General features: G+C 36.6%; 1 long non-coding RNA gene across 2 annotated transcripts; it reads left to right on the forward strand.

Moving 5' to 3' along the window:
* Nucleotides 1–36161: 36161 nt before the first annotated feature.
* On the forward strand, nt 36162–40936 carry LOC121217818 (uncharacterized). Of its 2 annotated transcripts, none has more exons than XR_005914022.1 (2): nt 36162–36499; nt 36879–40936. It is a non-coding gene; the product is annotated as an uncharacterized lncRNA (long non-coding RNA). The 2 variants fall into 2 exon arrangements; XR_005914023.1 differs by having other exon boundaries at nt 36162–36444.
* The last annotated feature ends 31153 nt before the right edge of the window (nt 40937–72089 follow it).

Here is a 72089-nt window from a genome sequence, read left to right on the forward strand (position 1 = left end):
GAACTTAAACTTATGGTATGTATAGGCTAGTTATTATGTTTGGTTTTGAAGTTTGTATATATTAAAGCCATGCGAAAATGGCTAGAAATGATATCTAAGCTTAGGTGATTTCGGTTATGATATATATATGTGTGAAGTGTTTGGTATGATTTGCAATTGTGGTTTGATATAGTTGATGAGTAATATGTATGTTTTATGTGTGTGATGAGTTTGGAAAATGTTTGAGGTTTAAAGTAATTTTTCATAAAGCTCATGACCTTTCATTTGGTAAATTTGATATATGTGCTTGATAATTATGACAAATGACATATAAGTTGATTAGGTAATGTTTACATTATATGTTCAAGTAATTAATTTGGTTATTTGTGAGTTAAATGGTAGGTTGTTCAATGTAAGAGTATAATCGGCTAAACTTAGTTAAAATTAAAGGTATATGGCTTATGATTAGTTCATTTTGGTAAGCTTGGTATATGATGATGGATGTGGTTTGGTTGTGGTTTGTTAATAATGTTAATGATGGTGATATTCGGTCATGTATTAACTTAATTTGTAAATATGATTTACGGTATAATTTGTGTGATGGAATGGTCTTGCGATTTAACTTGATTAAATCATGTGGTTAAGTGTTTAGTTATATATATATCAATAATGAATTTAGTTGTATTTGCTATGTGAAAACTATGAAATGCTATAGGTATTGGATTATTAGATGTGGTTATTTTGAGTTGGGTTGTAATGGTATGATTGCATTGATGAATTGGTTTGGAAATGGTGTATAATATGTACATGAATATTCAGCTAGGGTTCTAGGTTCATAATGATAAATATGCAGTATAGGTATTTGGTATGTATATATATACTAGTGATGTCGTATGCATTGGTCATTATTTTCTTTTATGATTTGTAATGGTAAAAATAAATTTGAATCACTTTGTGTTATTTATATAAGTGGTTGTATGTTCGGCCATGGTATTTGGCTATCTAGGTTAAGTTTAGAATGGTAAGGATGTGTATATTTTTTTAATTGTTATATGGAAGTTAATTTGCATGACTGATTATATAATGAATTGATTGGTTGTGTAAATGCATTATAGGCATATTACTTAGCATTCGAATTGGATTATATTTGATAAGTTATATGCGTATATGACTAGAATATTTAAAAGTCAAACTTGACCATTTTGTGTAGTTGATATTATCACATATGTTAATATACAAAAAGCTATATGTTATGATTTATTTGGTTTAATATGCGCATGAATAGAGTTATGAAGAAGAATGTTTGATTTTCATTAGGTAATCAAATACCATTAAGGTGATGTGCTTATGATTGGAAGTATATATATGCTGTATGACTTTGAGATATGATTCGTATATGCATTTTTATTAACAATGTAATAATAATGTATGTTTGAAATTTGATCAGCCATTTGCTTTATATATATATTAATACGATCTGTGTAAATATGTGAATATTCGCAAGCTATGATTTGTTCGGCAATGCCTCGTAACCCTAAATCAGTGACGGATATAGGTTAGAGGTGTTACATTTAATTGGTATCAGAGCTACTGTTTAGTCAATTCTAGGACTAATATAGCGCGTATGAGTCTAGCTATATATGCCATATTTATAAACTGCGATAGTGTGATGATTTCTGACAATTACAATGTGTTTCCTATAGTAAATGGATCCTGATCGAGCCGTAGCAGATGACATGGAAGGTAATGCGCCCGCTCTTGCTCAAAGGGCAGCGCCGGCTAATTCTAGGTCGACTTTGAGTAGCCACGAGGGAGAGGCTAAGCAAGCCTTCTTCCAGATGATAAATCCGGCTATTCAACAACCCCCACCCCCACCCCTGCCTAATCCTCCTCAGATACCCGTGGTACCTCAGGTTATTGATTCGATGAGATTAAATAAGCCCTCGATTGATAAAATCAGAAAACACGGGGCTAAAGAATTCAAAGCCACTATTGATGATGATACTGAGCGAGCTAAATTCTGGCTCGATAATACTATTCATGTGTTTGATGAGCTATATCATGTACCCCTGATGAGTGTATAAAATGCATTGTATCCTTACTTCGAGATTCTGCGTATCACTGGTGGAATACATTAATATTAGTAGTTTCCAAAGAACGGGGACCTGGGTGTTTTTTCAAACTGAATTCTGTAAGAAATACATTAGTCAAAGATTCATTGATAAAAAATGCAAAAAATTGCTCGAGTTGAAACTGGGTCGTATGATCGTAACAGAGTATGAACGGGAATTGTAAGATTCAGCAGATATGCCTGGGAATATGTTTCAACTGAAGCTATAATGTGTAAAAGATTTGAAGACGGGTTGAATGAAGACATTAAGCTGTTAGTTGGGATACTTGAAATAAAAGAATTCGTTGTACTAGTCGAGTGAGCTTGCAAAGCTGAAGAGCTCAAGAAAGAGAAAAGAAAAGCTGACTTTGAAGATAGAGATTCACGAAAAAGATCACCGGGTAAAACATTTCAGTCGACATCAAAGAAATTTTGAGATGATTTTAGCTGTCAAAGGCTACTGTGGGCTATTCTAGACGTGATCGAGACGGACCACCCATGAGTTCAAAAGCTACCTTAGTAGCTAGTGTTGATAACATTCGACCGAACCAACCAAAATGCAAATATTGTGGTAAACGACATCCTAACAGTTGTAGATTGAATGATCGAGCTTGTTTTAAATGTGGATCGATTGATTACTTTATTCTTAAATGCCCTAAGTTGGTTGAGTAGACATGAAGCAGAATATGAGGCCGAGTAACACTGCAGCTCGAGGTAGACCACCCAGAAATACGGGTAATGTGAGTGGCAGTCAGAGGGGAACTAAATACATAGCTATTAGATCTGAGGCTCGCGCACCTGCCAGAGCTTATGCTATCTGCGGTCGAGAAGAAGCTTCGTCTCCAGATTACTAGTATTTTCACTCTCTATGATACTAGTGTTGTTAAATTGATTGATCCTGGATCAACTCATTCTTATGTATGTGTAACTTTAGTATCCAATAAGACTTTGCCTGTTGAGTCTACTGAGTTTGTGATTAGAGTGTTGAACCCCTTAGGCCAGTGTGTTTTGGTTGATAAAGTATGCAAGAATTGTCTGTTGATGATTCAAGATTCTTGTTTTTCGGCTGATTTGATGTTGTTGCCATTTGACGAGTTTCATATAATTCTGGGTATGGACTAGCTAATGTTGCATGATGCTATTGTGAACTACAAACTGAAGACTATTGATTTGCAATGCCAGAATGATGAGATTATTCAGATTGAGTCTATTGATTTGAATGGTTTACCGATAGTGATATCTTTGATGTTAGTTCAGAAATATGTGAGAAACGGTTGTGAAGCTTACTTTTCCTATGGCTCGACTCTAAAGTGACTGAAAAGAAGATTGAATCAGTACTAGTTATGTGTGAGTATCCAGATGTGTTTTTTGAAGAATTACCGGGTTTGCCACCTATTCGAGAAGTAGAGTTTGGCATTGAGCTAGTGCCGGGGACAACTCCGATTTTGATAGCTCCGGATAGAATGGCACTGAATGAATTAAATGAATTGAAAGCTCAGTTGCAAGAATTTACTGATAGAAGCTTTGCTCGACCGAGTTTTTCTCCTTGGGGTGTACCGATTTTGTTTATGAAAAAGAAAGATGGAACTATGAGAATGTGCATCGACTACCAACAGCTCAATAAGGTGACTATAAGGAATAAATATTCTTTGCCATGAATAGATGACTTGTTCGATTAGTTAAAAGGGGTTACAGTGTTTTCAAAGATAGACTTGAGATCGAGTTACTATCAGCTGCGAGTTAGAGACTCCGATGTTCCGAAAACTATTTCCAAATGAGGTACAGACACTATGAGTTTCTGGCTATGCCTTTCAAACTTACTAATGCACCTGCTACTTTCATGGATTTAATGAGTCGAATCTTCAGAAAGTATTTGAATCGATTTGTGGTCGTGTTTATATATGACATTTTGATATATTCCCGTAACGAATCCAAATATGCCGAACATTTGAGAATTGTGTTGTAGACTATAACAGCCCGATTTTGGGCTCAGTCAGAATGGTGGTTTTGGGACCACCAATCTGAAGTCAGAGAAATTATTTTATTATTATTTTAAAGTTATAGCATGTTTATATTAGTACATGAAAAATTTAGTAAAGTAATTTTAGCGTTTGTGGGCTTAATTGTGAAAAAAGAGTTAATCGCATAAAGTGCAAAAGTCTTACTTTGATAACTATGGGTGTCAAATAGCTAGAAAACCAAAATTGAGGGTCTTTAAAGGGAAAATAGACCCTAGAATGATGCTTGGCCGACCATGAAACAAGGAAATTAATCTAGTCAAGGGTTAGGTGAATTGATGACTTAATGTTGTCTAAAAATAAAATAAAAGAAAATTGTTGTCATCTCTTTTTACCTTTCCTTCTTCCACCAAAAATTTTAGCAAGAATAGGAGTTTGAAAGCTTGAAAATTTCAGCCACTTAATCTCCCTACAAGTAAGTGATTTTGATAGCTTTTCTTGATGATTTTTGTATTTTTGGACCCCTTGTAACATGAGCTTTCAAATGAGAAGGTTATTTTGCAAAATAGTGGAAAGTCTAGGGTTTTACCATGAAAGTGTTCATGTTGTTTTTTGAAATTTTATGGAAAAAAATGAATCATGGTTGTGAAATAAACAACTTTTGTGAAGTAGCTTTCATGGAAACCCTAACTAAGGACCATTTTGCATAAGTTGTAAAATAGGTGATAAATGTGTGAAATAATAAGAATTATAGGCTACTTCTAGTATGAAAAGTATTCAGCTAGGCTTGGTTAGTGAGAAAATGTGATAAAAATTGATTTTTAGACCTAGGGGTAAAATGGTCATTTTGCCCAATTATGAATTTTCAAGTCACTAGATTAATATGCTGATGAAATGAATGAATTTCTATCATTTTAGATCAAGAATTACAAAATTCGGGCCAAGACCAAGGAAAACAAAGCAAGCGAACTAAGACGAGCTAGTCGCCTGCATTTTTACACCGAGCTAAGTTGTTGTAAATAATACAACTACATTGTTATTATATATGTTTGAATTGATATAGCATAAATTGCTTGTTTGTGGAAATAATTATGTATGATGAATATTGAGATAGTAGAACTCCCGTTTGAATATTAAGAAATAAATTAGATATTCATTCCATGACATTCGGGTTATTTGTGTACCAGTGTAAGACATGTCTGGGACATGCATCGGCCATATTATGAGTGCCAGTGTAAGCCATGTCTGGGACATGGCATCGACATTGAAACAAGAGCTAGTGTAAGACATGTTTGGGACATGCATCAGCTACGAGATGTGTCAGTGTAAGACCATGTCTGGGACATGGCATCGGCACGAATAGAGGTGTTAGTGTAAGACCACATTTGGGACAAGGCATCAGTCCTGATTTTGATAGTCAGTGTAAGACCATGTCTAGGACATGGCATCGACTTAATGGTTAGCTAGTGTAAGACGATGCCTAGGACATGGCATCGATATTACACCCAATGTTGAGGCTTAATGAATATCCGAAAGCATTCCAAATGGTTCAACAGTGAGAGTTGCAGTTTAAGTTAAACGAGGAAAGTATAACCCTGTTTTGAATGGTACAGGTACCTATTTGAAATGTATGAGATGCGAGCTCAATATATGCTATGTGAAATGTATTGGATAGTGATGAGTAAGTTGTGCTTATGCCTACTTTAGTACTATGAGCATGATGATGAATGGTAAAGTTGTTGTTATATTTATTACATGTAACTTACTAAGCTTTATGCTTACTCCTTTTCCTTTCCATTTTCTTATAGTGCTGCCAATTTAGCTCGAGGATCATCAGACGTCAGAAGCATCGATCACACTATCATCCGAAGCACTTGGTATAGTTAGATCTTTTATTTTGGGTTATGACATGTATAGGACCTTGACTTTTGAGTTTTGTGACATTGTTAATTGGCCAAATGTGTTGGCTTGCTTTAGCATTTGATTCATTTTGTGTAAAGCCATGGAAAATGGCTAATATTGAAAGGTTATTTATGAAATGTATGTGGGCCTTAGCTATGGTTGTTTGGTTGAGAAATCATAATAAGTCAGACTTTGATATGTTGGTTGGTATTAGATTGTGCTTCAGGGTGGCGAAAGGATTGGTAGATAGCCTTATTTTTGTCCACGTGGGTAGACACACGAGCACTTGTCTTGGCTGTGTGTGACACACGGTTTGTCCCATGGGCGTGTTGCTAGGCTGTGTGTCCCCTGCACGTAAAAATTGCAAGTCAATATGCATGGTAGTAAACACACGGGCAGAGACACGGCCGTGTGTCTCAACTGTGTGAAGCGCACGGGCTAGGACACAGGCGTGTCATGGCCATGTGAGAGACATGGGCCATAAACACGAGCGTGTGTTAGGCCGTGTGAAATCCCCTGTGGGTTATAATTTAGAATTTAATTCACACGGGCATAGGACATGAGCGTGTCCCTAAATAGTTAGGTAGTGTGTGTCACACGAGCCATCAGGACGGCCATGTTATAATGATGCCTTGTTTCAAGAATCATTTTTATTAAGTCGGTTTAAGGACCCGATTTGGTTCTGAGTGGTTTACAATGAATGCTTGAGGCCTTGTAGGCCCATATTAAGAAGATTAATCAAAGTTCAAAAAATTTTAATTTTGATCAAGTCTTGATGACTTGAAAATGATCGCGTGCTTGTGTTAAAGTTTAGTAACTCCTAGTATGCCATCCCAGGGTAGGGCACAGGCGTGGGGGTTACATTTAGTGGTATCAAAAGCTATGGTTTAGTCGATTCTAGGACTAACCTAGCGTGAGTACAAGTCTAGCTATACATGCAATAATTATTTATTTATAGTGTGAGGACTCATGATGATATAAATTGTGTATTTATTTATATAGTAAATGGATCCTGACGTAGCTACGGTAGATGATATGGAGAGTAATGCGCCGGCTCCCGCTGAAGGACCGCTCCAGTAGATAGTGTGCCCGTGATAGTGAGTCAGGGCGGAGGAGCTAGAGAAGCCTAGCTCCATATGATGGATGCTTGGTACTCAGAGTTTGTTTGAGCAAATCTGAATACTCTACCTCCCCCACTTCCCCCAATTCCTCAACCCGTTCATATAGCTCCTCAATGAGCAGTGATGGCTAGAGAGAGAAACTTCCAGTAGACAAAATTCGTAAACATGGGCCCGAAGAATTTCAAGAAAATATCGATGATGACCTAGAAAGGGCTAAGTTTTGGTTGGAAAATACCATTAAGGTATTTGATGAATTATTGTGCACTCCGGAGGAGTGTATGAAGTGCGTAGTGTCACTCCTACGAGATTCAGCCTACCAATGGTGGAATACTCTCGTGTCAGTCGTACTGAGAGAGCGAGTAACTTGGGAATTCTTTCAAGAAGAGTTCTGAAAGAAGTATATTAGCCAAAGGTTTATAGACCAGAAGAGAAAAGAGTTTTTAGAGCTGAAGCAAGGTCGTAAGATAGTGACTGAATACAAGCGTGAGTTTGTGAGACTCAACAAATATGCACGAGGGTGTGTATCTACAGAATTCATTATGTGCAAGAGGTTTTAAGATGGCTTGAATGAAGACATCCGATTATTAGTTGGCATCTTGGAGATGAGAGAATTTGTGGTGCTCGTGGAGAGAGCATGTAAGGCCGAGGAATTGGCCAAAGAGAAGAGAAGAGCTGACATTGAGTCCCGAGACTCAAGGAAAAGACAAATAGGGAAATCACAGCAGACCTCATTTAAGAGATCAAAAGAGTTTCCTGCCTGATCGAACACGTCAGTGGGATTCTCGAATAACAGCAAGAATAAGCAACACGCAGCATCCAAAGCCCAAACCACTTCTATCGTAAGTGTTGGTAGTGCTCAGCTAAATAAGCCAGAGTGTTCGCAATGTGGTAGGCGTCATTTAGGTAAGTGCCGAGGGAATGAAAGAGGTTGCTTCAAATGTGGATCGCTAGACCTCTTCATCCGGAATTTTCTCGAATTAGATGATAAAGAGAAAAAGCCAGATATGAGGGCGGGTAGTGCTCCTCCAAGGGGTAGACTACAAAAGAACCCCGACAGTGGGGCTAGCAGCTGATGTGCTCCCAGAGATACAACTATGAGGTCTGAGGGCCGAACACCTGCAAGGGCTTATGCCATTCGTGCTCGTGAATAGGCATCTTCACCAGATGTAATTACGGGTATTTTTTCTCTTCATGATATTTCTGTTGTTGCTTTAATCGATCCGGAGTCTACCCATTCTTATGTCTGCATGAAATTGGTACTTAGTATGAATATGTTAGTTGAACCTACTGAATTTTTAGTAAAAGTGTCAAACCCGCTAGGCAGACATGTGATAGTTGATAAAGTGTGTAGAGGTTGTCCTTTGATGATTAGAGGTCATTGTTTTTCGGCTAACCTCATGCTACTACCGTTTGATAAATTTGATCTAATTATTGGCATGGATTGGTTGACTAATCATAATGTGATAGTGAATTGTGGTAGTAATTTCATTGAAATGAAATGTGAGAATGGAGATATTATTCAGGTTGAATCAGGTGAATTGAATAACTAATCAGTACTGATCTCGTCTTTGACTGTCGAGAAATATTTGAGAAAAGGATATAAGTCCTACCTAGCATTTGTGTTGAACACCAGAGAGTTTGAAGTGAAAATTGAGACAGTGCCTATGGTACGTGAGTTTACAGATGTGTTTCCAGAGGAATTACCCAGATTGCCTCGAATCAGAGAAGTTGAGTTTTGTATCGAGTTGGTCCCCGGTATGACACCTATCTCGATTGCTCTATTTAGAATGGCTCCAACGGAGTTGAAGGAGTTGAAAACTTAATTACAAGAGCTAACGGATAAAGGTTTTGCGAAACTGAGCTATTCACCGTAGGGTGCTTCAGTGCTATTTGTGAAGAAAAAGGATGGGTTGATGAGATTGTGCATAGACTATCGACAGCTCATCAAGGTGACTGTGAAGAACAAGTATTCCTTGCCAAGGACCGATGATTTGTTCGATCAGTTGAAGGGAGCCGTCGTGTTTTCTAAGATCAACCTAAGGTTTGGCTACTACCAGCTAAGGGATATTGATTTATTCGTGTGATGAGAGCGAGCACGCGGAGCATTTGAGAAAAGTTCTACAAATCTTGAGAGATAATCAGTTGTATGCCAAGTTCAGTAAGAGTGAATTTTGGCTTAAGGAGGTTGGATTTTTAGGACATATTGTGTCAGGTGACGGAATTAGAGTTGACCCGAGTAAGATCCTTGCTATTGTTGAGTGGAAATCACCGAGGAATGTGTCAGAGGTTCAAAGCTTTTCGGGTTTAGCTGGGTATTACAGAAGATTTTTGAATGGATTCTCTATGATAGCCACTCGAATGACAAGGTTTTTACAAAAGGATGTCAAGTTCAAATGGTCAAAGAAGTGCCAACAGAGTTTCGGGAAACTAAAGGCTTTGCTGATCGAAGACCCAGTTTTAGTGCAACCAGAATTAGAAAAAGAGTTTTTGGTTTATAGTGATGCATCTTTGAATGGGTTAGGGTGCGTGCTCATGCAAAAAGGCAAGGTAATAATCTATGCCTTGAGACAGCTAAAGCCATACGAGAAGAATTACCCGACCCAATATTTGGAGCTAGCAGCTATCGTGTTCGTATTAAAAATTTGGAGACACCATTTGTATGGCGAGAGATGTCAAGTGTTCACCGACCATAAAAGTCTTAAGTATTTAATGACTCAGAAGGAGTTGAATCTACGACAACGAAGGTGGCTAGAGTTGATAAAGGATTGCGAGTTAGTGATTGACTATCACTCGGGGAAGGCGAATGTAGCCACCGATGCTCTGAGTAGAAAATCATTGTTTACCTTAAAGGCCATGAATGCTCGAATGTCAGTGACTGATGATGGTTCGGTTCTGGTAGAGTTGAGAGCTAAACCGACATTTCTACAAGAGATCTGTGAATCTCAGAAAGGTAACATGGATTTACAAGTTAAGATGGCTCAGTGTGAGTCGGGTGTTGAATGGAATTTTTAGATATACCAAAGGCTGCTTGATGTTCCAAGATAGGGTCTATGTACCCAAAAATAATGAGCTCATTCAGAAGATTTTACGAGAGGCACATAGTGGTTGGTTGTCTATCCATCCAGGTAGCATGAAAATGTATAACGACTTGAAGAAAATGTACTGGTGGTCGGGGATGAAAAGAGACATTTCTGAGTTTGTTTCTAAGTGTCTAGTTTGTCAACAAGTGAAGGCCAAACACCGAGTACCCTCATGTTTACTCCAACCTGTGTGATTCCTGAGTGGAAGTGGGACCAAGAAACCATGGATTTTGTGTCAAGGTTGCCTTTGACACCAAGGAAGAAAGATTCAGTTTGGGTAGTTGTTGATAGACTTACTAAGTCGACATATTTTATACCAGTGCAAACTGATTATTCCCTTGAGAAATTGGCCGATCTATATGTTTCTGCGATCGTGAGACTTTATGGAGTGCCCTTATCGATTATTTTGGATAGAGATCCGAGGTTTACCTTGTGGTTTTGGAAAGTGGCATTGGGAACGAAACTGAATTTTAGCATGGCTTTTCATCCGCAAATCGACGATCAGTCAGAAAGAGTAATTCAGATATTAGAGGACATGTTATGGTGTTATGTTTTTGAGTTCCAAAGTAGTTGAGAAAAGTATTTACCGCTAGTCGAATTCGCCTACAAAAACAGTTATCAATTAAGTCTGAAAATGGCACCTTATGAGGCTTTATATGGGCGTAAGTGTCGAACACCTTTGTATTGGATTGAGCTGAGAGAGAATCAGATACACGGGGTCGATTTAGTTAAAGAGACTGAAGGGAAAGTTAAGGTGATTCACGACTTTTTGAAGGCTGCTTCGGATAGAAAGAAATCCTACGCAGATTTGAAACAGAAAGAGATCGAGTTTCAAGTTAGGGATAAGGTGTTTTTAAAGGTATCCCCGTGGAGGAAAGTCCTTAGATTCGATAGAAAAGGCAACCTGAGTCCTCCTTTCATAGGACCTTATGAGATTACCGAGAGAGTGGGGCCTGTTACCCATAGATTGGCCTTGCCCTCAGAATTAGAAAAGATTCATGACGTGTTTTGTGTCCATGTTACGTTAGTATAGATCGGATCCTTCACATGTGATTGCGCCAACAGAGGCTGAGATTAGCTCAGACATGACTCATGGCGAAGTGCCGATTAATATTTTGGCTTGGGAGGTCAAACAATTGAGAAATAAAAGTATAGCACTCATGAAAGTTTTATGGCATAGACATGGAGTCGAGGAAGCCACATAGGAACCCGATGAGACTAGAGAGACCAATACTCGAATTTGTTCACCGGTAAGATTTTCGGGGACAAAAATCCCTAAAGAGAAGAATTATTTTTGGGCTTAGTTAGAACGGTGGTTTCGGGACCACCAATCTAAAGTTGGAGAAATTATTTTATTATTATTTTAAAGTTTTAGCATGTTTATATTAGTGCATGAAAAATTTGGCGAAGAAATTTTAGCGTTTGAGGGCTTAATTGTGAAAAAGGACTAAATCGCATAAACTACAAAAGTCCTATTTTGATAGCTAAAGGTGTCAAATAATTAGAAAACCAAAATTGGGGGTCTTTAAAGGGCAAATAGACCCTAGAATGATGCTTGGCCTTCCATGAGACAAGGAAATTAATCTAGTCAAGGGTTAGGTGAATTGATGACTTAATGTTGTCTAGAAATAAAATAAAATAAAAATGTTGTCATCTCTTTTTACCTTTCCTTCTTCCATCAAAAATTTTAGCGAGAATAGGGGTTTGAAAGCTTGAAAATTTTAGCCACTTAATCTCCCTACAAGTAAGTGATTTTGATAGTTTTTCTTGATGATTTTTGTATTTTTGGACCCCTTGTAACATGAGCTTTCAAATGAGAGGGCTATTTTGCAAAATGATGGAAAGTCTAGGGTTTTACCATGAAAGTGTTCATGTTCTTTTCTGAAATTTTATGGAAGAAAATGAATCATGGTTGTGAAACAAACAACTTTTGTGAAGTAGCTTTCATGGAAACCCTAACTAAGGACCATTTTACATAAGTTGTAAAATAGGTGATAAATGTGTGAAATAATAAGAATTGTAGGCTTCTTATAGTATGAAAACTATTTAGCTAGGCTTGGTTATTGAGAAAATATGATAAAAATTGATTTTCGGACCTAGGGGTAAAATGGTCATTTTGTGAAAATTTAGGGGCAAAATGGTCATTTTGCCCAATTATGAATTTTCAAGTGACTAGATTAATATGCTGATGAAATGAATGAATTTCTATCATTTTAGATCAAGAATTATAAAATTCGGGCCTAGACTAGAGAAAATCAAAGCAAGTGGACTAAGCCGAGCTAGTCGCCTACATTTTGTACACCGAGCTAAGTTGTATGTAAATAATACAACTACATTCTTATTATATATGTTCGAATTGATATAGCATAAATTTCTTGTTTGTGGAAATAATTATGTGTAATGAATATTGAGATAGTAGAACTCCCGTTTGAATCTTAGGAAATAAATCAGATATTCATGCCATGACATTCGGGTTATTTGTGTGCTAGTGTAAGACATGTCTAGGACATGTATCGGCTACGAGATGTGTCAGTGTAAGACCATGTCTGGGACATGGCATTGGCACGAAGAGAGGTGTCAGTGTAAGACCATGTCTAGGACATGGCATCGGTCCCGATTTTGATAGTCAGTGTAAGACCATGTTTGGGACGTGGCATCAGCATTACACCCTATGTTGAGGCTTAATGAATATCTGAAAGCATTCCAAATGGTTCAACGGTGAGAGTTACAGTTTAAGTTAAACAAGGAAAGTATAACCCTGTTGTGATTGGTATAGGTACCTATTTGAAATGTATGAGATGCGAGCTCAATATATGCTATGTGAAATGTATTGGATAATGATGAGTAAGTTGTGCTTATGCCTACTTTAGTACTATGAGCATGATGATGAAGGGTAAAGTTGTTGTTATATTTATTACATGCAGCTTACTAAGCTTTATGCTTACTCCCTTTCCTTTCCATTTTCTTATAGTGCCGCCTATTTAGCTCGAGGATCATCAAACGTCGGAGGCATTGATCACACAATCATTCGAAGCACTTGGTATAGTTAGATCTTTTATTTTGGGTTATGGCATGTATAGGACCTTGACTTTTGAGTATTATGTCATTGTTAATTGGCCCAATATGTTGGCTTGCTTGAGCATTTGATTCATTTTGTATAAGGCCATGGAAAATGGCTAATATTGAAAGTTTATATATGAAATGTATGTGGGCCTTAGCTATGGTTGTTTGGTTGATAAATCATAATAAGTGAGACTTTGATATATTGGTTGGTATTAGATTATGCTTCAGGGTTGTGAAAGGCTTGGTAGATAGCTTTATTTTTGTCCACACAGGTAGACACACGGGCGTGTGTCTAGGCTGTGTGTGACACACGGTCTGTCCCATGGGCGTGTTGCTAGGCCATGTGTCCCCTGCACGTAAAAATTGTGCATGGTAGTAAACACACGGGCAAAGACACAACCATGTGTCTCAGCCGTATAAAGGGCACAGCCTAGCACACGGGCGTGTGCCTTGGCCGTGTGCCCCAAATTGGATGCTGACGTCAGAAACAAAATGTCAAGGTTTTTAGACACGAGCTAGGACACGGGCATCTCATGGCCATGTGAGGGACACAGGCTATAGACACGGGTGTGTGTTAGGCTGTGTGAAAACCCCTATAAGTTTAAATTTAGAATTTAATTCACACAGGCATGGGATACAGGCGTGTTCGTAAATACTTAGGCCGTGTGTGTCACACGGGCCATCAGCATGGCCATGTTATAATGACCACACAAGCGTGTGCCCTGTTTCAAGAATCATTTTTATTAAGTTGATTTAAGGACCCGAGTTGGTTCCGAGTGGTTTCCAAAAAATGTTTGAGGCCTCGTAGGTCCGTATTAAGAAGATTAATCAATTTCAAAAAAGTTTAAATTTGATCAAGTCTTGATGACTCGAAAATGATCGTGTGCTTGTGTTAAAGTTTAGTAATGCCTCGTATGCCGTCCCGGGGTAGGGCACGGGTGTGGGGTGTTACACAGACTTTGCGTGATAAATAGTTGTATGCGAAGTTTAATAAATGTGAATTCCGATTACGTGAAGTTGGTTTCTTGGGACATGTTGTATCAGCATCGGGTATTCGAGTTGATCCGAGTAAATTTTCTGCAATACTAGATTGGAAGCCTCCAAGAAATGGCTCTGAAGTCTGAAGCTTTTTGAGACTTGCTAGTTATTACAGATGGTTTGTAAAAGGTTTCTCTATGATTGCAACCCCGATGACGAGACTACTTCAAAAAGATATTAAGTTCGAGTGGTCAGAAAAGTGCCAAAAAAGTTTTGATCAGTTGAAAGTTTTGTTGACTAAAGCTTTGGTGCTAGTTCAACCAAAATCGAGTAAAGAATTCGTAATCTTTAGTGATGCATCTTTAAATGGTTTGGGCTGTGTTTTGATGCAGGAAGGTAAAATTATAGCTTATGCCTTGAGATAGCTAAATCCACATGAAAAGAACTATCTGACACATGATTTGGAATTAGCAGCTATTGTTTTTGCATTGGAGATTTGGCGCCACTATCTATTCGGTGAGAAATGTCACTATAACATCCTGAAATTTGGGTCTAGTCAGAATAGTGGTTTTGAGACCACAAATCTGACATTGAAATAATTGTTTTATGATTATTATGAGGCCTAGGATATGAAAATAAGCATATGTTAAAGTTTCATGAAGAAATTCCAAGTATAAGGTGTCCAATTGGAAATTAGGGACCAAATTGAATAAATTACAAAACTTGGGTTCTAGAAGCAATTTGTATTAAATTGCTTTGGATTATTAATTAAGAGGTCTTAAATAACAATTTTCCAAATTTCTAAGTTTTTGGACAAAAATGGGCATGCATGAAAAAATTTGAAAGTTTAGTATGGAGGGGGATTTTTGGTCATTTGGTAATAAAATTAATAAAAAGGGAAAATGAAAGCTAAAATCAGCCATCTTCTTCCCCATAGCTACTGAAATTTGTATGTTCTTCATAGCTAGGGTTTCAACATTTTCAAGCTCAATAGTAAGTGCTCCCTAGCCTCGTTTTTAATGTTCTTCGTATTTTTGAGATCCTCGTAACATGCTTTATCTATTTCTACCCATATTTTGAGCTAAGGTTCATGGTTAGAAATTTACTCATGCAAGAGATGCTTTTTTTTTGATGATTTATAGAGGAATGGGAGAACTTAAAGGATAGTAAACAACTTTTACTAAGTAGATTTTCATGGAAATGACTTAAAGGACCCATTTTGTAAATGTTGTAAAAATGGGTAGAAAAATGTGAAATGAAGGAAAATGTTGGCTGCTATAAGTATGAAAAATATTCGGCTAGACTTGGGTAACCAAGAAAATTACATGCATTTCATAATACGAGCCTAGGGACTAATTTGTAAAAAGTTGTAAAAGGTTAGGGGCAAAATGGTCATTTTGTCTAGGGTTGAGTTTTATACTGAAAATGAATAATGTGAGATATTAAAAATTTATTGTTCTTATATAGACCCCGACCAATCCCGAAGCCCGACCGAGGAAAACAAAAGGTTTCAGAGTAACCGAAATTTGAATCCGAAATGGTTATTAAGTAAGTTTGTGTAACTCGAATGTAGACTATTTAAATATATTAAAAATGTATATTCATGTATGAATTATAATATTGCTATTCGTTGTGAGATAATGTATGAAAAATATTGTGTTAATGAAAAGTTGATAAACTGTCTTGGTTGAATAACAAGGATATCTAATGGATTTTCTAGAAATAAATTGACAGTAAAAAAGGACTAGCCCGGACGGGTGATCCTAAAATGATCTAGTCTCCTAAAGAATATGTGTGCTGAAATGGATTTAGCCTGGACGAGTAATCAGATTAGGATAAGAATTTAGCATGGATTGGTAATTCAAATTTGAGCTCATAGGAGTATATGTCATTGTAGGGGATTTAGCCCGGACTGGTAATCCCGACATTACTCCATGAGTTTACATTATGAGGGATTTAGCTTGGATTGGTAATCCTGCCGTAAGAGCGAGGTTCACGGGAATGCATACTTAAAATGATCACTTGCATGAAATAACGGTAAATGGGATATCCATCGAGATTCAGAGAAATTCAACGGGGTTAAAATGAGAAATGAAAATGGAAATTTTTTGAATCGATGAGCTCATCTAAGGTTAATGCTACAATGTATTGACATGAGACTAACTTGATGATCGGGTGTATGTGAAAGGGAATTTATAATGTTGGAGTGAATATCTAATATGGTTGTATGCTAAACAACCGGTAAGTTTACTTTTTAGTTATCTGAACTTACTAAGCATGTTAATGCTTACCCCCTCTCTTTTCCCTTGTCTTGCAGAACTCGCAGACTTGTGAAGATTGGAAGACAGTTGGAGCTCCGATCACACTATCAACTTGTCTTGCTTGGTATATAGAAACTTTAATTTTATTATAATGGCATGTATAAGATTCTTGGTTATTTTGGTTATATATGTCATTTGGCTAGCCAAAGTAAAAGCTTAAATGATATGCTTATTCATTTTGTATATGGCCATGAGATATGGCTCATATTGATGTAGGTTGTAAAACTATTAATTGTGCATGTTTATGCTCAAATGTTTCATGTGATGGTTGATGCGATACACCATGAATGGACGTGTGTAATGTGGCCAAATCATTTGGAAATGGTTTATGTCATAATTGGCATGGTTATAAATGGGCCAAGTATAAAATGGGATTTTCGAAATGTTAACCCTAACACAAAGAGGTAATATTAGTATAGGTTAAAGAGAGACATTAAGTAACATGTATAACCTTGGTCAAGAAGGTTTAAAGTATACATTTATACCATAATAAATGTCCGAGAAGTATATTAGTATGTATGGATGTTTGAGGGTGACCAAAGGCTTGAAAAATAGCCTCAAATAAGGTCTACACGGGTAGACACACGGGCATATGTCTAGGCCGTATGCGACACATGGTCAGTCTCCATGGGCGTGTTGTATGGCCGTGTGTCCCTTGCACCTAGAATTTCAGGGCAATATGCATGGTAGTAAATACGGGCAGAGACATGGCCGTGTGTCTCAGCCATGTGGAGGACATGGCCTCTGGCCACGGACGTGTGCTCTTAAATGAATGATGACATCATAAACAGAATGTCTAGGATTTTGTACACGGGCGTGTCGTGGCTGTGTGAGGGACACAAGCGTGCACCCGGCTGTGTGGAAACCCCTGTAGGTTCGAAATGAAAAATAATTCCACAAGGGTATAGGACATGGGCGTGTCCCAAGCACACGGGCGTGTGCATTTCCATCACACAGGTGTGTGAGGCTTAAACATGAAAATTTTTCTAAAATTTTCTTAAGTTCTCGGTTTAGTCCCAGAACGCATGTTTTCGACCTCGTCGGCCCATAATAGCGGCAATATGATTTTGTTCAATTGGTTTTAAATTGGAATGAAATTTTATAGCCTGTTCTTCTTGGACTGCTCATGGTTATGTATGGTAATGACTCGTACCTTGTCCCAGTCTCAGGCACGGGTAAGAGGTGTTACATTTAATGGTATCAGAGCTACGATTTAGTCAATTCTCGAACTAACGTATTATGTATCAATTCTAACTATACATGCCATTATACAAGTTAAGATAGTGTGACATCTCCTAACCATTTCAATTGTATTTGTATATAGTAATGTCTTCCAATCAAGCCCAAGATGAGTCCAAGAGAGCCGAGAGCCATGCTCCAGTTTCCGTATAGCGAGCTACTTCTAGTAGTAGTAGAAGGCCTATGTTTGATGGCTGGAAAGAGGCGAGAGCTGCCTTTTTCGTGATGATGGATGAGTGGTTTCGGGAATACCTAAAAAACTGCCCTGAAATACCACGTCCACCCCTACCTGCTACCTAACTTGATGAGGTACCACGGATTGTTGAACCGATTAGATTGGGTAAGGCTTCGGTTGACAAACTTAAGAAATATAAGGCTGAAGAGTTTAGGGCCACGATTGATGACGATCCAGAACATGTTGAATTTTGGCTTGAGAATACCATGCGAGTTCTTAATGAACTATCGTGTACTCCTGAGGAAAGCTTGAAATACGCATTGTCACTATTGAAGGACACTGCATACCATTGGTGGAAGACTATATCCTCGGTGGCACCAAGAGAAAGCATTACATGGGAATTCTTTCAAGCGGAATTTAAAAAGAAGTATATTAGTCAAAGGTTCTTAGATCAGAAGCAAAAGGAGTTCTTGGAACTCAAACAAGGAAATAAAACATGTCAGAATACGGAAGAGAATTCATAAGACTAAGTCAGTATGCAAAGGAGTGGGCACAAACGGAGGCAAAAATATGCAAGCGCTTCGAAGAAGGTCTAAATAAGGAAATTAAATTGTTAATCGGGATCCTTGAGATAAGGGAATTGGCTACATTAGCCGAATGAGCCAAGAAGGCCAAAGAGCTAAATAATGAAATAAAGCAAGCAAAGAGATAAGCTTAAGTTTTGAGTAAGAGATCCAGTGGTAAGGCGCATTCATTCCCCACAAAGAAATTGAGAAGTCATCAGGAACACTCCACCACATTGGTGGGATATTTGGGTAGAGTAAGAAGCTTTAAGTGTCACAACCCGAAGTCTTCTTCCCCGATGACTGCTAGTGTGGGAAGTGTGAGAGATCAAAAGCTAAGGTGTAAAAGTTTCAATAAATTCCATTTTGGAGAATGCCGGACGAGGAGTGGAGCATGCTATGGGTGTGGTTCTTTTGACAACTTTCTTAGAGACTGTCTAGAACGAGCTGATAGAGAGGTTTCGCCAGCCCCGAAATCAAGTGCTTCCATCTCCCGAGGTATACCTCCACGACATCCTAGAAGTGCTAGCAGTAACCGAATTGCTACAAAGGATTCTACTCAAAATTTGAAGCTCAAGCCCCGGTGAGAACTTATGCTATACGCGCTAGAGAGGAAGCCTCAGCTCCTGATGTCATTACGGGTACATTTTCTCTCCATAATACTAATGTTATTGCCTTGATTTACCTGGGATAAACCCATTCATACATTTGCATGAAATTGGTATCTAGCATGAATATGTCTTTGGAACCAACGGAATTTGTGATCAAGGTGTCGAACCCTCTAGGCAAGTCTGTATTAGTAGATAAGGTTTGTAAGAATTGTCCCTTGATGATCCAAGATCATTATTTTTCGGCTAACCTTATCCTTTTTTCCATTTGATGAGTTTGACGTAATACTTGGCATGGATTGGTTGATTGTTCATGAGGTGGCTATAAATTGTGGTAGTAAGAATATTGAACAGATGGTGAAATTCTTCGAGTTGATTCCAATGAGTTGGATGCACCGCCGGTTGTGATTACCTTAATGTTGGCTCAAAGGTATATAAGAAAAGGGTACAAAGCTTACCTTGCTTTCGTATTGAATAGTAAAGAATCTGAGTTAAAGATTCAGTCGGTACCGATAGTCTATGAATATCTAGACGTGTTCCCAGAAGAGCTACTCGGATTACCTCCTATTAGAGAGGTGGAGTTTGGTATTGAGCTAGTACTAGGAATGATGCCTATCTCTATTGCTCCGTACAGAATGGCCCCAACAGAGTTGAAAGAGTTAAAAATCACAGTTGCAAGAATTGACTAACAATGGTTTCGCAAGATTGAGTTCTTCACCTTGCCCGTATTATTCGTGAAAAAGAAAAATGGTTCGATGAGGTTATGTATAGACTACCTACAACTAAACAAGGTAACTATTAAGAACAAGTATCCTTTACCAAGGATATTTGCTTTGTTTGATCAACTGAGAGGATCCACCGTGTTTTTGAAGATAGATCTGAGATCTGGCTACTACCAGTTGTGAGTTAAAGAGTCAGACGTTCCTAAGACTGCCTTCAGGACGAGGTATGGTCAGTACGAGTTCCTTGTCATCCGTTTTGGTCTAACAAACTCCCCAGGTTCATTTATGGACTTAATGAATAGTGTTTTCTGACCATACTTGACAAGTTTGTTGTGGTATTTATTGACGACATTTTGATCTATTCCCGTAATGAGTCCGAGCATGCTAAACATTTGAGGACTTTTTTACAGACTTACAAGACAAGCAACTATATGCTAAGTTTAGCAAAAGTGAATTTTGGCTTCGAGATGTCAGATTCCTCAGTCACATTGTGTCGGGTATGGCATCCGAGTTGATCCAAATAAGATTTCTGCTATTGTCCACTAAAGAATGTAACTGAGGTTAGAAGCTTCTTGGGCTTAGTCGATTACTATTGACGCTTTGTAAAAGAATTTTCTATGGTTGCAACTTCCTTGACGAGGTTGCTGCAAAAAGATGTTAAGTTTCAATGGTCGAAAAAGTGTCAGCAGAGTTTTGAGAAATTAAAGACATTACTAATAAAAGCTTCAGTTTTAGTGCAACTCGAGCCAAGAAAAGAATTCGTGGTCTATAGCGATGCGTCCTTGAATGGACTGAGGTGCGTACTGATGCAAGAGGGCAAGGTGATAGCCTATGCTTCGAGGCAACTAAAGCCACATGAAAAAAATTATCCAACACATGACTTAGAGCTAGCTGTCATTGTATTTGCCTTGAAAATTTAGGGACACCATTTATATGGTGAAACTTGACGTGTATTCACCGATCAAAAAAGTTTGAAGTACTTGATGAATCAAAAGGAATTGAACTGGAGACAATGGAGATGGTTAGAGTTGATTAAAGATTATAAGCTAATAATTGATTATCAACCAGGAAAAGCGAACGTAGTCACCGATGCCTTGAGTAGGAAGTCCTTGTTTGCACTGAGGGCCATGAACACACGATTGGCATTGTTTGATGATGGTTCAGTTTTGGCGGAGTTAAGAGCCAGACTGACATTTCTCTAAGAAATTTGTGCAACTCAGATCAATGGTAGTGACTTGCAAGTTAGGAGAGCACAATGTGAGACGATTGTGGAATCATATTTTTGGATTGGTCCTAATGGTTGCTTGATGTTTCGAGATAGGGTCTGTGTACCTAAAGATAAAGAACTTATTAGGAAAATTTTGCAAGAGGCACATGATAGCCATTTGTCTATTCATCTAGGAAGTACCAAAAAGTACAATAATTTAAAGACAATGTACTGATGGAATGGTATGAAAAGAGATATCTCTGAATTTGTATCGAAATGCTTGATATGGCAACAGGTCAAGGCTGAACACCAAGTACCTTCGGGTTTGTTACAGCCTATGATGGTCCTCAAACGGAAGTTGGACAGATTACCATGGATTTCATGACAGGATTACCGTTGACCCCAAAAAAGAAAAATGTTGTTTGGGTTGTGGTTGATAGACTAACGAAGTTAAGTCACTTTATTCTGGTATGGACAGATTTCTCTTAATAGATTGGCTGACTTGTACATATTTGAGATTGTGAGATTACAGAGGTACCGTTGTCGATCATTTCAGATAGGGACCTGAGATTCACTTCAAGATTTTGGAAGAAACTACAAGAAGCCTTGGGTAAAAAGTTGAACTTTAGTACAGCATTCCACCTGTAGACTGTTGGTTAATCTGAGCAGATGATTCAAATTCTGGAGGATATATTACGGTGTTGCGTTCTTGAGTTTCCGGGTAATTGGGAAAAATACTTACTGTTGGTGGAGTTTGCCTACAACAATAGTTTCCAGATGAGTTTGAAAATGGACCGTATGAGGAATTGTATGGCCGAAAGTGCCGAACTCCACTATTTTGGACAGAACCTAAGGAAAGTCAGATTCATGGAGTTGATTTAATCAAGGAAATTGAAGAAAAGGTTAAAGTAATAGTGATTACTTGAAAGCGGCATCGGATAGGCAAAAGTCATATGCTGATTTGAAAAGAAAAGAGATTGAGATAGGCAAAAGTCATATGCTGATTTGAAAAGAAAAGAGATTGAGTTTCAAGTCGGAGATAAAGTATTCTTGAAAGTGTCTCCATGGAAAAAGGTCTTGATATTTGGTCGAAAGGGCAAATTCAGTCCACGATTTATTGGACCATATGAGATTACTGAAAGAGTTGGACCATTAGCCTACCGGTTGGCGTTGCCATCCGAATTGGAAAAGATTCATGATGTATTCCATGTATCCATGTTGCATAAATATAAATCAAGCCCCTCTCATGTGATTTCACTGACAGAAGTTGAGATTAGACCGGATATGACCTATAGTGAAGAACCGGTTAAGATTTTGGCTCGAGAAGTCAAATAGTTGAGGAACAAGAATATTGCCTTGGTAAAAGTATTATGGCATAGACATGGAGTGAAAGAGGCTACATGGGAATCTGAAGAAACCATGAATAGCCAATATCCGAACCTGTTTACTGGTCAGACTTTCAAGGACGAAAGTCCCTAAGGGGGGAGAAAGTAACATCTTGAAATTTGGGCCTAGTCAGAATAGTGGTTTCGGGACCACAAATCCAACATTAAAATAATTTTTTTATGATTATTATGAGGCCTGGGATATGAAAATAAGCATATGTTAAAGTTTCATGAAGAAATTCCAAGTATAAGGTGCATAATTGAAAATTAGGGACCAAATTGAATAAATTGCAAAACTTGGATTCTAGAAGCAATTTATATAAAATTGCTTTGGATTATTAATTAGGAGGTCTTAAATAGCAATCTTCCCAATTTTTAAGTTTTTGGACAAAAATGGGCATGCATGGAAAAATTTGAAAGTTTAGATGGAGGGGCATTTTGGTCATTTGGTAATAAAATTAATAAAAAGGGAAAATGAAAGCTAAAATCAACCATCTTCTTCCCCATAGCTACTGAAATTTTTATGTTGTCCATAGCTAGGGTTTCAATATTTTCAAGCTCAATAGTAAGTGCTCCCTAGCCCCGTTTTTACTGTTCTTCATATTTTTAAGATCCTCGTAACATGCTTTATCTATTTCTGCCCATATTTTAAGCTAAGGTTCATGGTTAGAAATTTACCCATGCATGATATGCTTGTGTTTTGATGATTTATGGAGGAATAGGGGAACTTAAAGAATAGTAAACAACTTTTACTAAGTATATTTTCATGGAAATGGCTTAAAGGACCATTTTCTAAAAGTCATAAAAATGGGTAGAAAAATGTGAAATGAAGGAAAATGTTGGCTACTATAAGTATGAAAAATATTCGGCTAGGCTTGGTTAACCAAGAAAATTACATGCATTTCATTATACGAGCCTAGGGACTAATTTGTAAAAAGTTGTAAAAGGTTAGGGGCAAAATGGTCATTTTGTCTAGGGTTGAGTTTTATGCTGAAAATGAATAATGTGAGGTATTAATAATTTACTATTGCTTATATAGACCCCGAGAGACAAATCCCGGAGGTTGACCGAGGAAAACAAAAGGTTTCGGAGTAACTGAAATTCGAATCTAAATCGGTTACCAAGTAAGTTCGTGTAACTCGAATGTAGACTATTTAAATACATTTAAAATGTATATTCATGTATGAATTGTAATATTTCTATTCGTTCTGAGATAATATATGAAAAATATTATGTTAATGAAAAGTTGATAAACTCTCCTGGTTGAATAACAAGGATATTTGATGGATTTTTCCATAAATGAATTGACGGTAAAAAGGATCTAGCTCGGACAAGTGATCCTAAAATGATCTAGCCTCTCGAAGAATATGTGTGATGAAATGGGTTTAGCCCGGAAGGGTATTCCAATTAGGATATGAATTTACCTTGGACTGGTAATTCATATTCGAGCTCATAGGAGTATATGCCATTGTAAGGGATTTAGCCTGGACTGGTAATCCTGACATTACTCCATGAGTTTATATTAGAGGGATTTAGCTTGGACTGGTAACCCCACCGTAAGAGCGAGGTTTGTGGGAGTGCGTAGTTAAAATGATCACTTGCATGAAATGATGGTAAGTGGGATATCCATCGAGATTTAGAGAAATTCAACGAGGTTAAACTGAGAAATGAGAATGGAATTTTTGTAATGCCCCAAAATATAGGTACTTATTTTTTGTATGTTGTGTAGCTCAAATCATGCTTGTCTCAATGGTTAAGTGTCATGGGAAACGCCTAAGAGGTGCTGGGTTCATGCTTGGGCATTTGAGAAAAAACTTTGTTTTTAAGGATTGAGCCTTTGCCATGGTGGGTAGACTTTTAAATTATTGAAGGTAGGATTTGTCATAAAAAGGTTGATAGTCCAAGGGTTATTGGCGTGTTTCTAATGCTAAGGGACTTGAGTTCGAGTCCTACAAAGCGCATGAGGTGTCTTTTTGCTACTGTGCCGTGTAAGAGGTTGTATGTCAGTGGGATACTAATGCTCTTGGGCGGTTGAAAGTGTTGAGAGGAGTGGAGAGTGTGTAGCCGAATTCTAGGAGGATATGGTGGAGAGATTTGAAGAGTGGATCAAGGAGTAGGGGAATGGTAGTTGTTGCCGAAAGTGGGATTCTCTTTGTGCCAAATTGGTTATAAGCACTTAGTGCCGAAAGTGCCTAGTTTTTGCTCTCTTTTTTTGATAGCTTTTCCCCTTTTGGCTCCTTTCTCTCTTTTGTTTTGTGCTTGTTGGTAGCCGAATTTTCCCTTGGCCATTTGGGTATTCTTCTCCTTCTATACTCTTTTTGTGTTTCCCTATCCTTCCTAACGTGCTCATCCGTGTACCCTAAACTGAATACCATTTTGTCATGTTCCTTTGAGCAGTGGCCGAATATCCCTTTCTCTCCTCATCTCCATTCCTTCGACTTTTGTCAGGTATTCCCTTTTGCATTGCTAAACCGAATACTTCTACTCCTCCCCCTCATTTTTGTCATTCGGTTCTCTTCTCCTTTCACGTTTTTGTGATTATCCAGATACTCTTTTCCCTTTTCTCATTTATTTGTGTTTTGTTTTCGGTTTATAAGAGTTCTTTGACGACTGGTAAGTGCTCATGATTCCTTTTCTATTTCTCTCTATCGTTAGAAACTTTCCTTCTAAACATCTCTTTCTTTCTGTCGTTGCTGATAGGGGAACAATTTTTACACTTCACCTCTATCATTCTCTATACTATCGGCATTGTGTGGTTGTGGCCGATTGTTCTTTCCCTTTAACCTGGACTCTCCATTTTTGGTAAGTGGTTTTTCGTCTAGTGCAAACTATTCAATTCTTGATGGTTGATAAGTGTTGTTTGGAATACAGATAACCCCTAAGGCCTATTGATTGGTCTCTTACAAGTGGATTCAGCGAGTAAGCCATTGTCGGCTAACCTATTCAAGTTAAGGGTAAGTTTTTGGGAAAGTTATTTTGGTGGGGGTTTTTGATAGGTTGATTACTATGTAATTAACTATATCTTGTGAATGAATGTAGGTTGATGTTGTAGAGACTGCGCTCTTTTTGCAAACAAGTGTGTAATCATACTACGATAACTGTTAAACGGAAAAAGGCAGAAAACATGTCCATAGACGCTATATGAGTGTGCGCTCGCTCAGGTGGTGATCTGAATGCTTAGAACGTGGGCGTTTGACAGTAGAGGCCACCGTGAGCGATTTCATGGGCTTAGGCCGTCCTAGGCAACATTGGGCTGAAATGGATTGTGTGGGCCCCACGGGCTCGTATCCCCACACGGGAAAACCACACGGACATGTGGATATTATTGGGCCAGGCTGTGTAGTTCGCACAGCCAAGGCCATTTTTAGGCTTATTGTGCCACACGGACGTGTGGGCCCACATGGGCTGGATTATGGGCTTTGGGCCCATTTTTATTGATTGACTGTTAAGGTTACATGGGTCGCCTGAGACGACTGTGGACTTACTTTTAGGTTGGTAAGTATACTTAGATCCCATACTAATGAAATGACTGTTATAACCTTATGAGGTAAAATGACTGATATGCCCTGAGATTTGCATGACTGTATTCGAGCATGACATTTTTGCATACACCTATGATATTATGTGTAACATCCCAAACCCGGCCTAGATGTTATGGCCGAACCAGGCGTGTCACATTGAAGTGTTTTTCAAAAACCTTGTTTTCATTGAAAACCCTTATTTAAAATAAAAACCTTGAGTAAAATCTCAGCTTGTATTTGTTGCTTTCAAAGCGAGGTGTATTTTTAAAAAAAACTATTCCTTCTTGTATGATAATAATTACTTTGTAAAATCTCTTTTCAATTGCGGAAGCTTTATTTAAAATAGATGACCTATGAAAACTTGTCATTTAAAAATTAAGTTGCGGAAACGTAGTATTTAAAAAAAAGTTATGGTTTAGGAAAAACCATGTTCTACTTCTAACAAATATAAAGCATCAAAATAGTAATAATCCTAATTTGAAATAATAACCAGAGGAAAGGCCTTATTACACCCCAAATAAAAATAATAATTTAAAATCAAAATATTAAAAATTACATAAAAGACTGAGTCTAAAATTTTTGCTAGTTGGCCACCTCCGAGTCCCTCCATCCGTCGAACCGCCTACTGAGGATCACCTGAAAAATTTAAAAGGAGGGGGGTGAGTTTCGAAAACTCAGTGTGTACAAACCTCAATGAGTATAAAGTAATCATCAGTGATTTTGGGCCTGAGCCCAGTTGAATAACGGTGGTCTTTGGGCCTTAGCCCATATTAGCCTCAGTTGGGCCAGAGCTCACATCGCAATAATATCACAATAATATCATACATGCAATGCTGTGCAACCCACCCCAATAATCCAACCACTACACAACAACTCTGTCCCCCGGTACACATCATGTGGGGATATAAATATCAACCCACCCATCCGATACACATCAATGGTAGCCCGGTTGCGGTACTACCTTCATTGCATCAAGCTGCTAATCAAATATTGGGCTTAATAGCCATCGGTGGATCCACGATCGTCAAGCAACCATGCGATCGTCATATACTTCCTCCGTTCCATAATTCCCAACCCATATGTAACATAAACAGAATATCATATGAATGCAGTAGGTTTACATGTAACATCTATAAATCTTTCATTCAACACATAGGGGTATTTTAGCCATTTTCGCCCTTAAGGGCATTTCGATAATTTCTCTTTACTATGGGTTTATTACCTATCTCTGCCCGTTAACAAGTCCCCATTGGCTAAAGTAAACAGATACTATGCGCCAGGTAGGATTCCAGCGAAGAGGAGGTGGGTCATTAAGACTGTTTAAGTACCAAGCTCTCCCTAGATCCAATCCTCGACATACATATACCCATTGCCACACTTTAACCCTATGACTTGTCCACAGTCACGATTAATTAATTAATTAAGTTTTATGTCTGTTTAAGAAGTTATCAGATACTAGGCCCAAAACCCCTTACAAAGCCCAAACAAGTCTACATACATGCATATAACCCATTAGGCCCAATCTCATTCATATGGCCCATTAGGCCCAAATCACATTTATATGACCCATCTGGCCCTAATCAATTCCAAGCCATGTAACCAACATGACTAGTTTATCACTTATTATCAAATCAACAAATTCGCTTATTTTGGGCCCACAGCCCGTCGACCCATTTAGCCCATTCTGGCCCAAATGGCCTAAGTACGACCCAGATCCATGAGATCGCTTATGGGGCCTCTATCAACGTATTGATTTCCCCCTTACGAGTGTTCACGCACTCACAAGATTATTTAGCCAGACTTTCGGCTTTTCAAAATTTTGACTTTTCAGCATTTCGGGATTTGCCGATCTAACGTGTGTGCAGTGTATGTACACACCTTCGGCTTTATATCAAGCTATCATAAGGTAGAAGTACACACCATATCACTTGGAGTACTCAGTATTCATAATCGCCCAAACCTATATTCAACATTATACTCCATTAGTCACATCCTATTAATTCAAAATAAATCCACTACTTACCGAAGAACAACCTATACTTGCCTTGACTAGATTGATCGGCTGCGATCTGCCTATATAACTCGAAATCTGACATAGTGCCCCTTCCGTATCTAGGCAGAAAGTCCCTAACGGCTGACACCTTATGTCGCTTAAACTTGGGAGCCTCTACCCCAACCTCTCTGGTAGAACCCCTTTTTTCCATCAACTAATACTTAGCCAGCGATCACACTCTTAAATTAGAGGGAGAAAGAGAAATAAATGGAGAAAACATAGGTTAACGGAAGTAATGGTATTGGAAAGGATAAAGAAAAATCAGGTTTTAAGAGTATAAAAATGAAAGAACTTAGAAATATTTAAGAAAAGCCGAAGAAGATCTAATTCACTTACCGATCGTGAGATCGTTTGCCAATAAAAAATCAATCCCCAAGGTGTATGAATCGGCTCTTAAATGAAAAAGAAGCAACCGGCTAAGTTAAAGAGGGAAGAGGTTGATTTGATTAAAATAGGGAAGAAAAGATCAAGAGTTTGGCTTAAAGAAAAGAGGAGATGAAGGGTTTGAGATTACTCAGGTATTTGCAAAAAAAAAAAAAGAAAAAGAGTCAAGAGGTTGGAAGAAATTTCCCCCAAGAATATGCGACTAAAGCACACAAAAACAACAAATGCCCTTACTTGCCCATACGACACACGTATATATACTTAAAAAAATACAAACCTACACTCCCTAATCGACTTAAACTCGTCAAGTTAAATTCCCTTCAATTTCTCCAATTTTATCACCATCATATCCACACTTAATCCTTATTCTTATCACCGCTGTAACCTTGATTTTAGCCCACAATTGCATTCAAATTGCTTCCACTGAATGGAAATCCTTCCTTGTGTCGCACAGCAAAATTGAATACCCTTTTGCGCATGAAACCACTCGAACTCTAACCCTCCAACTTCCCAACACGCTACTGGCCACTACACCGCCACCTATCTTGTGCTACCATTCGATCACAATTAACTATAATGCTTATATGCCTAAGTCTCAGTTTCCTTAAAGAATAAAATTTAAAACTTTGCCAGGCCTGGGATTCGAACCTACACACTCTCAGATTCATAGCATGTTTCTCGCCATTTCCCCCCAGGAGCTCTTGTGCCATATTTCCACCAAACATATTTATAAGGCCTAAACGCTAGCTTCCCTACTAATCATATGCGCAATAAAAATTTTCACCAAGGCCAGGACTTGAACCCTGGACTTTCTGCTTGCTACCAACACCTTTTGCCACTAGGCCAAGCATTTCCTTGTGTCAGATTTTACCAGGCTTTATTAATAAGCTTTCCACCTAATGCTTAGGGTTTTTTAAAAAAAAATGCAAAATTTTGCTAAAGCCCTAGATCGAACCTAGGACTTTTTCCACACTACCAACCCTTCCTAAATCACTTAACAATTAAACTAAACATGCAATTATAAAATATTTAAACACCTTTAAGTTATTTAAGCCACTTTTTAACCGATCCCAAACTCAAGGTTCATTACTTCTAAGCCCAAAATTCAGGGTGTTACATTATGACATGACATGTTGTATGGGAGTGCGTTTGATATATTTGGAAGAAGTGTACTATACTTATAGCTCTACTGCATATACTATTTAGTTCTGCAACTGGTGCTATACTTTGAAGTGTAGGGATGGGTGGGTAGATTTTATCCTCACATAGAATGTAGGGCCGGACGGAATGGAGTGTAGAGGATGGATGGGTAGGATTTCTAATTGCATTTCTATTGCTGTTGCTGAAATGGGCTAAGGCCACACTGCTACTGATTGGGCTAAGGACCTAACTGTTACTAGACTGTTACTAAAACGGGCTTAGGCCCAGACTGTATTTACCTATTATATGACTGATTGCCTATTTAATAAGGGATTACACATTGAGTTTTCATAAACTCACCCTTCTGCCATCCTGTGCAGGAAATCCTAAGATAGGTCGGTGTTGCGAGGGACTCGATGGAGGCCACACAACTGCTTTTGCTACTATTTTAAAATTTTAATCTTTAAGTTATTTTATTTAGGGTATTTACTATGTAATAAAACCTCTTTAAATTTTTACTTTAACTTGGGGTTTACTTTGAATTATATCTGCTAGTGGTAGGATGTGAATTCTCCAAAAAGATAAATAATTTTTTCAAAACATTGCACTACTACGACATATTTCAAAAAGCTTTCGCAATAAACATTGTTTTTAAAGTGTAATAACAACCTAAAATGATTAAACTTTTTCTAAACCATCTTAAGTTTTTAACAACGATAAAGACTCTTAAAAGTTTTGTAAAAGATCACTACGAGGGTTTTGATAAAGTACAGACTTTTCAAACAAAACTATGATTTTCAAAACACATTTCCAAGTGACATTGCAGATTTGTCCATAACGTCTAGGTTGGGTTTGGGGTGTTACATTTAGTGTTATCAGAGCCAGGTTGCTCAACTTAACTGTGGAATTGGGTTTTCTCTGTTAAAACTTTAAACTTTGAAAAAGAACTATTTCAAATGATTTAAAAATATTTGGACATATTTTACTGAATGTGTGGTACACTAAGTTTCCGGCGCCGACCCTGCAAGTCCTCTGAAGCTATTACTTGTGTACATTGAAATACTTAGATTACCGTAGGCAATAGACAGTACTGAAACACTTTGTTAGGGTAACCTAAAACTATAGTAAGACTACCATGTGCAAAAATAGAAACTCTTAATTATTGATACTGATTTTCATAAACATCCGTAAATAAACACTGGAGCTGTAAAACTGATGCATAAAATTGTTAATACAAATAAAGTGTAATTCGATATATGAACTAGAGGTACTCGTGGAAGGGGTACAAGAGGCCGCGGTGGAGGCCGTGGGGCTGCTCGGGCTGGGTCTTCAGCATCGGGGCATATGCCTAATAATGAAGCTAGAGAGGAGCCGACTTCACCTGTAACTGAAACTAGGTTACACAATCGTGTAGCTGGGAAAGACGCACTATCCCAAGCTACGTTACGAATTTTGGATAGGGTCGCTGGGCCTAATACTGGTACTATAGGCCGTGGGTCGGTTACGGATTGACTTCAGTCTAATGAGGCTGAGATTTTTAGGGGTATTGTTGGAATTACCCCTAATGTGGCTGAATATTAGATTGAGGCCACAGAGCGGATCATGGATGACCTCGACTGCACCCCAGAGAAGAAATTAAAAGGTGCAGTGTCATTGCTACGGGATGAAGCCTATCAGTGGTGGCTTACAGTTAAAGAGGATACTCAGCCCGACCGATTGACTTGGAAATTTTTCAAGACTGCATTCCAAGGAAAGCATTTGGGTGCTAGTTATGTAGATGCCCGGAGGAGAGAGTTTTTGAGTTTGACTCAAGGGGATAAATCAGTAGCTGAATATGAGTCTGATTTTTTACGACTTAGCCACTATGCGCGTGGGATGGTGGCAACTAAATATGAGCATTGTGTTTGTTTTGAGGATGACCTCAGTGATGATCTACGAGTTCTGATAGCTCCTTAGAGGGAGCAAGATTTTGTTGTGTTAGTGGAAAAGGCGAAGATTGTCAAGGATGTGAAATGTGCTGAGCGCCAGAATCATGAGAAGGATAGGGGAAGGAACAAGAGGGTTTGAGAGCCCTCAAGTTCAGTTGTGAGGCCTAAGAAGAAGGTCAGAGTTGATGGGCTAGTCAGGGTTGGGCCCTTGTTGCTGCTTTTGGGCCGAAGCCTTGTGTTGATTATGGGAGACGCCATCAGGGTGAGTGCTGGAAATGGATAGGGGCAAGTTTGAGGTGTGGGTCCTTAGAGCATCGTATCAGAGATTGCCCACGGAGGCCCGATAGATGCAAGCTACTGGTATGGGTACTGTTCAGTCGTCGAGAATTGTTCAGTAGCCACCGAGGGATCGTGGTCAAGCCAGAGGTGGAAATGGTATGGGCCGTAGTCGTGGAGCACCGGGAAGAGGTGCTGGTCACACTGAGGCAAGGCAACCAGCACTAGTTTATACTGCTCGTCGCTAAGAGGTTACTGTGTCAAAAGTAATGTACCTTATACTGCATTGATTAATGTTGGGTCTATGCACTCGTATATAGCATGCACTATGTTTGAGACTTTAGGTATTATGGTTGAAAACACTACGAGTGAGGTTACTGTGTTGAGTCCATTAGGGCAGTCAGTGAGGGTGAATAAACTGTTTAGGGATGTACCTTTGGAGGTTTAAGCAGTGATCTTTTTGGCGGATTTAATGGAACTTCCTTTTGGAGAATTCGACTTAATATTGGGTATGGACTTGCTGGTTAAGCATCAGGTGAATTTGGACTATGCTGCAAAACGGGTGGTACTGAAAACTAAAAATAGTAATAACATCAATGAATGCAGGATAAGGTACATTATCTGTCATAGGCACTTAATGTCGAAAGTTCCTAGTTTTTGCTCTTTTTTTGGTAGCTTTTTCCCTTTTGGCTCCTTTCTCTCTTTTGTTTTGTGCTTGTTGGTAGCCGAATTTTCCCTTGGCCATTTGGATATTTTTCTCCTTCTGTACTCTTTTCAGATTTCCCTATCCTTCCTAACATACTCATCCGTGTACCCTAAACTGAATACCATTTTGTCATCTTCCTTTGAGCAATGGCCGAATATCCCTTTCTCTCCTCATCTCTATTCCTTCGACTTTTGTCAAGTGTTACGTTTTGCATTGCTAAACCAAATACTTCTACTCCTCCCCCTCATTTTTTTCATTCGATTCTCTTCTTCTATCATGTTTTTGTGATTAGCCGAATACTTTTTTCCCTTTTCTCAATTATTTGTGTTTTGTTTTTGATTTATAAGAGTTCTCTGACGATTGGTAAGTGCTCATGATTCTTTTTCTATTTCTCTTTATCATTAGAAACTTTCCTTCTAAACATCTCTTTCTTTCTGTCGTTACTAATAGGGAAACGATTGTTACACTTCCTCTCTATCATTCTCTGTACTATCAGCATTGTGTGGTTGTGGCTGATTGTTCTTTCCCTCTAACCTGGACTCTACATTTTCGGTAAGTGGTTTTTTGTCTAGTGAAAACTGTTCAATTATTGATGATTGATAAGTGTTGCTTGGAATGCAGATAACCCCTAAGGCCTATTGATTGGTCTCTTACAAGCGGGTTCAGCGAGTAAGCCATAGTCGACTGATCTTTCAAGTTAGGGGTAAGTTTTTAGGCAAGTTATTTTGGTGGGGGGTTTTGGATAGGTCGATTACTATGCAATTAACTAAATCTTATGAATGAATGTAGGTTGGTGTTGTGAAGACCGCGCTCTTTTCGCAAACAAGTGTGTAATCAAACTACAATAATTGTTAAACGGGAAAAGCCTAAAAATATGTCCATAGACGCTATACGAGCGTGCACTCTCTTGTGTGGTGATCCGAACGCTTAAAACGTGGGTGTTTGACTGTAGAGGCCATCATGAGCGATTTCATGGGCTTAGGCTGTTCTGGGCCACGTTGGGCTAAAATGGGTTGTGTGGACCCCATGGGCTCGTAGGCCCACATGAGTAAACCACACGGACGTGTGGAGATTATTTGGCCAGGATGTGTAATTTGCACGGCCAAAGCCATTTTTTGGCTTATTGGGCCACACAGACGTGTGCGCCCACATGGGCCGGATTATGGGCTTTGGGCCTATTTTCATTGATTGACTGTTAAGGTTGCACGGATCACCCGAGACAATTGTGAACCTACTGTTGGGTTGGTAAGTATGCTTAGATCCTACACTGATGAAATGACTATTATACCCTTATGATGTAAAATGACCGATATGCCCTAAGATTTGCATGACTGTATTCGAGCATGACATTTTTGCATACACGTATGATATTATGACATGACATGTTGCATGGGGTGGGATTGATATATTTGGAGGAAGTGTACTGTACTAGCAGCTCTGCTGCATATACTGTTTAGTGCCGCAACTAGTGCTATATTTTAGAGTGTAGGGATAGGTGGGTCAATTTTATCCCCACATGGAGTGTAGGGCTAGACGGAGTGGAGTGTAGAGGATGGATGGATAGGACTTCTGATTGCATTTCTGTTACTGTTACTGTAATTTTCTAAGGCCACACTGCTACTGATACTATATTGGGCTAAAACCCTAACTGTTACTGGACTGTTACTGAAACAGGCTTAGGCCCAGACTGTATTTGCCTATTGTATGACTGATTGTCTGTTTAATAAGGGATTACACATTGATTTTTCATAAACTTAGCCTTCTGGCGTCTTGTGCAGGTAATCCTAAGGTGGTTCGGTGCTGCGAGGGACTCGATAGAGGCTACACAACCGCTTTTGCTACTATTTTAACCTTTTATTATTTAAGTTATTTTTTGGGGTAGTTGCTATGTAATAAGGCCTCTTTAAATTTTTACTTTAACTTGGGGTTTGCTTACTTTGAATTATATCTACTAGTGGTAGGACGCGAATTTTCCAAAAAGATAAATATTTTTTTCAAAACATTACGCTACTACGACATATTTCAAAAAGCTTTCGCAACAAAAATTGTTTTTAAAGTGTAATAACACTACAGTAAAACAGGTTTTTAGCGGCGTTTTTAGCGGCGTTTGATTGAAAAACGCCACTATAGATCGAGCATTAGCCGCGCTTTTCAAAAAACGCTCAAAAAAATATATTGAGCTTTTAGTGGCTTTAGTGGCGCTTTTTTAAAAATGCCGCTAAAGATTAAGTATTAGCGGCGCTTTTTAAAAAACACCGCTAGTACTCAATCTTTAGCGGCGTTTTTAAAAAAATGCCGCAAAAAGTTTTGCAAAACGATGTCGTTTTATATTGAGCTTTTAGTGGCTTTAGCGGCGTTTTTAAAAAAAAACGCACTATAGATCGAGTATTAGCGGCGCTTTTTGAAAAACGCCACTATAAATTTTAAAGTTTTTTGGTATATGACTGATTGTTTTTTAATTTATATGTTAAATATTTTCTTATATAATTGTAAAAGGGATAGTATTAATTTTAAAATGCTGAATTAATTACCATTATAGTTTAGGGTTTAGAATTTAGGGCATATGGTTAAGGGTTTAAGGTTTATGAGTTACTATTTAAAGGTTTATGATTATGGTTTAAGGGTTAGGGTTTAAGGGTTAGGGGTTAGGGGTTCAGTGTAAGGGTTTATGTTTTAGGATTTAAGGTTTATGGTTTAGGGATTAGGGATTAGGGATTAGGGATTAGGAGTTTAGGGTTTAGATTAATTAATTAATTATAATTATGGTCACATAAAATAAATAAATAAAACTCTTGATAAAATCATGTAAAAATGAATTAAGTTTTTAATTAAAAATAACATTAATTAAATCCTTCCCATCATGAATTCAACTCAAAAAACCTTTTGAAATACAATGGTTAAAATATGATGTTAGTCCCTATACTCTAATCAAGTTTGAGATTTTATCCATGAACTTAAAATGGTAAAAATAATTAGAGGACTTAATTTAAATATATTAAAAAAGTTTTATTAAATATTCAAATTAATACAATGTTAATGATCTTTTTATCAAAATATTTAATACAAAAATTCATGGATATTTAAATAATTTTTACAATTATTTTAAAACTAATACAAAATGTTAGAATATTTAAATTAAAAGTATATGAAATGAAATTTAAATATATTAAAAAAGTTTTATTAGATCTTAATATTTTAAAATATAATTAGTTAAAAATAAAACTATCATTGTACGGTCAATTAATTTTAAATTAGAAAACTTTAGACTATATGAAATGAATATTTGTCTTAAAAATATGTATATACATTTGTCCAATTTATTTCCCAATTATAAATGAATAATATTTTCCATAATCTTTAAATTTTCGTAATATTTAATTATTTTAGTACATACACATAATTTCCACGAGTAACTTTATATCACATAATGTTATTAATAATAAAAAGATCTTTTTTATTTTTTTCCAAAATAATATTTTTATATGAAAATAATAAATATGATTTTATAAAATTATATAAACTAATTTTGTTATTATATATATAATGTGCAACAATAATTTATTAATAAAATTTATTTTAATTTGAATGGGTTTAATTAATTTTTACAATAATTTTAAGGAGTTAGCGGCGCTAGCATATAAACGCCGCAATCAAAAAAAATTAATTGAATTTAAACGTTACCGTTTCAAGGAGTGGAATTAGCCGCGTTTATTTATAAACGCCGCAACTGTCATTTTTTTTTACCAAAACTCTGTGGTTTTAGTTTTATCCAATTTATTCCAAGTGCTCCCGATAGCTGTTCTTTTTCCCCTTAACAAAATTTCCCCAATTCCCTCTCTTCTCCTTTAATCCCTAAATTTTCATCCCCAAGCTCCCAACCCATTTGCCACCGAAGATGCCGACCGGACCACCTGGTGCATCGCCCTCGACTAACCCCTCTGCTGCGTCTCCGTCGCCGTCGCTCTCTACTACCACAGCTAATCGATAAAGGGCTCAGATAGTTTGGTTTCTATTGTTGCTTCTAGGTCTGGAAAAGGGCTCCCAATTCTTTCATACTATCTAACGTTAACAACCTAAAAGGTTAAACTATATTTTGTTGACGACCCTTATCCGCTCATTGAAACTTGAAATTTTCATAGACCTCCTCGCACTCATGATACGAAAAATTGTGTTTTCTACTTTTCTGTTTGCATATTTACCGTACGTTAGGAAGTAAAATGTTTGCATCTTTGTTCAGTGAAAAATGAATATTGCTTGATTTAATTTGTTCTGTTTAGTTTTATTTACTATTGCCTTCCCTTTTTTTTTGAATTTTCCAGATCTCGTCTATAGGCTATTTTTCAGCAGGAATTTCCCCTTTTTTAATATTAAAATCTATTTATTTAACAGTTAATTATTTTAGAAGCTCTCTCAACAGTCCTTTTAATATGTATTTCACTGATTATATATCTCTGTATAGGCTATTGCAGCAATGATGCGTGCTCAGGAGGCCGATCCTATCAATCTGGAAATACTTCTTGCTCTTGGTGTGAGTCATACAAATGGCTAGTGAATGCTTATCCCTTTAATCAAGATGAGATTAAAATTTTTGAGTGTCAAACAAATACTGTTTGAAAAGTTCAGAATTGGAACAGGCTGCTGCTTTAAAGTATCTGTATGGATGGTTACGTCATCACCCAAAGTATGATGCGCCACCAGAGCTTGCTAATTCTTTATATTATGCATATGTAAGTACACTAGGGTATAATTCTTTGTTTTTTTCTTTTGGAACAATGCCTTGATATTGCAATCTTGGTTTGAGTGTAAGCCGCTTCCTCTAATGTTACTGTGGGATAGTTTGCTTATGTTGTGAATGCTGTGATTACAAGAGAGTCTTTTTGCATATGATTTCCATGACTGCAGTGATTATATTTTGGACTTAGAGTTTTACATACGGTGACAGGATATAATTTTCCTTAAGATTACTAGAAGCTTATTCCTAACATTACATTTTGGAAATGTTATTGTTATATTTTGGTGTTAATCAAAGTGTTTTCTACCATACATGTGATAACCTAACATGTTAATCTTCTGTGTGCCAAACTCATATGGGTTGCATCATCGTTTCCTCTATTTCTCTTCTTTCTTATCTTTCAATGGTAAAGTGATGCATTGGTGTGTTATACAGCTCTCTTATAGGGTTGAATTATTTACTTGCTCCATCTTTGTAACCTTAGGCTGCTAAAAAGATGCTCCAAATAACATGTTGCACCTAGTTGGACCTTAAGAGACAAACTAGCTCTTCTATTCAGCTCCATGTAATTAGTTATTTTATTTGTTGAAGCTATTGGTTGATTTAGATGATTTGATTATGCACTTCCTCAATTTACATATACCCTTGATCATCTCTTCCAAAATGCTTTTTTTAATGCATTCAGATCTTGCATATGCAGTTTGATTGTAGCCTCTGTTACTGAGATTGTCCATTTAAAATTATTTGATGATAAACTTCCCTTTGCCTGTGGTGGCCATATTTTCAGCACTATTGGATTTAGTCTTTTGGTCTATGTCTGGATCTTTAGGCACTAGATTTTAAGCCAAACTATATACGTGCTTGGGCAAACATGGGTATCAATTACGCCAACCAGGTTTGTTATCTCCTGCACTGTTCTCTCATTGTATTGACATTCATGAAAAGAGTTCTTACTTTATGTCTTCATTTCCTTTTGCATATTAAATTTATGCTTATTAATTAAACAACATAAATGATATTTTTTTGATCTCTTTAATTATTTGGGTCCATCCTACATAATAGTCAAATTTATTAATCAACTAGCCACTATTATTTGCGTGACTTAAGATTGAGTCTGGATTTCAGCAATTTTTTAATGTAGTCAATGTTATTCAGAATTTTTTTCCTGGTAGTAAATTAAAATAATAAATTTTAAGTTTTATTCTAGTATAAAATACAGTTGGTACTAATTATATGAGTGCTTACCGATTGATTTTGCCTTTACTGACCGAAGTATGGTATATCGGTAGATAAAAACATGAATTTTAAAATATAATTTTATATTTAAAGTTAAATATTTTATTCTTTATTTTGGATTTTTAGAAGATTAAAATATGTCATAAGTCTATGTACGCTTTTAAATTTTGAAATTTACTCCCTATACTTTTATTTTCAAGAATTTAGTTTATCTATTTTTTAGATTTTAAAACAACGTTTCTAGTTGGACTTAAATTTTGAATTCGGAAAAATATATGGACTAAATTCTAAATTTTTTAATAGTAGAAGGATTTAAGGCATATTTTTAAAATTTTCGAATTATGGATAGTATGGGATGATCTTATTGTTTAATTTATGGAATACGTTTTTTACTTGTTCATTTTGAAATTGTTTGGTGATAGATTGTATTTGCAAGGCTTATTAAAAAGTATTTTATATTACTGATTAATATTTTATATTTAATATTTATAAATATTATATATAATTTTTTAAAATAACAATAAATATGAAATAAACCAGATAATATTGACTTTATTAATAAAAATAAAAACAATCAAATCTATTTAAGTGCATATATTTTTTTAATCAATTAAAATTATTGTTGGTTTGGTTTTGAAGATCACTTATCCACAAAGCATAACTGATTCTATAATCCATCATATTTATGCTTCTTTTTTCTTTTTTTTTTAGTGTTTTTGTCATACTTTTCGGTGTTCAACCTTATGAAACACTTTTTATATTTTTCTTTTTTAAATCTTTGGATGTTGTCATTTTTTTGATAGTTTATTGCCTGTTATGTGTTTTATTTTTTTTCGATTGTTTATTTCCCTTTGATTTAACAACATTTTCTTGCAAATCTTTGAATAATTGAATCCTAGAATATATGTGTTTGAAATTTATTGATGTGGTCTGTGAGTTACTTTTTTGTTGTTTTATGCTGTTTATTATGATTTACAAAATAAGAGAACCTAAATTAAGAAAAAAATAGGTGTCTGAAAAAAATGGTAGTTTTAATTATTATTTCCTGCTTGAAGTTGAATGCTGTCCATATATGATTTTGAATACTGGAAATTTGCAGCATTTAATTTCCTGCTTGAAGTTGATTAAACCATACTGTAAATGCAAAATATTTATATGCTGTTCACATGCTAAATTAACCATTAGTGAGCTTAAAATTGATCTATTCAAATGTGTTAAATTCATTGTTCAATGTGATGTTATTTATGCTAATGTATTGAGTATATTAAGTTGTGCAATTTGATGTTATATGTGGCGTTAATGTTGACTTGTTATTGCATATTTTATTATTAATTTGACGTTATATGTGTCATTCATTAACTTTTGTTTCTTTTTTCTCAGGTTTGAGTTTTTGTTGGATGCATGGTCCAGGATTAGCTGAATTCATGCATAGTGACGACTTGTTTGAGCTAATTGCTGATCTTAAAGTGTGCATTCTATCATTATTTTGTTCTATTTGTATTTTGTTAGATTTCTAGTGTAGTATGATAAGTGTGGTATTTTGTTTGATTGTTATTGATAAACTTTCTATTTGGTGGGATATATATTTATATCATAGATATAATTCTTCTTCTTAATATTTTGATAATGAATTTTAATTTTTTTTATATTTTTCATGACTTTTATAATATTTTATTTTTTTTAAATTTTATGACCTTTAGCCGCGTTTTTGGGAGAAGTTTCGCTAAAGGTCATGATCTTTAGCGGCGTTTATGGGAAAAGCGCCGCTTGCAAAAACGCCGCAAATAGTTTTAGGGCGCTTAAAAGCGCCGCTAAGGCCTAAAAAAAGGCCGCTAAAACTCAATTTTGCTGTAGTGTAACAACCTGAAATGATTAAACTTTTGCTAAACCATCTTGAGTTTTTAACAGCGATAAAGATGCCTAAAAGTTTTGTAAAAGATCACTACGAGGGTTTTGATATAGTACAGACTTTTCAAACAGAGCGATGATTTTCAAAACACACTTTAAAGTGCCATCGTAGATTCAGCCATAACGTCTAGGTCAGGTTTGGGGTGTTACAATTTTTTTGAATCGATAAGCTCATCTAAGATTATTGCTGTAATGTATTGACATAAGACTAACACAACGATCGAGTGTATGTGATAGGGAAATTATATTATACTTGTTGGAGTGAATATTTAATATGGTTGTATGCTAAACAGCCGGTAATTTTACTTTTCAGTTATCCGAACTTACTAAGCATGTTAATGCTTACACCCTATCTTTTCCCTTGTCTTGTAGAGCTCGCGGACTCGTGAAGATTGGAAGATAGTTGGAGCTCCGATCACACTATCAACTTGTCTTCCTTGGTATATAGAAACTTTTATTTTTTTATAATGGCATGTATAGGATTCTTGGTTATTTTTGTTATATGTGTCATTGGGCTAGCCAAAGTAAAGGCTTAAATGATATGCTTATTTACTTTGTATATGCCCATGAGATATGGCTTATATTGATGTAGGTTGTAAACCTACTAACTTTGCATGTTTATGCTTGACTGTTTCATGTGATGGTTGATGCAGTATACCATGAATGGACGAGTGTAATGTGGCCAAATCATTTGGAAATGGTTTATGTCATAATTGGCATGGGTTATAAATAGGCCAAGTGTAAAATGGGATTTTTGAAATGTTATGTAACACCCCTAACCCGTATCCGTCGCGGGATTATGGTTACGAAGCATTACCTATCAAAACACAATTTAGAACAGACAGTCATTACAAATCACATACCTTGTAATATAATTTCCTTTATAAAAGTTATTTTTTGAAAATAAAATAATAACCAACCTCTTATTCATATAAGTCAAATTCATATATTTGAATCACATATTCAAACACACAATCATTCTTAATCGAACATTCTGTTATAAAACTATGTTTCAATATTAACCATTTCCATACCATTTGCTTAGTCAAAAATTTGAAACCAAGCTATCAAATATCAAAACCAAATTGTACATGTTTCATAATTACAAAATTAAAACCATATGATTAACACCTTAATAGAAATCGAATACATAAATTATGGTTAAACATATTTCATTACATATACAAGTACATATATCACATCATCCCTTTGTACATGTCCATTTCATAAGCTAAATATCATTCATATCATTTATTAGGTATTCAAGTATGTATCAATATCAAATACTACTAAATGAATGAGTATAGCTTTTGGACATTATAATTTCATGCGCATTTTTTCCATAACCTCAATAACTAATTATAAACTCAATTTCCAAGTCAAACCTATCAAATTCCATATGCTGTACAGCATATCAAAATTTATATATATACAATTAATTCATTTTCCATCTATACAACTAGCAAATCAACCTAAAAATAATACGCATTTCACTATAGCAAAATTTACCAATTTGAGCCCAAATAATACTTCAAACTTATCCATTTTTAGCATACAAATTTTTCATGTTTAAATCTCGTATATCTAACCATTCAAATAAACAACCATTCGGACATCAATTTCAACCTCAATAAGTCTTAACAATTCCATTACCCACATTTTAAGCTAACATGCTATCTTAAAACTTAATATCATAACAATTATGTCACTTCTGTCTAATTAAGTGGCCATCAAGCATACTCAAAGGTAATCATCAATTTCCATCATGAATCGTACCTAAAAACACAACCAATCAAGCATAATATAATTATAAACTTTGTCGTCGCAAACCGAATCGACATAACCAATACTCAATCAAATATATATATAGTTATCACTTTATCTTATTATTAAGCCAAAACATAACACTTTTCATACTTTCCAAAATGAAATACTTTCATGGATGATTATTCATCCTTATTAGCATTTCTTAATGCCGAACCATATACCAAATACCACACATATATATACCATAAAACACACTTCCATAATAACCTTAAGACTTGACCGAACACACACAACATTAACATCTTAAACAAGCCATTTTCACATGGCTATATATATACACAAATATCAAAACCAAATATATCAAAACTAGCCTATACATGCCACATAACCTAGATTCAAAGCATTAATTTACTGAAATGAAAACTGGATAGTGTGATGAGATCTCCTACGACTTCCAACCCAAGCAAGTCTCTGAAACTCTATAAACGTAATAAAAACACACAGAGTAAGCTTTAAAAGCTTAGTAAGCCATAAGTAGATAAATCATTTCAATAATATTTAAAAATTAATATCACTAAGCCAAATTTAACAAATCTCAATCATTCATACATTCATTGTACTTGTAAATTCATATACCATATTAAATAACTTCTCTTATCTTATTTATCAATGAATATATACACCATTTTTTTTAATTTCGAATAACAACCGTTAACTCAATCATATAAATCAAGTTTGCACATAATTATTACATGACTAACCAAAATATGTCATGCTTCACTAGCCAATTTACATATACAAACTATACATCATAACACCACCGTCTCGATATCTATTTCATATCAAATTTTCAAATCAAAATAGTATATCTCAAAACCATGTTTCTTGTTTCATACTTCTCATGTTCGAATCATTGAATCACAGGATCATATAACTAGCACATATAACACACATTCATTTATATACATTTCTTTCATTCATAATAATATATGTCACATATTGTCAGTAGAAACATATTCACCTACCATTTCTGAATTCATATACAATTCACACATACCAAAAATCATATATGTATACACATGTTTCACACTTTAATATCACATACTTATATCATTTTGCCGAATATAAATTTGCATTCAATATACATATAACCAACTTTATGACATGAACCATATCATTACTTTAAATACCAAAACTTACCTTAATTTCAATACATTAGCTAACACATACCTAAACCCTTTAATTCGATTTCGTATTCGGTCTTTACTTAACATTGCTCGTTGAATAATTCAGAATTAAATAGGATACTTGGATAGTCGCACATATCGTACAATGCCTGGTCTTACATGTAATTACATATCGATGCCACTGTCCCAGACAGAGTCTTACTCGTAAACACATATCAGAATCACATATCGATGGCAATGTATTAAATGTGGTCTTACTCGCACAAACATATCGTACAATGACAACGTCCCAGACGTGGTCTTACATATAATCACATATTGATGCTACTATCCCAGACAAGGTCTTACACGAAATCTCTAATTGATGCCAGTGTCCTAGACACGGTCTTACACGATATCTCAAATTGATGCCAATGTCCCAGACGTGGTCTTACACGAAATCATATCTCGGAATCCAATGTCAAGACGTATGTATCCTCTACTTTTCCTATGGTTCATACGGGGCTTTTCAGATGTCATCATGTTATCAGAACTTTCTCGTATTCATATATTCTACTTCTCAAACAATTCAATATCATAATAACATATATATATATAACTTATTCATAATACATACATTTGCATTACCATTCGGCATATACATATATTTATTCACAAATCAACTCAGCACATATAGTACATATACATTTCAATTTAACAATATTTATTTACTTATGACTTACCTCGTACAGACGCGAACGAACCGGAACGATTATTTAATAATTTTTTACTTTCCCGATCCAAATTTGATTTTCCCTTTCCTTGATCTAAATCAATACAAATTTAACTCTTTTATTCACCAAATCTTTCAAATCAATCCATATGCACATATTTAGGGCATTTTACAAATTAGCCTTCACATTTTCACATTTTGACACTTTAGTCCCTATTTCACAAAATAAAAAAATATGCATAATTCAATTCAATCAATGCTTGGCTGAATATTCCTACAATTCATATAAACCTATATATTTCATTTATTTCACATTTTAATCCCTCAGTTTCTCATTTTCACAATTTAGCCCAAAATAGACAAATTCATCAAAAATTCAAAAACAAAACATATTAATCTATCACATATCTTTCATATTTCATCAACTGTCATCAAAAAGCTTACAAAATCATCAATGGAATAGCTCACAATCTTCATCAAATTTAGAAATTGAGACATGGGCTTGGTAGAAGACAAAGCAACGATCTCAAAAACGTAAAAGTTATCAAAAACCGAACAAAATCCATACCTTAATTTAGCTTGGAGAGTGCCAAATATTTACCCAAAAAATGGCTTCATTATTTCTTACATTCGGCCATTCTAGAAGAATATACATGTGATTTCTGTTTTTGTTTTAATTTATTAACTTATAATACATCATTTACCTTTTTAACCTTTATAAATTAATAAGAAAACTTAATAATGGTTGTCTATCACCATCCATCCCACTATTAAATGGCCTAATTTCATTTTAAGGCCTCCACATTAAAAGAACATAGCATTATAACACTTTAACATATAGCAATTCATTTTTACAATTTATGCATTAAGTCCTTTTTATAAAATCGAGCACACAAATGATAAAATTTTCATACGAAAATTTCACACATATCAATTCATATATTTTAAGCATGAAATATAATATTAAAATATTTTTATGACTCAGATTTGTGGTCCCGAAACCACTGTTCCAAGTAGGGTCTAAACCGGGCTGTTACATGTTAACCCTAACACAAAGAGGTAATAGTAATATAGGTTAAAGAGGGACATGAAGTAACATTTATGACCTTGGCCAAGAAGGTTTAAAGTATACATTTATACCATAATAAATGTCTAAGAAATATACTAGTGTGTATGGATGTTTGAGGGTGACCAAAGGCTTGAAAAATAGCCTCCAAAAAGGTCCACACTGCTAGACACACAGGCATGTGTCTAGGCCGTGTGTGACACACGGTCAGTCCCCATGGGCGTGTTGTATGGCCGTGTGTCCCCTGCACCTAGAATTTTAAGGTAGTGTGCATGGTAGTAAACATACGGCCAGAGACACGGCCGTGTGTCTCAGCCGTGTGCCTTGGTCGTGTGCTTCTAAATAAATGATGATGTCATAAATAGAATGTCCAGGTATTTGCACACGAGCTGTGGCACGGGCATGTTGTGGCCGTGTGAGGGACACGGGCCAGGAACACGGGCGTGTGCCCAGCCGTGTGAAAACCCTTGAAGGTTCAAAATGAAAAATAATTCCACATGGGTATAAGACACGGGCGTGTCCCAAGCACATAGGTGTGTGCATTGCCTTCATATGGGTGTGTGAGGCTTAAACATGAAAATATTTCTAAAATTTTTTTAAGTTCTCAGTTTAGTCCTGGACCGTTTTTAATGCATGTTTTGGACCTCATAGGCCCATAATAGAGACAATGTGATTTTGTTCAATTGGTTTTAAATTGGAATGAAATTTTATAACCTATTCTTCCTAGAATCTTCATGGTTGTATACAGTAATGCCTCATACCTTATCTCGGTCTCGGGTACGGGTAAGGGGTGTTACAATCACGTTTATTCTGATCACAAAATCTTAAAATACTTGATGACTCAGAAAGATCTTAATTTACGATAGCGAAGTGGTTAGAGTTGTTAAAAGATTACGAGCTTGTAATTGACTACCATCCGAGAAAGGCCAATGTAGTTGCTGATGCTCTAAGTCAAAAATCTCTATTTGCTATGTGTGCAATGAATACGTATATGACTCTATCTGATGATGGTTTGATTGTAGCTGAGTTGAAAGCGAGACCATTATTTATGTAGCAGATTTGTGAAGCTCAAAAAATTGATAATGAATTGTTAGCAAAACGGGCTCAATGTGATTCGAATATTGATTCAGAATTTTGAGTTGATGCCGAGGGTTGTTTGAGATTCAAAGGTCGAATGTGTGTTTCAAGAAATTCAGACTTGATTCAGATGATTTTAAATGAAGCTCATAGCAGTCGGTTATTTGTTCATCCGGGTAGTACAAAAATTTATAATGATTTGAAATAGCTTTACTGGTGGCATGGTATGAAACGAGATATCTCTGACTTTGTTTCAAAATGTTTAATCTATCAACAAGTCAAAGCCGAGCATCAGGTACCATCTGGGTTACTTCAATCGATTATGATACCCGAGTAGAAATGTGATACGAGCTCGCCTTGGGATGATTTGAGTCATAATAGTTGCCTGATCGATAAATTAGGTAAGTTTGAACGGTTTGCAAAATTGGGGATGAAAACAAGGAAGATAGGTTCGAATGGTTGCTTTCGTAATGGATGTGGAAGCGAGTGGATGGTTTGATTTCAAGAAGGCTAAAAGAGAAACGGATAAATGGATATCAAAGGGATAAAAAAAAGGTTAACGAAAACTTAGTGATAGGTGGATGAAAATCGGCTACGGCCAAGATTGAACCAACATTATAGGAAAACTTGACCCGAATCTTAAAATAGGCTCTTATGTTGATAAGAGAAACTTGACCCGCTAACTATAGAGAGTTAGGAACCAAAGATATATTTTGAACGCCACACCGAAGGTGATAAGTTCGGAATAAAACAAAGGAAAGATAGACGCCACGAGACAAAATCCTGATAAGTCAAATTAGTCCTAAAGTGAATAAAGAGAATTGAATTCTCACTAGAACAATTAAGTTCATATAAGTAGCAAAGTCTAAAAATTTCTACCCCTTTTACAAATGAAATTTAACAAATACTTGTAGCCTAAAACATGGTCAGCCAAATGGTCTCAAAAACTAGCTGAATGGTCACTTAATCCAGCCGTTAAATGAGATGAAATTTCCAAAAAAATTCAAGAAAATTCTAGGATGCTTCCTCCGGCCTTGAGAATGTATTTGGACAGCTTCGAAGGTGTCTTCATGCAGCTGGAATCATTTAAAATAAAGGTGAGCTGATCAGCCACCTAGAAAGCCAAATGGTCACCTTGTAATTCAACTAGAAGAGTTGAAAATTTCTTAGAAGTTTCCAAGAAAGTTCCTTGAAGTTTTGTCATCATCTGGAGAATTAAATGAGCTAAAAATTCCCCTTGTTGTATTCGGCCAAGTGAGTGAACAAGTCTAGGTGCTGCTTTGGTTAGCTGGACGGTCAAAAGGGCATTTAAATAAGCTTAGAAAACTTCAATGGGCAGCAATATTTAGCTGATATCTTAGTGAAGAAGCATGACCATTGAGATGTCCAAGGCGTCACTTTAAAAAAGTGTAATTGCTGTAGCTGGAAATTAAATCTTCAAGGCTATTGCTGTGCACGAAAAAAAAGTCAGCAAATTAATTCTCCATGGCTGTTGCTGTGCATGAAAAAGTCAACTGAAAAAGGATGTTGATTCAGCTCCCTCCTTTAGCCGATTCATGCATGTGTTTAATTGCATTAAATTGGTCCATGCATGTTTCCTCCAGCAGCTTTTAATGCCTTTGTTGTTCATGAAAAAGGAGCTTTGAAAATGCTAGACTCTTCCCTCACTTAATGTGCCGTCCATTGCATGTACCTACACCAAGTTAATGAAGCAAATTAATTCAGCTCAAGTTGTCATTAATTTCGTCTGAAGCATGAAGCACATTAAATTAGCTCATTAAAAAAATTCGGCACATTAAAACTAGTAGCAATTTAAGACATATTAACACACTCATTAAAATCAGCCAAGACAAATTAAGAACATGTTTGAGCTAAGACACATTAATACCTACCATTAAGTCGGCTAGGAAAAATTCAATATGGGCTGGACAAATTAAATCAACAGCTAATTAAATTTGTCCCTAAGATAGACACATTAAATTAATGTCCTAAACTAGACATATTAAAACTATGTATTAATATAAGACATATTTAATAATTTAAATTAAAATGTCTAGTTTTAAACAAATTTATTAAACCTTAACTAATTAACTAACTTAATTAAAACGAAATAACTAATTTATTCCAGCTTAATAAAATGCGAGAATTAGAATTTAAAGATGAGCTCAAACGAGCTTATTTAAGCTGAACCAAGATCGTTAATTGAGCACACGAACTCATTGAGCTGTAGATGAGCAAAATTGAGCTGATCGAGCTGAGGTTAAACCTAATTTTGCACTTAAGCCCCTCGAGCTTGGGCCATGCTCGATGTTGTCGAGTTGTGTCAGACCATGATACGATTGGGTTCGTATCAAAATGGGATAGTGTCACGATGGATTTTGTATTGAGTTTGCCTTTATCACCGGGCAAGAAAGATGCGATCTGGGTTGTTGTGGATAGATTGACTAAATAGGCTCGTTTCATTCTGATTCACATAGATTACTCGATTGATAAGCTTGTTGAGTTGTACATTTATCTGATTGTGAGATTGCATGGAGTACCTATTTCTATTGTTTCAAATAGAGATCTGAGGTTCAAATCGCGATTTTGGAAGAAACTGCAAGATGCATTAGGTACGAAATTACATTTTAGCACTGCTTTTCACCCATAGACAGATGGTCAATCCGAGCTGATTAATCAGAGACTCGAAGATATGTTGAGATGTTACATTCTTGAGTTTAAAGGTATGTGGGAACGATACTTACCACTGATTGAATTTGCATATAATAACAGCTTTCAATCGAGTATCAAAATGGCTCCTTATGAGGCTTTGTACGGTAAAAAATGTCGAACACCTTTATATTAGACTGAGCTCAGTGAGAATAAGATACACGGGATCGATGTGATCAAAGAAACTGAACAGAAAGTAAAAGTGATTCATGATAGTGTAAAAGCAATGCCAGATCGTCAGAAATCGTATCCAGACTTGAAACGAAAAGATATTGAGTTTTAAATCGGGGAAAAAGTGTTTTTGAAAGTCTCACCGTGGAAGAAAATACTTCGATTCGGTCATAAAGGAAAATTGAGTCCAAGATTTATTGGGCTGTATCAGATTATTGAGCGTATTGGGCCGATTGCTTACAGACTGTTGTTGCCACCTGAGTTAGAAAAGATCCATAATGTGTTTCACGTATCGATGCTTCAACGATATTGATTTGACCCATCACATGTGATTTCCCTGTCTGAGATTGAGATTCAATCCGATATGAATTATGAAGAAGAACCGATCCGGATTTTAGATCGTGAGGTTAAAGAATTAATAAATAAAAAAATTTATTTAGTGAAAGTCTTATGGCATCAACACGGGGTTGAAGAAGCTACGTGGGAGCCCGGGGGTGCTATGAGATATCGGTACCCAAACCTGTTCGCCGGTAAGATTTTCAGGGACAAAAATTCCTTAGGAGGAGAGTTGTAACAGCCCAGTTCAAACCCTAATCAGAATAGTGGTTTCAGGACCACAAGTCTGAGTTAAAAAATATTTTATACTTGTTGTGTCTACAGCATGTTAATTTATATGTGTGAAAATTTAGTGTGAAAATTTTATCGTTTGTATGCTCGATTTAATTAAAAGGACTTAACCGCGTAAAATGTAAAAGTGGCTAGATAATTGTTAAAGTGCTACATTGCTATTGTTTTTATAATGTGGAGTCCTTTAGGTGAAATTTCACCCTTGAAATCATGCATGGACGGTATTAGACATGAAATATATAGTTTAGTTATTAATTTTAAAAGGTTAATATGGTAAAAATGCTAATTAATAATGTTATAATAAAACAAAAAAATTAATAAAATCATGCAGTTGTTCATCTTTTGGCCGATTATAATAAAGAAAAAGAGAAAGAAAAGAGTTTTAAAGGTTTGGCCCTTTTGTTCTTCAAATTAGGTATGTAATTTGTTCGGTTTTTGATAATTTTTACGTTTTTGACATCGTTGCTTTGGGTACTAACTAGCCTATGCTTGAATTTTTGAATTTGATGATGTATTCATGAATTGCCATTGTTGATTTCTTGATGATTTTTGTGTTTGATGATGAAAAATAAATATATGTTGTTAGATTTTCAAGTTTAATTAAGTGATTTTTGATAAAAATGTCTATTTAGGACTAAATTATGAATTTTGTAAATTGAGGGGTCAAAATGTGAAATAAATGAAACATATGGGCTTATATGGACTAGGGGTAAATTCGACCTAACATGGATGTATTCAAATTTTGAATATTTTGTGTTTTATGAAATAGGGACTAAATTGTGAAAAATGTGAAATATCAGGGGCAAAACTGTAATTTGCCCATTTATATGTTTTTGGATGAATTTGACTGAATATTTGATTAAATAAGTTTAATTTATATTAATTTACTTCAAGAAAAGATAAAATCAGATTTGGATCGGGGGAAATCTAAAGTTGTTGAATAGTCGACCCGGTCTGTTCGTCTTCGTACAAGGTAAGTTCATAAGAAAATATATGTCGTTAAATTCAATTTTATATATTATATTTGTGTTGCATTGAACTATTGCTTGTATATATATTTTCAAGCCGAATTTGTTTAAGTATGGTGAAGTATTTATAAGCCTGAATCGATCGAGTTACGACGTCCGAATGTCTCGTACGAACCTTAGGAATAGTTAGGATACATATTTCATGACATAGGATTCGATATGTGATTTCGTGTAAGACCATGTCTAGGATGTTGGCATTGATTTGTGATTTGCGTGTAAGACCCTGTCTAGGACAGTGGCATCGTTATGTAATTACATATAAGACCACATCTGGGACGTTGGCGTCGTACGAGCTTTTCGACTATTCGAGTATCCTTAATAATTCTAAATGGTTCAACGTGCAATATCGAGTTAAGATCGAATGTGAAATTGAGCTAAAAAGTCAGGTATGTACTAAGTTAAATGATTGAATAGTAAGGTAAGTTTATACTTATATGAATATATGAAATGTGTATTTTGAAAGTGAGAGTTAGTTATGCTTAGAATTACATGTGTATTCGGACAAGTGGAAAAATAATTTTGAAGTATATGTATGGATATTTGAAGTTGCAAGCTTGATAATTGTATTTGTGGTTATGGTTACTATGATTAGGTTTAATTAAATTGAATTATGAATGTCATTGAAATGATTTATTTGCTTATGACTTACTAAGCTATTCAAGCTTACTATGTGTGTATGTTCTTTGTTTTTATAGATTTTGGAAGCTAGTTATGAGCTTGGGGATTATCAGAGAAATCCGTCACACTATCAATCACTTTCGTGGTATCTTATAAGTTTGAACTTAAACCTATGGCATGTATAGGCTAGTTATTATGTTTGGTTTTGAAGTTTGTATATATTAAAGCCATGTGAAAATGGCTAGAAATGATGTTTAAGCTTAGGTGATTTCGGTTATAATTTATATATGTGTGAAGTGTTTGGTATGATTTGCAATTGTGGTTTGATATATTAGATGAGTAATATGTATGTTATATGTGTGTGATGTGTTTGGAAAATGTTTGAGGTTTAAAGTAATATTTCTTAAAGCTCATGATTGTTCATTTGGTAAATTTGTATATATGTGCTTGATGAATTATGGCAAATGACATATAAGTTGATTAGGTAATGTTTACGTTATATGTTCATGTAATTAATTTGGTTATTTGTGAGTTGAATGGTAGGTTTTTCAATGTAAGAGTATAATCGGCTAAACTTAGTTAAAATTAAAGGTATATGGCTTATGATTAGTTCATTTTGGTAAGCTTGGTATATGGATGATGGATGTGTTTTGGTTGTGGTATGTTAATGATGTTAATGATGGTGATATTCGGTCATGTATTAACTTGATTTGTAAATATGATTTATGGTATAATTTGTTTGATGGAATGGTCTTGAGATTTAGCTTGATTAAATTATGTGGTTAAGTGTTTAGTTATATATATATCAATAATGAATTTAGTTGTATTTGCTATGTGAGAACTATGAAATGCTATAGGTATTGGATTATTAGATATGGTTATTTTGAGTTGGGTTGTAATGGTATTATTGCATTGATGAATTGGTTTGGAAATGGTGGATAATATGTACATGAATATTCAACTAAGGTTTTAGGTTCATAATGATAAATATGCAATATAGATATTTGGTATGTATATATATATATATACTAGTGATGCCGTATGCATTGGTCATTATTTTTTTTTATGATTTGTAATGGTAAAAATAAATTTGAATCACTTTGTGTTATTTATATAAGTGGTTGTATGTTCAGCCATGGTATTTGGCTATCTAGGTTCGGTTTAGAATGGCAAGAATATGTATATGTTTTTAATTGTTATATGGAAGTTAATTTGCATGACTGATTATATAATCAATTGATTAGTTGTGTAAATGCATTATAGGCATATTACTTAGCATTCGAATTGGGTTATATTTGATAAGTTATATGCGTATATGACTAGAATATTTAAAAGTTAAACTTGACCATTTTGTCTAGTTGATATTATCACATATGTTAATATCAAAAAGCAATATGATATGATTTATTTGGTTCAATATGCGCACGAATAGAGTTATGAAGAAGAATGTTTGATTTTCATTAGGTAATCAAATACCATTAAGGTGATGTGCTTATGATTGGAAGTATATATATATGCTGTATGACTTTGAGATATGATTCGTATATGCATTATTATTAACAATGTATGTTTGAAATTTGATCAACCATTTGCTTTATATATATTAATACGATATGTGTGAATATGTGAATGTTCGGAAGCTGTGATTTGTTCGATAATGCCTCTTAACCCCAAACTGGTGACGGATATGGGTTAGGAGTGTTACAATTTCAAACATTAGGGTTTAAAAGGACTTAATTGTAAAATATGCATTCATGTTTAATTGTTAGCTATGCTCTATTTGAATGTGAACTACTACCATTTTTGTAATTGAATTATCAGTTGTAGCTAAAGTCAATGTTGGAACTTCAAAGGCGAAAGGAAAAGAGAAGGGGATAGACAAGCAACCCTTTTTGTTTTGTGCTCTGATAATTTGCTTTCAATTCATAGCTTATTAAGTAGTAAATTAAATAAGGTAATTCTAATGCTTGTCACATGAATGGTAAGTTGAACTTATGACTTGAGAATTTGTGACTTGGTGAATTGTAGAACCATTGTGTATATGTATATGTATGTTATGATTGTGACATACTGAAAGGGTATAAAAAAATTGATAAAGAGAAAGGAAAGATACATGAAAATGCTATCCAATGAGTAAGTGATATGTGAACTTATGTATATTGATGTTATGATTACCCTATTAAATGGTCTCAGGTAGAGTTTAGGCTATAGTTGGCATGCCATAGGATTCATTATATTAGAGTCATTATCAATGTTGGGTCCATATCATTTCGATATTTCTCCAAAGAGTTAGTTGTCTGTGAGAATGTACCGCTAGCATTGGGTGCTTTTATAGTTGATAATTTTCCCCTGAGCACTAGTGATGTCCACGAAACCAGTTAAAAATCTTACTAAGGCAAGTGTACTTATTAGTTAATAGTATAGCCATAGTGAGAAAATATATCGTTCCCCTGAAGACTAAAAGTACTAGTAATTACCGTCTTTCTATTATTTAATTGATAAATCCAAGTGATGGATTAAAACTAAAATTAACTAAATTAATTAACTACGAACACGACAAAGGAAAATTCAGGAAAATAAACGATTAACAACGAAGAAGCGAAGCAATACCCAGGAAAGAATTCACCTAGATTTCATCTGTCATTATCAAACTAAATTATATAATTTATTCACTTAGTATCTTGATCCGTAGAAATCCCTAAATTATGCCAATATCTCTTTTCAATAATAAGAGCAACTGACTCTATGTTGATTAATTGAAATTTCTTTTTAATTAAAACCCCTATTATCATATTAACTTGATTTATGGATTCCCTATTAGATTTGGCTCTAATCTGGTAGATCTATGTTGTCCTATTTCAAGGATTGCGTGCAACTCCACTCAATTATACTAGATCTACTCTTAAATAAGGTCTATTCCTTATTTGATTTAAGCACATCAAACATAGATCAATAATTTAGAAATATCAAATCAAGAATTAGGCATGGATAATTGAGAACAAGATCTAAGTATCTATTGTGTAAATAAAAATCAAACCACAGAATCCATGGTCATATATATGTCTTAGAATGACCTAAAAACCTAAAATCTGCATTTTCCTTCAATTTTAGAGTGCAAATTGCAAAACTGACATGGCCTACAACGGGGCCCTGTGGCTCACATGGCCGTGTGGAATAGTACAGCTTGTGTGGCTCCTGTAACTTGCTCCATTTTTTTGTTTTTGCTCTTTTTTGCTCCCGTTGCTCCCAAATGCTCTCCTAAGTATAAAAACATGAATTTAAAGGATTAGGAGCATAAAATTCACCATTAACATCGAATAGTCACCCAAAAACGCATTAGGAATGAGACTAAAACATGCTACTTTTAGCACCTATCAAATATCCCCACACTTAAGTGTTTTTTTTTTTCTCAAGCAAAATCCTCAACCCACAATCAAGTAATTTCTCTCAATTTATTATTTCCACCGATAATGTCTTAGGATAATTTACAGATACTCATGCATTGAAAATTTACACTAAAATGACACTAAATAGCACAAGCAATCCAAATAGAGAATTTTAATTTTTAAAAACATTAGGCATACCCCTTATCTCAATAATTACCTGAAATTCAAACTCAACAAGAAATAACATTCTCACCAAAGTTTCACTCAAAGCACTCAAAGTGTTTAAGGTTTAAGTAATATGCACTCAACAGTCAAACGAGAAATGTTATTACCATAGGCTTGCTTGAAAATCAAATCTCCACCACTATAGAATGAGGTGACACACCAATCAAGAGGTCTTTACAAGGTTGTAATGGGGCTTAACTTAAGGGTACGGAAAAGGTTAGAAAAGTTAACGAAAATCTAGAATCAAATTGATAAGGTACTAGATTAGAAAAAAATAATAAATTGTTGAATTAAAAGAATTCACATCAACAAGAAATAAATAATAAAAATGAGCTTTTCAACATATAAAGCTAACGATTCACGCTCAATCAATTTTTTTTCATTTTTTTATTTATTTTTCATTTTTTTAAGAACAAAGTAAAATTCAGCAATGCGAATGATGTAACATAGTTAGGAAACTAAACCAAATCAAATCTCGACAAAAAGGGAGTCAATAAAAGCGATAATTTACAACATATATATGGGTTGTGGGTTAACATTAACAGAATGTGTTAGGATCAACGGGGTTTACTAGAGGTTAATAAAACAGGTAAGCTTTTTACAGGTTAAAGGGGTTAAATTCTAAGTGTCACTATCATCACAGTAATAATATCAAAGACATGAAAATGGGGGTCACATTTAAAGTTAATGGGCAATGCTTAAAGCATTATTAGGTGCCCATGTCGATCGAGACAAGCACTCTATTAACCTTCAAGATGTTTGAGCTAAAAATTTCATTTATCTCTTTTTTCTTTAATTGCTTTACTTTAATTGTATTTTTAGTCCTTATTTAATACTGTTGTAACACCCTTTACCCGTATCCGATGCCGAAACATGGTATGAGGCATTACCAAACTTAAGCGGAACCAAACATACAGAACCGAGCCACAAAATTTCATTCAAACTAAAACCAATCAATTAAAGTCAATTTTCCCCTATTATGAACCTACGAGGCCCAAAACATACAACATTAGCGGTCTGGGACTAAACCGATAACTCACAGAAATTCTAAGAAAATTTCTAGGTTAAAGCCTCACACGCCGGCGTAGAGGCAATGCACACGCCCGTGTGCTTAGGGACATGTCCATGTCCCACACTCGTGTGATTGTAGCGAGCATTTTGTTTATGAGGTCATCATACAAATTTGAGGCACACGGCCAAGCACACGCTTGTGGTTAGAGACCGTGTCCTCCACACGATTGAAACACACGGCCGTGTCTCTGCCTGTGTGTTTACTACCATGCATGTTAACCTAAAATTCAAGGTGTAGGGGACACACGGCTGAACGACACGCCCATGGGGTTGACCGTGTGTCACACACGACCTAGACACATGCTCGTATGTCTACCCATGTGGACCATTTAGAGGCTACTCTCCAAGCCATTGGTCATCATTAAACAATCATACACTTCTATATGCTTAATGGCATATCCCATGATATATTTGGACACTTAAACATGCAACATTTTAGCATCACTATGACCCCTTTTTATACTAGTCCATTAGTATTCACACAACCTTATCTTTTAGCCATTCCACACCAATTTCATGGTTTACCATATTCCTTATTATCAATCTATTATGAGTGCTAAATCATGCAACCACAAACTAGAAAATAAATAGTCATCCATCAAACCCACACATACACATCTTAGTATGCATGCAAAAGTAAACTTAGGGATACATCCCAATCATTAATGTGGACCAAATCACATGGCCACCTACAAAATAATCAATGCCCAAATGAGTCATTACACTTGGCTACTTCAACATGACACATATACACAAAATAGACAAGTTTCCTATACATGCCATGACCAAAATAATTGAACCCTTTTATACCCAAAATCCTTGAAGATAGTGTAATCTGAGCTCCGGTGTCTCTCGATCCTTTGAGCTAGCTTGACGTATCTATAGAGAAGGGAAAAGAGAGGAGGGTAAGCTATAAATCTTAGTAAGTACACATACAAATAATCTACATTTTTGTAATTATTAATAATCTACGCATAATTACTTATCCATTATGATACTTTTTATCATGTCATATATATATATTTACCTTCCATATTCATATGCACATGCTTATCTAAATACATATCTTTCCATAATATCATCATATACTAAGTCCTCATAGGGTTTTAAAACATACCATTGCCATCTTGCACACATATGGCTTACTTAAATTTTACTTTCAGAATTCATATTACGTTACCCGTTGAACTTTTGGAATATGATTTGGACACACGGAAAAAATGCATAGAAGTGCCTGAGCAGAGCCTTGGCTACCTAGATACAAAATATTAAAAATCAAGCCTAAACCTCGTAAACCTTGTTCTTTCCCCGATCAAGGCCCATATCTCGATTCTCTTGATTATAGAGCTTGGAAAGCTTGAAAACCCTATCTATGGAGAACACTAAAATTTCGGCAGCAACATGGAGAGAATGAGCTAATTTTTGACTTATTTTCCCTTTTTTATTTCATTAATATACCAAATGACCAAAATGCCCCTAATGCCTTTCCTTCAAATTTTTCCATACAAGCCCATTTTTTTCCAAAAACTTAGAAATTGGGCAAATTGCTCTTTAAGGCCTCCTAATTAATAATCCAAAGCAATTTCATACAAATTACTTCTAAAACACAAATTTTGCAACTTATTCAATTTGGTCTCTAATTTCCAATTGGACACCTTATACTTAGAATTTCTTCATGAAACTTTAACACATGCATATATTTATATTCTAAACCTCATAACAATCATAAAATCAATATTTTAACATTGGATTTGTGGTCTCGAAACCACTATTTTGATTAGGCCCTATTTTGGTCCCCTTTAGGGGCTTTCGTCCTCGAAAGTCTTACCAATAAACAGGTTCAGATATTGACTTCTCATAGTCTCCTGTAGTTCCCAAGTGGCTTTTTCAACCCCATGTCTATGCCATAATACCTTCACAAGGGCAATACTTTTGTTGCTCAGTTGCTTAACTTCCCTGGCCAAAATCTTAACCGTTTCCTCACCGTAAGTCATGTCCGATTGAATTTCAACCTCTATCGGAGTAATCACATACGAGGGGTCCGATCTATATCGACGTAACATGGATACATGAAACACGTTATGGATCTTTTCCAACTCTGATGGTAGAGCTAAGTGATAGGCAACCGGTCCTATTCTCTCGGTAATGTCATAAGGCCCAATAAAATGAGGACTTAATTTGGCTTTTCTACCGAATCTTAAGACCTTTCTCCAGGGTGATACCTTCAAGAATACCTTGTCACCCACTTGATACTCAATTTGTTTTCTTTTCAAATCTGTATACGATTTATGTCTATCCGGTGCTGCTTTCAAACAATCTTGAATCACCTTAACTTTATCCTTGGTTTCTTTGATCAAATCAACTCCGAAAATTTTACTTTCCTTAAGTTCTGTCCAATACAAAGGAGTTCGACACTTTCAAAAGTATAATGCCTCATAAGGTGCCATCCTTAAACTAGACTGATAATTGTTGTTGTAAGCAAATTCAACCAAAGGTAGATAATTTTCCCAACTACTGTGAATCTCGAGAACACAACATCTAAGCATATCTTCAAGTGTCTAAATTATTCTCTCAGATTGTCCATCAGTTTGTGGGTGAAAAGTAGTACTAAAATTCAGTTTCATTCCCAAAGCCGCTTGCAACTTTTTCCAAAATCGCGACGTAAATCTCGAATCTCTATTCTAAATAATCGTTAATGGCACACCATGAAGCCTAACAACCTGTGAAATGTACAAATTAGCTAACTTATCTAGAGAATAATCAGTACGTACTGGTATAAAACGGGTCGATTTAGTCAATCTATTGACTATCACCCAAATAGCATCTCTCTTTCTTGGAGTCATTGACAACCCGGTCACGAAATCCATAGTGATCCGACCCCATTTCCACTCAGAGACCATAATATGCTGCAGTAAACCGAAGGGTAATTGATGTTCAGCTTTAACCTGTTGACAAATCAAACATCTTGTCACAAATTCTGAGATATCCCTTTTCATGCCATTCCACCAATAAACTTTCTTCAAGTCATTGTACATCTTCGTACTTCCCAGATGAGCTGACATACGACTGTTATGTGCCTCCTGTAAAATAGTCTAGATCAACTCGGCATTCTTTGGAACACATATTCTTCCCCAAAATCTCAAGCATCCATCGGAGTCAGTTTAAAAGTTGGGTTCACTGGTTGCTTCACACTGAACTTTCTTAGCTTGTAATTACTTATCAGATATTTGAGCGTCACAAATTTGATGGAGAAGAGTTGCCCTAGCTATCAATTCAGCTAAAATGGAACCATCATCATATAAGTCCATCTGTGTATTCATTTCCCTCAAATCGAATAAAGACTTCCTGCTCAAAGCGTCGGCGACCACGTTCGCCTTTCCTGGATGATAATCAATTATAAGCTCAGAATCTTTCAACATTTCCAACCATCTCAGCTGCCTTCAATTCAAATCTTTTTGAGTCATCAAATACTTAAGGCTCTTATGATTGGTATAGACATGGCATTTCTCCACGAGCAAATAATGACGCCAAATCTTCAAGGAAAACACTATGGCGGCCAATTCCAAATCATGAGTTGGATAATTCTTCTCATGAGGTTTCAGCTATCTCGAAGCATAGGCTATAACTTTTCCTTCTTGCATAACCACACATCCTAGTCCATTCAAGGATGCATCGCTGTAGATTACAAATTCTTTCCCTGGTTCCAGTTATACTAGCACTGGCACCTTGGTCAATAGCATTTTCAATTTTTCAAAGCTTTGTTGGCACTTTTCTGTCCACTCAAACTTAACATCCTTTTGCAGCAGTCTTATCATAGGAGTGGCTATCATAAAAAATAATTTTACAAACCTTCGACAATAACCGGCTAAGCCCAAAAAGCTCTTAACTTCAGTTACATTCCTTGGCAGAAATTTTACTAGGAACAACTCGAATACCATCACTGGAAACAATGTGGCTTAAAAATCCAACTTCTTGAAGCCAAAACTCACTTTTACTGAACTTGACATATAATTGCTTATCCCTCAAAGTCTACAAAACGATCCTTAGATGTTCGACATGTTCTGTCTCATCTCTAGAGTAAATTAAAATGTCATCTAACAAACTTATCCAAGTATGGACGAAATATTCTATTCATCAAATCCATAAATATAGCTAGAGCATTCGTCAATCCAAAAGGCATAACAAGGAATTCGTTGTGACCTTACCTTGTTCTAAAAGCAGTCTTAGGTAAGTTTGTCTCCTTAACTCGCAGTTGGTAATAACTGGACCTCAGGTCTATCTTGGAAAACCATGTTACTCCTTTTACCTAATAACAAATCATCAATTCTTGGCAATGGATATTTGTTCTTAACCATTACCTTATTAAGTTGCCGGTAATCAATACATAATATCATGGAACCATCCTTCTTCTTTACGAATAACATGGGAGCACCCCAAGGTGAGAAACTGGGTCTTGCAAAGCCTTTGACAACCAATTCTTGCAACTGTGACTTTAATTCCCTTAACTCCATTGGAACCATCCTATACGGAACGATAGAGATAGGTGCAATCCCTGGCATTAACTCAATACCAAATTCAACTTCCCTAACCGGGGGTAAACCTGCCAATTCTTCCGGGAACACATCCACAAACTCACATGCAACAGGCACTGATTCGACTTTCAACTCAGGTTCCTTTGTATTCAATACATAAGCTAGATATGCTTCGTATCCTTTTCTCATATATTTCTAAGCGGTCATCAAAGAAATTACGATTGGCAAGCCACTAAGTTCATCTGATTCGGCTCGAAGGACTTCGCCATTCTCATGTCTCAATTCCATAACTTTTCGTTTACAATCTACTATAGCACCATGAAGTGTCAACCAATCCATATCCAAAATAACATCAAATTCATCAAACGACAACAACATCAAGTAAGCCGGAAAACAAAGACCTCTAATCATTAAAGGGCATGTCTTGGGTACTTTATCGACTACGACATGCTTGCCTAACGGGTTTGACACTCTAATCACAAATTCTGTAGACTCCATGGGTAAATTCAAGCTAGATGCCAATTTCATGCATGCATATGAATGTGTAGATCTTAGATCTATCAAAGCAATAACAACAGTTTCATAAAGAGAAAATGTACCAGTGATCACGTCAGGCGACGATGCTTCTTCATGTGCTCGTATGGCACAAGCTCTAACTGGAGCCCTAGCCTCAGATTTACTACCGTATCTCGTGTCATATTTTTGCTGCCAGCTCTAGTACTGGCACTTTTCGGGGGTCTCACTTTTGAAGCCAAACCGCTCTGTCTTGCATTCTGAAATCTCTCGTCCATCTCGGGACAATCCTTAATAAAGTGGTCTTGAGAACCACATCTATAACACGTCCCATCATTCCTCCTACATGAGCCCGGATGATGTCTTCTACAGTATTCACACTTAGGTCGATGAGATTTAGCATCTCCTACGCTAGCTACAGATGTAGCCTGAGTACAAAAACCCAAACTTTACTTCTTACGATTTCCATGAGAGCGTCCTGCCGACGCATAAGAACGAGAATACACATCTTTAGATTTCTTAGATTGAGTTGGGGCCGATCTGTTCATCATTCTCTTTCGCATATCTCTAGCTTTTGACTTAGCTTTCTTCTTCTCCCTTGTTAATTCTTTAGCTTACATGCTCGTTCAACGAGCACAACAAATTCCTTTAGTTCAAATATGCCCACTAACACCCTGATATCCTCATTAAGTCCGTTCTCAAATCTCCTACACATCTTAGCCTCAGTGGGCATACATTCTCGAGCATACTTATTAAGCTGGACAAACTCTCGCTCATATTCGGTAACCGACATGCGACCCTGCTTAAGTTCAAGAAATTCCTTACATTTTTGGTCGATAAACCTCTCTCTAATATGTTTTTTCCAGAATTCCTCCCGAAAGAAGTCCTAAGAAATCGCCTCCTTAGGCACAACAAAAATCAAAGTCTTCCACCGATGGTAGGCATCCCTCAATAATGAAATATCACACTTCAAACGCTCTTCAAGTGTACAAGATAGTTCATCAAACACTGAATAGAATTCTCGAGCCAAAACTCGGCTCTTTCAGCATCATCCTCCGTGTTAGCTCTGAACTCCTTTGCTCATTGTTTCCAAATCTTATCTACAGGTTTCTTAGAAAATCTCATAAAATATATACCTCGGGGCATCACGGGTACAGGCTGAGGGTTCGGAGGGGGAGGTTGCGTCTGAGCGGCTGGGTTCACACAGATGAACTCAGCATACCAATCATTCATCATTTGGAAGAAGGCCTTTCTAGCCTCCCCCTTGGCTCACAGTTACGGGTCTACTTTCTTCAGGCACCGTCCCTTGAGTGGGGGCTGGTGCATCGCTTTTTACATCATCTGCTATAGCTCGGTCGGGATCCATTACTATATGAAAAACACAGTTTAATATCGTTAAGAGTCATCACGCTATCATAATTTATGCATGGCATGTATAGCTAGACATAGACACATGCTACATAGTCCAAGAACTGGCTAAACTGTAGCTCTGATACCAATAAATATAACACCCCTTACCCGTATCCGATGCTGGAACAGGTACGAGGCATTACCAGACTTAAGCAGAACCAAACATACAGAATCGAGCCACAAAATTTCATTCAAACTAAAACCAATCAATTAAAGTCAATTTGTCCCTATTATAGACATACAAGGCCCAAAACATACATCATTAGCGGTCCGAGACAAAATCGAGAACTCACAGAAATTCTAAGAAAATTTCTAGGTTAAAGTCTCACACGCCTGTATGGAGGCAATGCACACGCCTGTGTGGAGGCAATGCACACGCTCGTGTGCTTGGGGACACGCCCATGTCCCACACCCGTGTGGAATTATTGGATTTATTTTCCAATTCGAACCTACAGTGGATTTCACACAACTGAATACACACCCGTGTCCTTGGCCCGTGTTCCTACACGGCCTGGGACATGCCCTTGTGGTAGCCCGTGTGATTTTAGCGAGCATTCTGTTTATGACGTCATCATACAAATTTGAGGCACCCGGCCAAGCACACGCCTATGGCTAGAGGCCGTGTCCTCTAAACTATTGAGACACATGATCGTGTCTCTACCCGTATATTTACTACCATGCATGTTAACCTAAAATTCAAGGTGCAAGGGACACACAGCCAAACAACACGCCCATGGGGCTGACCGTGTGTCGCACACAGCCTAGACACATGCCCGTGTGCTTACCCGTATGGACCATTTGGAGGCTACTGTCCAAGCCATTGGTCACCCTTAAACAATCATACACTTCCATATGCTTAATGGCATATCGCATGATATATTTGGACACATAAACATGCAACAATATAGCATCACTATGACCGCTTTTTATACTAGTCCATTAGTATTTACACAACCTTATCTTTTAGTCATTCCACACCAATGTCATGGTTTACCATATTCCTTATTATCAATCCATTATGAGTGCTAAATCATGCAACCACATACTAGCAAATAAATAGTCATCCATCAAACCCACACATACACATCTTAGTATGCATGCAAAAGTAAACTTAGGGATACATCCCAATCATTACTATGGACCAAATCACATGGCCACATACAAAATAATCAAATGCCCAAATGAGACATTACACTTGGCTACTTCAACATGACACATATACACAAAATAGACAAGTTTCCTAAAAATGCCATGACCAAAATAATTGAACCCTTTTATACCCAGAATCCTTGAAGATAGTGTCATCTGAACTCTGATGTCTCCCGATCCTTTGAGCTAGCTTGACGTATCTAAAGAGAAGGGAAAAGAGAGGAGGGTAAGCTATAAATCTTAGTAAGTACACATACAAATATTCTACATTTTTGCAATTATTGATAATCTACGCATAATTTCTTATCCATTATGATACTTTTTATCATGTCATATATATAAACTTACCTTCCATATTCATATGCACATGCTTATCCAAATACATATCTTTCCATAATATCATCATATACTAAGTCCACATAGGGTTTTAGAACATACCTGTGCCATCTTGCACACATATGGCTTACTTAAATTTTACTTTCAGAATTCATATTACATTACCCGTTGAACACTTGGAATATGATTCAGACACACAAAAGAAATGCACAGAAGTGCCTAAACATAGCCTTGGCTACCTTGGTACAAAATATTAGAAATCGAGCCTAAACATCGTAAACCTTGTTCTTTCCCCGATCAAGGTCCATATCTCGATTCTCTTGATTATAGAGCTTGGAAAGCTTGAAACCCCTAGCTATGCCTAAAATTTTGGCAGTAACATGGAGAGAATGAGCTGATTTTTGACTTATTTTCTCTTTTTTATTTCATTAATATACCAAATGACCAAAATGCCCCTAATATCTTTCTTCAAAATTTTCCATACAAGCCTATTTTTGTCCAAAAACTTAGAAATTGGGAAAATTGCTCTTTAAGATCTCTTAATTAATAATCCAAAGCAATTTCATACAAAATTGCTTCTAAAACTCAAATTTTACAACTTATTCAATTTGGTCCCTAATTTCCAACTGGACACCTTATACTTAGAATTTCTTCATGAAACTTTAACACGTGCATATATTCATATTCTAAACCTCATAACAATCATAAAATCAATATTTTAACGTCAAATTTGTGGTCCCAAAACCACTATTCCTACTAGGCCCTATTTTGAGATGTTACAGCTATTTTCATTTCTGTTTTATTTTTTAATAGTTTTTTTTTATGATTTTTAAAGACAGAATAAAGAATGTGAACTGACCAGTTGCAAAATTAAGAGGAGTTTGTTGTAGCATTGTGGCAAACTGGGTACATGTGACAGCCCAAAATTGACCCTAGTCGGGAAGTGGTTTCGGGACCACAAAACCGAGTTATGAAAATAATTAATTGTTATATTCTACGTTTATTATGTGTGTACATGCATATGTGGAAGTTTCATTCCCTAATTTTGCCAATTGCATGAGGAATTATTAAATAGGGATCAACATGAGACATGGTAAAATATGAAAGGCTAATTTTAAAGGGCTTATTAGTGCATGTCAACACAAAGGTGGACTTGCATGTCAAATTGCCCAATTTCCTTATAGTGGCCGGCCAAGGTGGGTTGATGATGGGCAATATATTTGTGAAATTGATATGGGGTTGTGGGATTTAATGAATAAAAGAAAAGAATAAAAAGAAAGCAAATGAAAAAAAAAAGGCTTCATCCTTGTCTTCTTGGCCGAATTGAAGGAAGGAATAGGGCCAAAGAACTTTCGGCCATTTGAATGCTTAATAAGGTTAGTATATTGTGTTAAAGTTGTGAAATTTTAGCTTGTTTTAGGTTAACTATCATGGTTCTTACTTAGACCATGCAAAATTTTTAACTTTGATGGATGGATGGAGCATTCGGCTATGGCTATTAAAGAAGGAAATTTGATTACTTCCTTTAAGTTTTGATGAAGAATGTGTTGAGGAAAGAAATTGATCTTGCTAAAAATATAAATTCTAAATGCTCATATATGTAATGCCCAAATAAAAATGCTTGATGTCTTGAACAAATATTGTTTCGATGGGTGGAATGAGTAATGTCATGTATAGGTTTCGGCTATGGATTTTCATGTTTAATATTTTTATGTTGGTGTTCAAATTGAAAATGGATGTTAGTTGTGCTATAACACTTGCTTAATGATGAAAGGATCATGAGCTTAGGGCTTGAGAGGCATTCGGCTTTGGAGTAAAAATAATAGAAATGGTGTTTAGTCAATGCAAGTGTCCATACTTGTAGAATGTATTGAGTGTTGCAATCGGCCTTAACATAGACATGTGTGTGTTCGGCCACATAAATGAGCACCTAAGTTGATGTGTATGTTCGGCCAAAGGTAAGCATGTTGATGGCTTTATCTTGACTTAGAAGGTTCGGCTAAAGGGAAAATTAGCTAATATGTCGAATTCGATTCGTGAATTCGTACATATGTGACTCTAATGTCTAATGTGTATATGGACTAAGTACCTTGAGGTTCTCTTTTGATGTTCGAGTGAATTGTATTGAATCATTTGATGTGATTAAAAAATGCATATGACCATTGTGTATTTGAGCTAAAAGGTGGCCATATGACCCATCAAACTCCTTGTCATATTCGGCCATAAGCTAGCAAAATGAGACTTTAATGAGTTAAATTTGTTAGATTTAGCTCAAGGAGTTAAAGGAGGTGAATCGAGCAAAGGCAAAGAAAAGGTCATCGAGTAGCCGAGTTGGAACCGTCTTACCCAACACGAGGTAAGTCATTAAGCATGTAGTTGGTATTATTTCAAATGGTCATAATGTTTATGTATTGATGCTGAATGGAATGAATAAATATACATATATATATATATGCATGAACGTATGTGATGATGAAATTGTTGAATGAAAAGAAAAGAGGTAAGATGTACTGAGTTGTTGATCTCGGCACTAAACGTGCGGGTATAACCATTTATGACCATGAGATTGGCGCTAAGTGCGCGGGATTAAATTGTACAGCACTAAGTGTGCGATTTGACTATGTTGCACTAAGTGTGCGAAATGAATATGATGCACTAAGTGTGCGAATTGACCATGCGGCACTAAGTGTGCGAGTTTGACTATGTAGCACTAAGTGTGCGATTTGATTACGTAGCACTAAGTGTGCGAGTTGATTATATAGCACTGAGTGTGCGGACTCAATATACATTCGTGAATCATTATGGACACTATGTGTGCGACACTATTGAGTCGATCGCGGACAGCGGATCGGGTAAGTGTCTTGAGTACGTGGCTAATAGGTGCTATGCTTATACTTGGTGTTGAGCTCGGTAAGTTTGAACCTATGTGACAAATATACTTGAAGTCACGTACATAAAATTTATCGTAGGATGGGTGAAAGGCCGTTTAGTCGTTTGATTGTAACGGAAATAAATTGATTTATGAAAATGCTTCAATGTCCTATTGATGAGTATATGGAATGTGAATGCATGAATTGATATGAAATTGAATCGATAGGTTGGAGGAACTATGGTATGGTTCGGTATGGATGGAGTAAATTGTCTCGTTCCATTTTGTTTCCTCTTGTGATAATGTTATTGATGGATGGTAGTGCATTGCTTATGACTTACTGAGTTATAAACTCACTCGGTGTTTCCTTGTCACCCATTATAGGTTGCTTGGACTCATCTATTTTTTTTGCGGGGTCAGGCCGTCATCGAAGTCATCACACCGGATAGCAAGTTTTGGTACTTTCTTCTTAGTTGGCTTAGAAGAAAATTTTGGCATGTATAAGCTATTACGTTGTGTTTGAACTTTGGCATGTAAACTTTAAGCCATGCGAAAATGGCACGAATGTTCGATTGAGTTGGATCAAGGGTAGGCATGAAATGGACCTAGTTACTTTCGTAACAGATGCTGGCAGCAGCAGTGTCATGAGATTGAAAAATCACTAAAAATAGTAGGAGTGGAATTAATTGATGAATAAATTATGTAATCGAAGCTCGATGAGTCTATTTTCATGAGGAAGTAACGAAAAGATCATATGGGCAGTATATTAAGAGATAATCAGATTTTTGTGGGACAGGGCCAGAACGGTTTCTGGATTCCCTGCTCCGACTTTGGAAATTCAATATAAATTAACCAGAGATAATTAGGGGTCGTACCATATATGTACAGATTCCTCTCTGAGTCTAGTTTTCATAGAAACAAACGGTATCAGTATTGAAGCCCCGTGCTGGGAGATATCCAGGTCGTAATGGGCAAAGGTCAGTGTAGTCGACCCCTGCAACTTGGGAGACTTTGCCTAATAAACTGTACTAATTGGCCCGACCAAAAATTCTAGAAAAAAATACATAGATGGGCACATGAGTCTAGTTTCTGGGAAAAATTACAAAACTGATTTTCGAGTTACGAAACTCAAGATATGATTTTTAAAACGACTAGTACACAGATTGGGCAGTGTCTGGAAAATAAATTTTATAAGGGGTTAAAGTCAGTTAACACCTCGTGTTCGACTCCGGTGTCGGTTTCGGGTTCGGGGTGTTACATTTGATTGGTATCAAGGCTATGGTTTAGTCGGTTCTAGGACTACCATAGCGCGTATGAGTCTAGCTATACATGCCGAATGTTAATGTTTAAATGTGTGATGACTTCCGACGGTTGAAATGTTTTTGTTTTGATTAGTAAATGGACCCCGGTGAAGAAAGAACCCTAGCGGATGACGTTGAGAGCGTAGCGGCTGCTCCTGCACAAGGGACGCCGCCTGTTGAACCTCAGTCATCTGCGAATAATCAAGGTGAGGGGGCTAAACAAGCCTTCTTTACCATGATGAATGAGTGGGTCGCGCAATATGCCCGAACCAACCCGGCTGTCCAACAATTCCCAAATTTGAATAATCCACCCCAAGAGCCTGTAATGCCATCAGTCGCTGATCCTGTGAGGCTGAGTAAGCCACCTGTAGACTTGATTAGGAAGCGTGGGGCCGAGGAGTTCAAGGCCATAGTAACTGATGATGCCGAAAGGGCCGAGTTCTGGCTTGATAACACCATTCGGGTGTTTGATGAATTGTCATGCACACCTGACGAATGTCTAAAATGTGCTGTATCTTTGTTGCGAGACTCAGCCTACTATTGGTGGAGGACCTTGATTTCCATAGTCCCGAACGAGCAAGTAACTTGGGACTTCTTTCAAACGAAATTCCGAAAGAAATTTATTAGCCAACGGTTCATTGATCAGAAGCGTAAGGAGTTCTTGGAACTCAAGCAAGGCCGTATGACTGTATCTGAATACGAACATGAATTCGTAAGACTCAGTAGGTATGCCCGGGAGTGTGTAGCTGATGAGGTTGCTATGTGCAAAATATTCGAGGAAGGATTGAATGAAGATTTAAAGCTACTAATGGGTATTTTGGAAATAAAAGAATTCGTAACACTAGTCGAACGAGCCTGCAAGGCGGAAGAACTTGGAAAGGAGAAGAGGAAGGCTGAATTTGAAGCTAGAGATTATCGTAAAAGATCGATGGGTAAAGCTCCGTTCTCAGCTGTAAAGAAGTTCAGGGAGGACATTAATAAGTCGAGGGCGACTGCGGGAATTTCCATCAGGGCAAGACCATCGATGGGCTCCCGAGCTACTTCGGTAGCTAGTGTGGGCAATAATCGTCACGAGAAACCTGAATGTCCCCAATGTGGAAGACGACACCTAGGTGAATGTTGGGGCAAGTCTACTAGCAGGGCCTGTTACGGATGCGGTTCGAAGGACCACGTCATTAGAGATTGCACGGAGTTGGATGAGAAGAATAAGATTCAAGGTGCAAGACCTAGTGGAGTGACATCTAGAGGTAGACCACCGAGAATTTTAGGAGGCAGGGGTGGTAGTCAGAGGGGGGCCTCTGATACGGCCGATCGAGCTGAGAACCGTACTCCTGCTAGAGCATATGCCATTCGCGCACGAGAGGAGGCATCCTCCCCCGACGTCATCACTGGTACCTTCACTCTCTTTGATACTAATGTGATTGCATTGATTGACCCTGGTTCTACTCATTCATATGTATGCGAAACCTTAGCAACCAGTAAGACTCTACCTGTTGAGTCTACTGAGCTCGTAATTCGAGTATCAAACCCTTTGGGTCAATGCGTACTTGTTGATAAAGTGTGTAAGAGATGCCCTCTAATAATCCGAGAATCCTGTTTTCCGGCCGATTTGATGCTTTTGCCGTTCGACGAGTTTGATGTTATTCTTGGTTTGGATTGGTTAACCGCGCATGATGCGGTTGTGAATTGCAAAAGCAAGACTATCGATTTGAGGTGCGCAAATAACGAAATAATCCGAGTTGAGTCTGCGGACTTAAGGGGGTTGCCAGCTGTAATATCAGCAATGTTGGCCCAGAAATATGTAAGGAAAGGGTGCGAAGCATACCTCGCGTATATACTTGATGACAAGGAGTTAGAAAAGAAACCCGAATCGGTGCCGGTGGTTTGTGAATACCCGGATGTTTTTCCTAAAGAGTTACCGGGTTTGCCACCTGTTCGGGAGATAGAGTTTGGTATTGAGCTTGTACCTGGAACTACGCCAATTTCGATAGCTCCGTATCGTATGGCATTAACCGAGTTAAAAGAATTGAAAGCTCAATTGCAAGAGTTGACGGATAGAGGTTTCGCTCGACCAAGTTTCTCACCTTGGGGTGCACCAGTATTGTTCGTGAAAAAGAAGGACGGAACCATGAGGTTGTGCATTGACTATCGTCAACTGAATAAAGTGACGATAAAGAATAAGTATCCGTTACCGCGTATTGATGATATGTTCGATCAATTAAAGGGAGCATCGGTGTTTTCAAAGATAGATTTGAGATCGGGTTATTATCGGTTGCGGATTCGAGATTCGGACGTACCCAAAACTGCTTTCAGAACGAGGTACAGTCACTACGAGTTCTTAGTGATGCCGTTTGGGCTCACTAATGCCCCTGTGGTGTTTATGGATTTGATGAATCGGATCTTCAGGCCGTATTTGGATCGGTTCGTAGTTGTGTTTATTGATGACATCTTGGTCTATTCAAGAGATGAGACCGAACATGCTGAGCATCTGAGGCTAGTGTTGCAAATTTTGCGGGATAAGCAGTTATATGCTAAGTTCAGTAAGTGTGAGTTCTGGTTAAGAGAGGTTAGCTTCTTGGGTCATGTGGTATCCGCATCGGGTATTCGAGTTGACCCGAGCAAAATTTCAGCCATACTTAACTGGAAGCCCCCGAGAAATGTTACCGAAGTCCGGAGCTTTCTAGGACTCGCCGGTTATTACCGACGATTTGTCAAAGGTTTCTCGATGATAGCCACACCAATGACGAAGCTACTTCAAAAGGATGTTAAGTTCGAATGGACGGAGAAATGTCAGAAAAGCTTCGATCAACTGAAAACTCATTTGACTGAAGCTCCAATTTTGGTGCAACCCGAATCAGGTAAAGAGTTTGTCATTTATAGTGACGCATCCCTACTTGGGTTGGGTTGCATATTGATGTAAGAAGGTCGAGTTGTGGCCTATGCGTCGAGACAATTGAAGCCACACGAGAGAAATTATCCGACCCATGATCTCGAACTAGCCGCCATTGTGTTTGCATTGAAAATATGGCGACATTATTTGTTTGGTGAGAAGTGCCATGTGTTTTCGGATCACAAAAGTCTCAAATATTTGATGACTCAACGAGACTTGAATCTGCGACAAAGACGTTGGCTTGAGTTGTTGAAAGATTACGAGCTTGTCATTGATTACCACCCGGGAAAGGCTAATGTGGTTGCGGACGCCTTAAGCCGGAAATCACTGTTTGCTTTGCGAGCGATGAATGTACACTTGTCTGTTCTACCTGACAATGTGTTAGTAGCTGAATTAAAAGCCAAACCGTTATTGACTCATCAAATTCGTGAAGCTCAGAAAGTCGATGATGAATTAGTTGCAAAACGAGCTGAGTGTGTTCCGAACAAGGAATCGGAGTTTCAGATTGATGATGATGGTTGTTTGAGTTTTAGAAGTCGTTTGTGTGTTCCAAGGAATTCGGAACTCATTCCGATGATTCTGAACGAAGCCCATTGTAGCCGAATGTCAATTCACCCGGGGAGCACGAAAATGTACAACGACTTGAAACGTCGGTATTGGTGGCATGGTATGAAACGAGACATCTCCGACTTTGTTTCGAGATGTTTAATATGTCAACAAGTGAAAGCGGAACATCAAGTGCCTTCAGGGTTACTTCAGCCGATCATGATACCCGAGTGGAAATGGGACCGAGTCACAATGGACTTTGTGTCCGGACTGCCATTGTCAACAAGTAAGAAGGATGCAATTTGGGTTGTGGTTGATAGACTGACTAAGTCGGCTCACTTTATCCCCGTGCGTACGGATCTTTCATTGGATAAACTAGCCGAATTGTATGTCTCTCAGATTGTGAGATTACATGGAGTACCTATTTCTATCATGTCGGATAGAGATCCGAGATTTACCTCACGATTTTGGAAGAAATTGCAAGAAGCTTTGGGTACCAAGCTGCATTTTAGCACCGCTTTTCACCCCCAAACCGATGGTCAATCCGAGCGGATAATTTAGATACTTGAGGATATGTTGAGATGTTGCATCCTCGAGTTCAGTA

This window comes from Gossypium hirsutum, chromosome A03 (assembly GCF_007990345.1).
Source record: "Gossypium hirsutum isolate 1008001.06 chromosome A03, Gossypium_hirsutum_v2.1, whole genome shotgun sequence".
NCBI lineage: Eukaryota > Viridiplantae > Streptophyta > Magnoliopsida > Malvales > Malvaceae > Gossypium > Gossypium hirsutum.